This window comes from Medicago sativa, chromosome 4 (genome assembly GCF_051527215.1).
Source record: "Medicago sativa cultivar Bolivia chromosome 4, Bolivia_mono, whole genome shotgun sequence".
Lineage (NCBI taxonomy): Eukaryota > Viridiplantae > Streptophyta > Magnoliopsida > Fabales > Fabaceae > Medicago > Medicago sativa.
In genome coordinates, this window is record NC_140752.1 from 100,189,131 (window position 1) to 100,250,078 (window position 60,948).

General features: G+C 34.2%; 5 protein-coding genes, 1 non-coding gene and 1 pseudogene across 6 annotated transcripts; 3 read left to right on the forward strand and 4 right to left on the reverse strand.

Annotated features, from left to right (window-relative positions):
* Positions 1-4,763: 4,763 nt before the first annotated feature.
* Positions 4,764-7,745, forward strand: LOC146934682 (uncharacterized). The gene is made up of 5 exons (XM_085708440.1): positions 4,764-5,022; positions 5,126-5,275; positions 5,376-5,768; positions 6,026-6,102; positions 6,606-7,745. Exons 1-5 carry the CDS (start codon positions 4,908-4,910, stop codon positions 7,599-7,601), a joined length of 1,731 nt encoding a protein of 576 aa, XP_085564566.1. The 5' UTR covers positions 4,764-4,907; the 3' UTR covers positions 7,602-7,745.
* A 3,874-nt stretch (positions 7,746-11,619) lies between these two features.
* On the reverse strand, positions 11,620-13,687 carry LOC146934683 (uncharacterized). Its single transcript, XM_085706632.1, has 3 exons — positions 13,469-13,687; positions 12,590-13,313; positions 11,620-12,506 (listed from the first exon to the last, which is right to left on the reverse strand). Exon 3 carries the CDS (start codon positions 12,477-12,479, stop codon positions 11,838-11,840), a length of 642 nt encoding a protein of 213 aa, XP_085562758.1. The 5' UTR covers positions 12,480-12,506; positions 12,590-13,313; positions 13,469-13,687; the 3' UTR covers positions 11,620-11,837.
* Positions 13,688-27,648: 13,961 nt separating this feature from the next.
* LOC146934684 (putative phospholipid hydroperoxide glutathione peroxidase) lies at positions 27,649-30,761 on the reverse strand. The gene is made up of 7 exons (XM_085706633.1): positions 30,699-30,761; positions 30,483-30,559; positions 29,264-29,325; positions 29,040-29,158; positions 28,643-28,810; positions 28,492-28,548; positions 27,649-27,878 (listed from the first exon to the last, which is right to left on the reverse strand). Exons 1-6 carry the CDS (start codon positions 30,741-30,743, stop codon positions 28,516-28,518), a joined length of 504 nt encoding a protein of 167 aa, XP_085562759.1. The 5' UTR covers positions 30,744-30,761; the 3' UTR covers positions 27,649-27,878; positions 28,492-28,515.
* A 2,737-nt stretch (positions 30,762-33,498) lies between these two features.
* On the reverse strand, positions 33,499-39,131 carry LOC146934685 (MAC/Perforin domain-containing protein). Its single transcript, XM_085706634.1, has 8 exons — positions 38,865-39,131; positions 38,348-38,589; positions 35,972-36,164; positions 35,568-35,642; positions 35,245-35,428; positions 34,757-34,926; positions 34,591-34,655; positions 33,499-34,374 (listed from the first exon to the last, which is right to left on the reverse strand). The coding sequence occupies exons 1-8, from the start codon at positions 39,099-39,101 to the stop codon at positions 33,765-33,767; spliced, it is 1,776 nt and encodes a 591-aa protein (XP_085562760.1). The 5' UTR covers positions 39,102-39,131; the 3' UTR covers positions 33,499-33,764.
* A 7,841-nt stretch (positions 39,132-46,972) lies between these two features.
* LOC146934686 (U2 spliceosomal RNA) lies at positions 46,973-47,167 on the forward strand. Its single transcript, XR_015009018.1, has one exon. It is a non-coding gene; the product is annotated as a U2 spliceosomal RNA (small nuclear RNA).
* A 412-nt stretch (positions 47,168-47,579) lies between these two features.
* On the forward strand, positions 47,580-49,964 carry LOC146934687 (putative pentatricopeptide repeat-containing protein At3g23330 pseudogene; annotated as a pseudogene).
* A 785-nt stretch (positions 49,965-50,749) lies between these two features.
* ATTPS6 (UDP-Glycosyltransferase / trehalose-phosphatase family protein) lies at positions 50,750-55,231 on the reverse strand. The gene is made up of 3 exons (XM_085706635.1): positions 52,523-55,231; positions 51,970-52,243; positions 50,750-51,272 (listed from the first exon to the last, which is right to left on the reverse strand). The coding sequence occupies exons 1-3, from the start codon at positions 54,526-54,528 to the stop codon at positions 50,991-50,993; spliced, it is 2,562 nt and encodes an 853-aa protein (XP_085562761.1). The 5' UTR covers positions 54,529-55,231; the 3' UTR covers positions 50,750-50,990.
* Positions 55,232-60,948: the final 5,717 nt, after the last annotated feature.

Below are 60,948 nucleotides of genomic sequence, written 5' to 3' on the forward strand. Positions count from 1 at the left end.
CTTTGAATATAATTGATTCTGACAGAATTGAGAGCCCGTTTGTTATAGCTTTTTTAAGAAAAAAATCACTTTTTTTAAACAAATAATCACTTTTAAGAGTTTTGCATCCGTTTGTTACAGATTTTTAAAAAAATCAGAATCTAAAAATAATCTAAAAACAGCTTCAAATGAGAAGCTGTTAGGAGCAACTTAAAATAAAATAGATTTTTTTTAGAGGAGAGAGAAAATATAATTTAAAAGATTGAACTAATTTTGTAACAAAAAATCCCTTTTATATAGTTGTATCCAAACAAACTAGATTATTTGTTTAAAAAAAGTGATTTTTATAACAGTAAACAAACGCAAAATAGATTCTGATTTTTCATATAATCTCTAAAATATAATCTCTAAATTATTTTATATCAAAATCACTTTTATTTTAATCCGTAACAAACGGGCCCTGATTCTGATAGAATTGATTCTGACAGAATTGATTCTGAGAGAATTGATTTATGTTTGGATACAATTATGTAGAATTGATTAAACAAACTGATTTATGTTTGGATACAATTATGTAGAATTGCTTTTGAATGTATAATTACTAAAATAGACATAGGTAAAGGAGAATTGATAAAGAATGAGAATTGATAAAGGACAATAAAGGAAAATAATAGGTTGTAATAATAAAATATAAAATTTACTGTTTATAATTGATTCTAGAAAAGTTAGAAGTTAGGATTTGTAGCTTCATGGAAAATTGCTTTTGGAGGATAAAAACAATTCTGAAAAGCCAAACCAAACATGTTGTTTTTGGCTAGAATTGCTTTTGGCACTGTTTATAATTGCTTTTGGCAAGCCAAAAACTGAACCAAACAGGCTTTAGCTATATAACTAGGCTAACATTTAACATTTGTCTAGGCTAAATGCGACTTTTTCTTTGAAAATAACTGTTTATATATTGAAATCAAATCAGAAGGTTGATTTAATTATCATCGAATCATTATTTCAAGGCATGAAAGCGGTGCTACATTGTCATGTTCACGCAATATGCTTTCCAAAACTCAAATCCAATATCAGTGAAAGAGTCATAAAAATTGTTTGTGTGATTATTATTTATAAGCATGTGATTAGGTTCTCCATAGTCTGTAGATATGCTGATCATGGATTTTATATAGTATAGGTAGGTATTTGAACCTCTCACTTATCCTATTACGTATGTGATTGATCATGGATGATCGACAAACCATCTACTAGTTTCCACGTTTATCATGATGATAAATGTAAGAGAGTTCCTCTCAAAAGGAGTTTTTAGAGTAGATCATGTAAGTACCGCGATGAAAATTTAGTTGATCATTTGACAAAAGGTTTAGCAAGATAGAAAGTCGAGATGGTAACTCAACTTAAATGACGGGGATCTCAAGAATTAGGTTTAATGGATAAAAATAAAGTCTGGACCGATATTAAACGATCCTGCTATATTATAAATAAATAAAAAACATGATTCTTGAAACGATGAGAGGATGATGTAATATAAACTTTTAATGAGATTTATACTTTATGTGGAGTACATAACTACACAAATATTCTTTATAGAATCACATATATAAATGTCGAAGTGGGGCGGCTTCCTATGAAATTTTAGGCAAAATTTTCTAGAGTGTTTGGTATATAGCGTGCATGTTCACGAATGCATGAGCTTTTTAAGAATACACTCTTAGAAAAGGTTATGTTTGTTTAGGATTTTTAAAAGAAGGTTAGATATATAATTAGGTTAAATGAAATATTAACTTTTTTATACTAGAAACTTCCTATTAAATCTATTTCATTTTCATCATTACTGATTTGTATGCTTTCGTGACGTTTGATTCCTAATTTCTTTCAACGTGTTTTAGGTTTAATCGCTAAGAATTATTTTCTTACAATCCCTAATTTCTTATATTTGTTCACTTTTTTATACGGCATTGATATTCATTGATATAACTTGTGTTCAGAATCATTGCAGTTAAAAGATTTATATGGTCTGTAATCCACACAACTGAATATTGGTGTTAAAGAGATTTTTGGTTTTATTTTAACTGGATCGCTGCTTAGCACGGGTGAGTTATATGTAAAATGTTATATTGTTAGAAATTGTGATGAATAAAATTATTGTCACGAGTTCAATTCGAAAAAAATGTTCAGTAAATTATTTGTGTAAAAATCCATTATTAAAAATAATAACAATTACATAAATGATTTGAAATCCTTCAACAACATATCTAAAATAAATTTCATGTAAATCTTTGTTTGATCTACACATATTAGGTCATACATTTATAAGATTGTTCGCTTTTTAGAATTCTACGAATTTGCAAAGAAACAAATAAGCAATATATAGATAAAAAAATGAATACATAATCAGACCATTAACTCTTTAAAAGAAAACATACACATCTATAATTATTCAAAAATGTCTAACAATTTTTTTACACTCATTATTTAATAATCATTTAATAATCAAGAAATATGAGAGGGGGAGAGAGAGTAGTACAATATAGGAAGGAAGGAAAAAGATGAGCTGTGATTGTCAACGGCAGAAGGTTGACGTCGAAGCAAAGGACCATGAAGATGGACTCATTGGCGGTGCGAATCCAGGTGTAGACATAATCATAGAAGAATTCACCGATTGAAATTGCCGCAATATAGATGCATGGTCCAAAGGTCACGAGATTTGAGCAGAACAATCACAAAAGGGAAGGACGGAGAGGATCCATAAGAAGGAGAGAGGGTTGTGATTGATGAGAGAAGAACATTGATGCCTTTTTTAGAGAGAAAAAAAGGTGATAGAGAGTGGAGGTTTTGGTGAGGTCATTAGAAAGAGAGAGAGAGAGAGAGAGAGAGAGAGAGAGAGAGAGAGAGAGAGAGAGAGAGAGAGAGAGAGAGAGAGAGAGAGAGAGAGATGGGGTTCATGAGGGAAGAAGAGAGAGATATGTTTTATTGCACGAATAACATTTGCATGAATAACATTTGGCATGTTGCATGCAATCCTCTTAACACCTGGTTTACTGCATGTATAACACTTGAGTTGTTGCATTCCTTCCTCATGGCATTTGGGGTATTGCATGAGTAACACTTGGTCGCTGCATGTATTCCTCTTATTATTTGGCTTCTTACTTGTAGTCCTCATGAGTTATGACACTTGGTTTATTGCATGGGCAACACTTGACTTGTTGCATGTATTCCGCTTGACACTTGGCTTGTTGCATGTATTCCTCATGAGTCACGACACTTGGTTTATTGCATTGGTAACACTTAGCTTCTTGCACGCACCTAAGAGTACAAATGGCAGGGTTTTTTGCCGAGGACAAAGACGGGCAGAGTTGTCATTTTGTCAGGGAAGTCTGCATTTTAGAGTTCTTATTTAATTAATTTTTATAGCTTTTTAAGTCCTTACAAAAAAAAATTGTGCACGAAATTTTAGTCCCTGTTAAAATCAAACAGTTTAATTATTCTTAAACTTAAAATTTGGACGATTTTTTGCATGCATGTTTAGAATATTATGAAAGTTCATTTACTAAAATTTAAAATGTTTCAATATGAGATGAATTAAATGAGTTTTTTAAATGATAAAAGCTCAATTTAAAAGTAACAAATACCTCGACATAGAAATTTAATTTTTAACTTTTGCTGAAAAACTTTTTATAATATTATAAACAAATACTCAAAAAATTGTTCTAAAATTTATGAGTTTAAGAATATTTAAACAAATTTGGTTTCAGCAGTATATGAGTTTTTTTAATTGATAAAAGCTTAATATTTAAAAGTTTAAAAATAATTAAACAAATTTGGTTTTAGCAGTATATGAGTTTTTTAAATGACAAAAGCTCAATTTAAAAGTAACAAATACCTCTACATAGAAATTAAATTTTGAACTTTTGCTGAGAAGCTTTTTATAATATTATAAACAAATATTTAAAAAATTGTTCAAAAAATTAGAGTTTAAGAATAATTAATCAAATTTGGTTTCAGCAGTACCATAAATGCATGTATTTTTTTTTTTTTTTATAAAGACTACAAAATTATTGAAATTAAGGATCCACTACAAAATTTGTGAAGAAGCTAAGTTAGTCCATCAAAATTGACGCCGAAGAGAATCGAACCTGAGATCTCGAAGAGGAGCCACTACAAAATTATTAAAATTAAGGAACCATGATAATCTATAGTTCGGTCGTGAGGTAAGCATGGCATGATCATTGTTCCACCAAGAATCGAACTCTGATTCTGACGAACCATTCATGCTTTGGAGGAACTCATTAACCACTTGAATTGAGGTGAAAATTGTTTGGTTAATCTCATATTATATTTAAACAATATTTATATTTTGATTTTAAATCAATCGGTCAATGTTGAAAACCAATTTTAGTCAATTAATTGAATCAAAATATCACAAAAAAATAATAAAATTCATTGAATCAAAAATAAAATAAAATAATCATTAATTCAAAATAATTTATTGCTTCATTTCCTAATATACCTATTATCCTTTTACTGTGTTATTTTTTCCAAATATCTTTTATTTATTTATTTATTTATTTGTGAAAAGTCGCTTTGACCAATTAAGTAAAATTGGTATTTCTTATTTCTTATTATAATCGTTATTTATTTAGAAAAATACAATAATAATTAATTTTATAAGATTTTAAACATTAAATCTCTACCATAAAAAAAAATTAACATTCAACTCTATGACTAAATTCTGGTTTGTGTCATTGAATTTACAAAATACAGGTCCTATACAGCTGGCCTAGTCGATTGGATCCAGCTACAGTCTTTGGATTTCAACTATATATATGCCCTAAAACCTTACTTGAGTCAACAAATCAAGAGTGATAGTGTTTGGTTTCTTGTTCACTCTTTCACTTCACAAACAACTATTCTTTTCTTTTGCAATGGATTTTTCCTTTGGGAATGAGTTTCCAGCCAATGTTAAAGTTCTTGTGATTGATCATGATATCGATCTTCTCAATGCTATTGAGAAAACATGGTCTCAATTCAATTACCAAGGTTTGTAAATTAATATATGGTACCTTCTTTGATTGTTTATTGAATTATGTTAACCTATGAAAGTCTCAATCTTTTTGTTACAATTCTTGTTTCATTGTTTCAGTTACTACATGTTCGACAGTTTCTTCAGCCTTGAATTTGATAGCACAAAAGGTGCATTTTGATTTGGTACTACTTGAAGCTGAAATGCCGGACATGGATTCATTTGATTTCTTGCAAAAAATTACACAACAAATCGATATTCCTGTCATTAGTAAGTAAATATATAATTAATTATATATCATATCACATGATTAATTTATACTTACATGAGATGAGACATTATAATTTAGTTATGTTACATATATGTGCAGTGACGATGTGTTCTGAAGGATCAACAAATGGAATAATGAAGGCAATTGAAAATGGAGCTTGTGACTGTTTTGTCAAGCCATTCACTGAAAATCAAGTAAAGTATATGTGGCATCATGCTGTTAGGAAAATGATGAAAGGAAATAAAAAACAAAAAATCAATGAGCAATTGGGGATTGAGGGTAGCCAAATAAGGGCAAGAGATGATTCAAATTTACGCTTAAACGATGTACCATCGGAAAAAGGTGACGAAGATATACCCGAACCACCCCGGACAAAGAAGACAAAGAAGAGAAAGAAGACGAAGAAGACGAAGAAGGAGCGGGTGGTATGGTCTTTAGAATTACATGAGAAATTCATGAATGCTGTTAAAGAACTTGATGCTTCCACTTCCAGTACGCATTCTTTACCTATTCTTGTTTTTATCAAAAGTTTAATGAATTTATCCGTAGTTTACTCTAACATCTAATATGAATCAACTATTTATGCATATCATATCATTAAAGTGACATGTAGCGGAATTTGAAGAGATGATTATACTAGATGATAGTGTAAAATTTGTTTTTGGAAATAAAGTTCAATTTATATTTTTGCAACTTGTGATAACAATTTTTTTCTCTCTCACTCTCTCTCTTTGTTTATTTTTTTCCAGAGGCGGTACCAAAAACAATTCTTGAACATATGAAGGTGCCTAGACTTACAAGGGAGCAGGTAGCTAGTCATCTTCAGGTAAATTTGTGATAAATCCGTTCTTTGAAATTTAAACTTTTTTTTTTTTTTTTGTCAAAAATGAATAAATAAAGGATTTATAATTGTAAACTAAAAATTTGATTATTTATGGTTTGGAAAATTTGACGGGTATATAGAAAACACATGTCAGTTTGTGACATATTTATTAATCTTTTATAGGAATCTCAATATATTTTATGGATTATTAGTCTTTAACTTTCATTCGGATATATATTACCAGTTTACCCTGAAAAGGAGCTAACTCAAAATTTTGATTTTTTGATTTGTTCAGTTATAAAGTTTTCTTAGTCATTCAAATTAAATGCCATAATACTTAATCGAGCAGAAGCTTGTTTTGCATGAAATTAAACATAGATATCAATCTTGTTTCCATACCATTAATTAAACCAAGACAATAAATTGTACACTATTTATTATTTAATGTACACTAACACTAGCATTTTGAAACTGTAATTTATACTGTTATATATTTCGATTTGCAGAAGTATAGACTGTATTTAAATAAACATCAACAAGAACAGGAGCAAGCTCTCATGGTTGTGGAATCCAACAGTTCACATGCTGCTGTATTGAAATCATCACAGTGGTCTCACAATTCTCATGTTGCAGAACAACAATATCCAATGGCATATGGTTGCAGTTCTCAACAAGTTCCCAGAAAATTGATACCAAGGCATTTTCCTCATCAGCCCAACACGAACCTGCATCATGGATATGCAACATGGGAGCAGCAATTTCCAAGTGAATATTATATAACTGATCATGATCATGCAGTTGGTCTTGGAAACTTGATGGCGAATAATAGTAATGCATTGCCTCAGCAACAAGAACATCATAATCGACAACAATCACCAATGCATGTTCCTCAGATGAATAATGCAGTCAATGATGTTGTACCGAGTGTGGACAACATCGTGGAAGTGAATAATACTGTAACAGATTTCGGTGAAGCTACAATGCAAGTGGAGGTTGGTCCTCAGGTTCAAGAGCTGGGAAGGGTGGTGGCTGGTCCTCAAGATCAAGAGCTAGGAAGGGTGGTGGTTGGTCCTCAGGCTCAGCCTCAAGAGCTAGGAAGGATGGCGGCTGGTCCTCAGGCTCAAGAGCTAGGAAAGGTGGTGGCTGCTCGTCAGGCTCAACATCAAGAGCTAGGAAGGGTGGTGGCTGGTCCTCAAGCTCAGCCTCAAGAGCTAGGAATGGTGGTGGCTGGTTCTCAGACTCAAAAGCTAAGAAGGGTGGTGGCTGGTCCTCAGGCTCAAGAGCTAGGAAGGGTGGCTGCTGCTCCACATGCTCAACCTAAAAAGCTAGGAAGGGTGGTGGCTGGTCCCCAAGCTCAGCCTCAAAAGCTAGGAAGGGGGGTGACTGGTCCTCAGGCTCAGGCTCAAGAGCTAGGAAGGGTGGTGGCTACTCCACAGGCTCAGCCTCAAGAGCTAGGAAGGGGAAAGAGGTATAAGAAGCCTAACACAAGATATACTAATTGAGGGTGTTTAAGGAAGGTTGGCACATAGTAGGATGAGACAGTTAATGACAACATATTAATCATCTCTTTTGGAATTCTCTGCTTATTTTTCTCTTTACTTTCTTATCGTTGCTTTTACTATAAATTAAAGAAGATTCCTTAATTTCCCTTTTCAGTGTAATTTGTACTATGCAATTTTCACCGAATATAATTAGAGAAGAGTATTATCACAATTGTTGAGATTCAATTATAAATTTCATTTACCATTCATTACAGATGATCATCATCATCAAACTAGCATGTTGTTTTTGGTAGTTTATGATATGCAGTGTAGGATAAAACTTTCAACTACATACTTTATAGGTCACCCATTTTGGTGATGAGGTTGTAATCTGAACTTATAGGTTTATAAATTTATATTATGCTTTGTATTTTGCGTAATAGTTTTGTTTTCATTTTAATGAGTTATAAAATCAACGTGATGAATATTCCTTTAAATTACATACATTCATTTCACATCTCATTTTATTTCTATCGTTCTCTTCTTACCATATCATTAACATATTATATTTATCACATCACTTTTTTTCTTCCTTTCTTTCATGTTTTTTTTTTTGTGGTGGTTGGAATTCGAACCGCGGACCTTGCATATATTATGCATTGTTCATACCAAATGAGCTAAGCTCCCGAGGACAATTTGGTTTATACACTCATATAGGGTGTACATCATTTTTCTATAAAAATAGGCTTCATATATCTTTGGGATTTGTCTACTGGAATGAATTATGCGGACAACGGGCGAGCATACCCATTTTTATTGTTGCATAATGCTTGTCATAGATGCAACTATCACGTTTTATTAGAGCATATATCCTTTTTTTAAAAAGAATTATAGCATCGATACTTGATGAGGAGTATGATTTTTATTTTTATTTTTATATTTTTAAGGAAGATAGGAGTATGATATCTAATCTATGCATAGATATTCGTAGATAATATTTTTCGACACAAATGTATATTATATATTTGGAGTAAATCAAATATTCTTTTTTTGTCAAGAAATCAAATATTCATTAGATGTCAAACAACACTCTTCTTAGTTCATAAAAAGAAAAAGAAAAACCCCTCAAAAAAAAAATCCCCCCTAAAAAAAATTCCCTTTGACTGCAACTTGAGAAAAACTATACTGTATATTTAAACCAAGATGGTAAACATATATAAATCTAGATGGCAGCCCTGAGACAAACTAAAATTAAATAAAATAAATCTTTTTTTTTTTTTTTTACTATTTTGTCAAAATATCAAGGTTTAAATATGTTTTTCTATCTAACTGCTCATTTTTTTACATTTGACTTTTTATTTTTCAACAGTTCTTGCAATATTTTTATTTTGGATCCTCTTTTTTGTTTATGTTCTTTTAGTGGTATAACTTTGTTTTTGTTTTTCAATTACAGAAGAAAACAATAGAAGGGCTAAAACATATTTATACCATAAACTAATGCATGTATTATTTTTTAAATAAATAAGTAAAACTAATTTTATTAATCACCAGTTATTTTTAAAAAAATATTATTAATCACTGACATCAAAACGGACACTTACGTATCCATCTTTCCACTTTTGTCAATTAAAATAATAAATTTTTTATAATTTTATTCGACTATTTCAAACAAATTAAGGTATTTGATTAGTAAGAAACGATACAATGGTCAAAAATAAGGTTTGAGTGAACGATAAAATTGGAAGAGAAAATGTTGCACTAAAAAACCTAGTATCTTTTTATATAAAAACATTGGTATTTAAAAAAATTGATTATTTAATTAAAAAAGAATGATTAGATTGTAAACAAAATACTTTATACAAAAGGTAAAGTTGAAAAGAAAAAAGGCACACAATTTTTTTTATTCCCTTATATATAGTACAAATTTAATTATTATACTAAATGAAATGGTTCTAATTAATTATTAATGTATTATTTTTCTATTATACTCTTTTTGGTTTGACCATGCCATATAGAGAGATTAAATGAACATGAACCAACTGCTGTTTGAACAAAAAAATAATATTAGAAGAACTCAATCAAAACGATAAGGATTAAAAGTATGTGACCAGGACTTGACCAAAAAAATATGGGACTCGGATCATTTAAAAAAAAATAGAAGGGATAATAAACACTTTAATAATCTAAAAACATATTTAAACCATTAATTAATGCATGCACTATACTTTTATGATATTTCTTTTAAGTTTATGGTGAACAATAAAAATTCTTTTTATTTTCTACATTAATTTTGTCTAAAAAGAGTGTTTGAAACACTCTTTTTTCAATGCTTACTCTAAATCTCATAAAACTAAAATAAGAAATAACAAAAGGCTTAATATTTTTGAGTTATCATGTTATTTTATTGATATAAAACTTTCATTGTCATTTAATTGTGATTACACCATGTCGAAAAACTTATGAGACACACAAGATGGGTTCTTCCATTCCAAGTAAAATTTCTTCATACCTAATTATGAGACACACAAGACATAATTCTTCAAGTTTAAATGATTTTTGTTTATTTTGTGTTTGTTAATTTATGCTCCTCATTGTTACTTTAATAAATAAAAAATTGGCGAATAATTTAATAAATTTAGTGACTTAGGATTGCTTTGTTTAATATATTGAAAATAGAAGGGATTATTTGCAGTATTTTTTTTTTCTTATGTGTGATCTTGACCATTTTTTAAAGAGATGAGAATGCATTTTTTTAATATTAAAAATAGAATGAGAACATAATTAATGACCGGGATCAATAACTGCAGAGTTTTCTACTTGAGAGGATCCTCTCCTGTCCAACTATCGTTAATTTGTCTGCATCACTGCTCAACATCACAACCCTTCATTATACCTATGCCAAGCTCTTCTATAAACCTATGCCAACATATCAACCTTCACACCTATCAACATCACAACCCTTCATTATACCTATGCCAAGCTCTTCTATAAACCTATGCCAACATATCAACCTTCACACCTATCAATCTTCCGAAGCAACTGACAAGAAGATCGACAAATATTCCACTTTTTAAGCTCTTCCGGAAACTGTTGGGGTATCAGAATAACAAAATATTAACAAACAATATTTACGTGGAAACCCCTCAACAAATAAGAGAAAAAAAAATCATGGAACAAGAGTAGAGAACTTTCACTTACTGAGAGAAATTACAAGACCTCTCTAAATATACGGAGAGACAAATTACCTTCTCTCTTAAAATAGGAGAATACTAACACTAAGAGAAACTATATTTTTTCATATATTTTTCCTCTCACTCTCATAGTTCCTTACATGCAACAAGTCAATTGTCTTCCATGCAAAACACCAAGTGTTCAACATGTCATCTCATTCATCTTGCAACTTGTCAATGCAAACAACTATCCACTTTGCCACTTTATATTACATGAGAAATGCAATTTGTCTTACATGCACCATGAACATGTGTCTTGTTACAAAAGTGACTTTACCGATCACAATATTGAGCTTTGATCATCATTTGGGCCAATTCCATTCATAGTCTTGTACTTGGACCATAACTAGAGCTCGTATCATTTACAGAAGGGTATTACTTTTCCCACCCTATGCCTTTCCTCGCACGCCCTATTTTTTTTCCCAAAATACCCCTAGTCCGGATTATATAATCTGAAGTTATTCCGGAATATCAAATGCGGATTTATACGACTATTTTGGCACTTCATCCACCCTGATGGATGATGATGCCAGTTATGAAATATTGTTCCGGATTATATAATCTGAAACATGTAAATCACCCCGTTGAAAGTCAACAAAATGGGGTGGTGAATGATGGTTCCGGATTACATAATCCGGAATGTACTAAACATGTCCGGATTATAAAATCCGGAATGCATCAGTACAGAGGCAGAAGCCATCTGTTTTGGCTGAGCCTCTGTTTTAGAGCTGATTCAGTCAATTTTTTTGGCCTTTGACCATATGCAAACCAACAAAGCAAACTATAACATTAAAATTAACAACACAATATAATTTTTAAACATTAATAAAACATAATTATTCAAATGGTACATAACATAATTATCCAAAATATTCAAACATTAAAATTACATAAAACACAATCAGCCCCTAATAACTACACCCGTACCACCTCCGCCTCTGCCACCACCTCTGCCACCATCAGTAGCTTCCCGACGACGGTAAACTTTTGCATCATGCACCTCTCTCAAGGCATCCTCCAAATGATGTCATTCCTCACTCCCTTTCGGCACCAGACCGCTTATCATCATAGCATATATGTGGTCTCTGATGCGGCTCATCCTTCCGTTAAGCTGTAAGTACGCAAGGTCTACATCATCTTGAGCAGCTTGGGCATCAAGGACCTCACGCTCTGGTGGCCTCGGCACCGGTACCGGCATGTCTGGAAGAATCATGCGTGGATGAGACACCTGGTAAAACCACTCGATGTATCCATCTGCTACCTCCACACCATGGACTGCAGTCTCTCTCAACTCCTGAGGTGTCAGCGCATAATCAAGTGCACGCTGAAAGCGGTTTGTGATCTCCGCCAAGTTAACATCAACAGGTGCACTCTGAACGGGATGTCTCGGTATGGTCTGAACAAACCCAAACTGGCGAAGCACCCTCTCCGGCAGATATCTCACAATGCGCTCTCCGCATCTCAGCCATCCAGAGTAAAGGCTGACCCGCTCAAACGGACGTGCCTGACGGTGTGCAGCATATGGGACCATGACAACCCTCGTCAAATCCAGCGCATCTAGATAGTTCTTGTAGTTGTCCACCGTGCCTAAACCATGCAGTGGCACAAAAAGCATCGCGCGTGGATACAAATTCTCCACATATCCGTCCCAGACATTCTTGCTTCCCATACCTATGAAGGGATGAAACACCCAAGCCTGCACCAAAGACAACCACATATAAATATACAAACCATATACACTTAAATTAAAAAAAATAAAACATGGTTCTTAATTTATACCTGCAACAAACTCAGGTATCCTGCCACCTGACTGGTGTTCCAACTTGCAGCAATGTTGAGCTCCTTATACAACTGAGTTAGTGTCGCAGCTCCCCATGAAAAACCGGCACAAATATCAAGGTCTCTGAAGTACTTTAGGTAGACAACATGGACATTCCACTGACTTTTGTCACTGAAGATCGTGATCCCCACCAAGTATAGCAAATATATGCGGACAGCCTGGTCCGCAACCTCTCCACCTCCTCAGTCACACCATACTCGTCCACCAAAGACCTCTGCTCCTTCAAACGCTCCTTGAATATCCTCTCCAAGTAGTTAAATCTGCAATGTGCACCTTTGGTCTTCTCGACCTCTTTGAGTGCATCACCCAGATCAGACCCCAAGTACTCCACCATCCATTCCACCGCCTCGTCCCGTGATATGGACCCGTGGGACAAGAGCATGCCGTCAATGGGGATATGCAGCAAAGAGGCCACATCATCAAGTGTGACTGTCATCTCCCCAAACAGAAGGTGTAAGCTGGAAGTTCCTCGTGTCACCTCTCCACGAACGCACACATCAGCCCATGATCAATAATCGTGTAGCTCATATCCTGGAGCCAACCAAGGCCTGTGCGTCGCAATCTGCTCTCCCACCACCGTGCAGCCGTCATAGGTCTGGTGTCATCATCATGCATCGCCTCTATCTTTTTTCCGTTGTTGATGCATTTTAATTTTCCACGCCACTGCAAATATTTAAAATTAATAAAGTGAGTTTAAACTCATGGCTTCACAAACATATTTAACAATAAATAAACCAGTCAGATATAAACATTACATAACCAAGCAGTTTCAGATATAAAGTGAGCTTCAGATATAAAGTGAGTTTAACAGTACATACCACGCCATCAGCCGCCTTCCTGGCCACGTGCACATGGTACCTCCACAGCAGGTCAGTCTGGTGTGGGCCACCGGGATAGTCATCTAGTGGCTCAGGGTCCACCACCTTCTCCTTCTTCTTTCGCCTTTGCTGTGGCTCGGCATCTTCCATGTCCTCGTCCATACCCTGCAACTCCTCCTCAAGCTCTTGCTCCTCCGTATGCTGCAAATCCACATCAGTCTGTTGGAACAAAATGTGTTTAACAATGAACCTTAAAGGGTTTTGATGATAACAAGGTATTAAAAATTGTAAATTGGACTAGCTAATATTTGTTCAAGTGTACAGGACCATAATTATAAAGTTACATCATCATTGGTTCTGAATGAGCAAATAAAGAGCTATGGAAACAACAAAAATTTGAAGCTTGGACGCTCCTTAAGGCAACTTGCTACTGAAGAAAAAAAGCGCTCCTGAAGTCAAGCTGCTCCTGAAGAAATAGCGCTCCTGAAGTAAGCTGCTCCTGAAGAATAGTGCTTCTGAAGACAAGAGGTCCAGAAGCCACATCATCAGAAGCTGCGTCATCAGAAGCTGCAGAAGTCATATCATCAGAAGCTGCATCATCAGAAGCTGCCTCATCAGAAGCCATTTCACCAGAAGCTGAATATCAACTGGATTTGCAAAGAATCAAGAATTGAAGAATTATCAATGCAAAAGCTGTCTATTGGATTCGAAAACACAAACAAAGGATTAGTGGAGTTTGCAACGGTCATTTCAAAGGTGTTTGAAGGCGTGTGTTTGCAATTTGGACGAAAGCGTTGACATTGTACTTTGTACGAATTGTACAACCACGTTCTCCACTACTCTGTTTTGTGTCCACGCTACAGGACAAGAAAACAGCTCCAGAATACGGTTTCGCCTGCATAGATGTTCCTTTGGATAAGGAATGGATTTCAAATTTGTTCTTCATAGGACAACAACCAAATCAGGCAATATATCATTGGTGAAAGATCAAGCTTCAACAACGACTCTTTGGTGCGCTGGCAATTTCACAACGTCTCTTTCACACCTCTATATAAAGGAGTGAAGACCTAGAGATTTGGTAATGCAAGAACGCTGAACGAAAGACTCACAAGATTTTCACAAGTACCAAACCTCTGCTGAAATTGTTCTGCATTCACTTAGAATTTCTGTGTCTCAAGTCATATCTTAGAAATTCTTAAGTCCATTGAGTCTGTATCTGATTTGTATTGTGAGCACCTCTGATTGTATATCAAGTGTTCAACCTTAAACAATTTTCTGTGTAATTTTGTTTAGTTAAGAAGTCTCTTGCAGTTGTGCTTGAGCAGGAAGTCTCTTGATTGTGTTCTTGAGCAAAGGAAGTCTCTTGCTTGTGTGCTTGAGCATTGGAAGTCTCTTGCTTGTGTGCTTGAGCATTTGTAATCAGATATTACTCATAGTGAAATCTCCTTGGAAGTGCAAGGGGGACTGGACTACTTCCGGATTGTGGAAGGAACCAGTATAATTGCTTTGTGTCGTTCTTCTTCTCTCTCTCTCTCTGTTTTATTCCGCTGCATTTAGATTCTGATTATCACTTCAGAAGCTGTCTCACTTAGCTTCTGATCAGTGTGTTCAGTTTTTAGGAGAAACGAAGAATTTTTCTAAAACACAATTCAACCCCCCTTCTTGTGTTTTTCTCACCTTCAATTGGTATCTAGAGCCTTGGTCTGTTGTGTAACACTTAACCGTGCAACAGTCAAAGATCTGAGAAAAACATGACTACTCCTCCTCCTAATGGTTCTGGTTCTAGTGATACTAGCTATAAAAATGTTTCACATGATTATAGTGATAGTAAGAAAACCAGTATTGGAAAAGTTCCAAAGTTCAATGGAGATGCTGAAGAGTTCTCTTGGTGGAAGACCAACTTTTACAGTTACATCATGAGCCTAGATGAAGAATTATGGGATATTCTGGAAGATGGTGTTGGTGATTTAGTCCTTGATGAAGAAGGAGCTGCTGTGGATAGAAAGAAACATACTCCAGAACTGAGGAAACTTTACAAGAAGCATCATATTATCAGAGGAGCTCTTGTCACTGCCATACCCAAAGCAGAATACATGAAGATGAGTGACAAATCCACTGCTAAAGCTATGTTTGCTTCTCTCTGTTCAAATTATGAAGGGAGCAAGAAGGTCAAAGAAGCAAAGGCTCTCCTGCTTGTACATCAGTATGAGTTATTCAAAATGAAGGATGATGAAACTATTGAGGAGATGTACTCAAGGTTTCAAACCTTAGTTTCTGGTCTACAGATTCTAAAGAAGAGCTATGTTGCTTCTGATCATGTAAGCAAGATTCTCAGAAGCTTACCTGCCAGATGGAGACCGAAGGTGACTGCCATTGAGGAAGCTAAAGATTTAAACACTTTAAGTGTCGAAGATCTTGTTAGTTCTCTCAAAGTTCATGAGTTAAGTCTTAATGAACATGAGTCTACTAAGAAGAGTAAATCAATAGCTCTTCCATCCAAAGGCAAGTCATCAAAAGCTCTCAAAGTGGTTGAATCTGAAGAGGAAGAACAGTCAAGTTCAGATTCTGAACCAGATGCTGCAGAAATGGCCATGCTCTCAAACAGACTTCAATATCTGGCCAAGAAGAACAGAAAGTTTCTCTCCAGAAGGGGTAACTCCAGAAGCTCAAGGAAAGAAGATCAGAAGGGATGCTTCAACTGTAAGAAGCCAGGTCACTTCATTGCTGAATGCCCTGATCTTCAAAGAGAAAAGTCAAAGGACAAGTCAAAGAGGTCTACATTCAAACCAAGCAAATTCAAGAAGCAGATTAAGCAGAGTTTAATGGCAACCTGGGATGATTTGGGTAGTGAATCTGGATCTGATAAAGAGGAAGCTGATGAAGATGCAAAGGTAGCTGTTGGGTTGGTAGCAACAGCAACTTCAGAAGCTGGATCAGATTCAGACTCAGAAGATGAAAACGAGGTATATTCCAAAATTCCCAGAGATGAACTTGTTGAGTCACTTAAAGAACTTCTTACACATTTTGAAGTAAGAACCAATGAGTTGAAGGATTTAAAAGAAAAATATGCTGATTTGGTACAACAGCAAAAATCAACTCTATTGGATCTGAAAGCTTCTGAACAAGGACTTAGGGGCTTTGACTTCATGTGTAAAACATATGAAGATCAGCTCAGGTTCTTATGTCAGAAGCTACAAGAAAAGTGTAATGAAAAACCTTTAAGTAACCATGAAATTGCTCTTGAAGATTTTATTATATCTGGCATTGACAGAAGCAGAGTAGCTTCTATGATTTATAGCATTTACAAGAACAATGGCAGAGGAATTGGTTTTCCAGAAGTGAAACTTGAGAAAACCAATCTAAAATCTTGTTGTGAATGCATCAAGGAAGGTCTGAAAACATTCTTTGTACCAGAAGGGGCTGAGTTGGAAACTGTTGTTCAATCAGAACCTGAAGCTTCTAGTCCTAAGGCTAAGATTACTTCAACGCCAAAGAACTCTAAGTCAAAGGCTATGATCAAATCTGATTCCAAGACTTCAAAGGTCAGGATCCTGAAAAGATCAGAACCTATTCCTCAGAGTCTGGTGAAACCAAAATCTGGGGTTCTGAAGTCTAAGTTTCAGAAGAAGATAGTTACTGCTTCTGAAGTACCAAAACCTAAGGTGATGGTTAATCAGAAGCAACCCAACTCACAGCACAAGGTACAAGAAGTGAAGAGTAAAGCCTTAAGTACTAACCTTCCAGGACCCATAGAACAATGGGTACCTAAATCTAAAAATGTCAATGATGCAGGTATGTCTAAGAGCAGTGCCAAAGCAAAGATCATGGTACCTAGACAGCGGTTGCTCAAGACACATGACAGGAGACAAGTCCATGTTCCTCAGCCTAACAATGAAAGAGGGAGGAAATGTGAAATTTGGAGGCAACCAGTCAGGCAAGATCATAGGTACAGGAACTATTGGTAATTCCTCTACCTCAATTAATAATGTATGGTTGGTAGATGGTCTTGAACATAACCTTTTGAGCATTAGTCAATTTTGTGATAATGGTTATGATGTGCTTTTTGAAAAACCCAACTGTACAGTAATCAACAAGGAAGACAAATCCATTGTGTTCAAAGGAAAGAGAGTTGACAATGTCTATAAAATCAATTTTTCTGAACTGGCTGATCAGAAGGTGATGTGCCTACTATCAGTGAATGATAAGAAATGGATGTGGCACAGAAGGTTGGGACATGCTAACTGGAGGTTAATCTCTAAGCTTAGTAAGTTACAACTTGTGAAAGGGCTACCAGACATTGACTATCATTCAGATGCACTCTGTGGTGCATGTCAGAGAGGGAAAATTGTGAAATCATCTTTTAAAACCAAAGACATTGTTTCAACCTCAAGACCTTTAGAATTACTCCATATTGATTTATTTGGACCAGTGAGTACTGCATCCCTATATGGAAGTAGATATGGATTAGTCATTGTTGATGATTACAGCAGATGGACTTGGGTGAAATTCATAAAGAGTAAAGATGTTGCGTGTGATGTATTCAGTAGCTTCTGCACTCAAATTCAATCTGAAAAAGAATCAAAAATTTTGAAAGTCAGAAGTGATCATGGTGGAGAATTTGAAAATGAGCCATTTGAAGCTTTTTGTGAAAAACATGGAATTTTCCATGAATTCTCTTCTCCTAGAACACCACAACAAAATGGGGTTGTAGAGAGAAAGAATAGAACTTTACAAGAAATGGCCAGAACCATGATTCATGAAAACAATTTACCAAAACATTTTTGGGCAGAAGCAGTGAATACAGCATGCTATGTTCAAAACAGGATCTATATTAGACCTATTTTGGAGAAAACAACATATGAACTCTTTAAAGGAAGAAAACCCAATATCTCTTACTTTCATCAATTTGGATGTACATGTTACATTCTGAACAACAAGCTCTACCTAAAGAAATTTGATGCCAAGGCCCAAAGAGGAATCTTTTTAGGTTACTCTGAAAGGTCAAAGGCATACAGAGTGTATAATTCAGAAACACTTTGTGTTGAAGAATCTATGCACGTTAAATTTGATGACAAGGAGCTTGAAGATAAAACTTCAAAGCAAGGTGAAAGTTCTGCAGAGATACAGGTTCCTGAAGCTACTCCAGAACCTGATCAGATAGCTGAATCTGAAGATAGTTCAGAAGCTGAACCCACATCAGAAGCACAAGATGAAGCTGCTTCTGATGAAGCACAAGATGGCTCACATCAAGCAGATCCTCCCAGAAACACATTCAAACACAAGTCTTCACATCCTGAAGAGCTAATCATTGGAAACAAAGATAGTACAAGAAGAACAAGATCACATTTCAGACAAGAAGAGTCAATGATTGGACTAATCTCAATGATTGAACCTACAACAGTTGATGAAGCACTTTCAGATGATGGATGGATCCTAGCTATGCAAGAAGAGTTGAATCAATTTCAAAGAAATGATGTGTGGGATCTGGTACCCAAACCTCAGCACAAGAACATTATTGGAACAAAATGGGTATTCAGAAACAAGCTGAATGAGCAAGGTGAAGTAACAAGAAACAAAGCCAGACTTGTTGCACAAGGGTATAGTCAACAAGAAGGCATTGATTACACTGAAACGTTTGCTCCAGTTGCAAGATTGGAAGCAATCAGGTTACTTCTTTCCTATGCAGTTAATCATGGCATAATATTATATCAAATGGATGTCAAGAGTGCATTTCTAAATGGTGTCATAGAAGAAGAAGTGTATGTCAAGCAACCTCCTGGATTTGAGGATATTAAATATCCTGACCATGTTTTTAAACTGAAGAAATCACTATATGGCTTGAAACAAGCTCCCAGAGCTTGCTATGATAGACTAAGTAATTTCTTAATCAAAAATGATTTTAAAAGAGGACAGGTTGATACTACACTCTTCAGAAGGACCCTTGAGAAAGATATTCTTGTTGTGCAAATATATGTTGATGATATAATATTTGGTTCTACTAATGCATCTCTTTGCAAGGAATTTTCTGAGTTAATGCAGGATGAATTTGAAATGAGCATGATGGGAGAGCTGAAGTTCTTCCTGGGCATTCAAATCAATCAATGCAAAGATGGAGTCTATGTTCATCAATCAAAGTACACAAAGGAGCTTCTGAAGAAGTTCAAACTTGAAGATTGTAAAGTGATGAACACTCCAATGCACCCTACGTGCACCTTAAGCAAAGAAGATGAAGGAGCTAAAGTAGATCAGAAGCTGTATAGAGGTATGATTGGTTCATTGTTATACCTCACTGCATCTAGGCCATATATTTTATTCAGTGTATGCTTGTGTGCAAGATTCCAATCAGATCCTAGAGAATCTCATATGACTGCTGTCAAGAGAATCTTCAGGTATTTGAAAGGAACGACCAATCTTGGACTCCTTTATAGGAAATCCTTAGATTATAAGCTAATTGGATTCTGTGATGCTGATTATGCTGGTGATAGGATTGAAAGAAAGTCAACCAGTGGCAATTGTCAATTTCTGGGTGATAATCTTATATCCTGGGCTAGCAAAAGACAAACAACTATTGCTATGTCTACAGCAGAAGCAGAATACATTTCAGCTGCAAGTTGTTGTACACAACTACTTTGGATGAAACATCAGTTGGAAGATTATCAGATAACTGCTAACAGTATTCCCATTTATTGTGATAATACTGCTGCTATTTGTTTGTCTAAAAATCCAATTTTGCATTCAAGAGCGAAGCACATTGAAATCAAACACCATTTTATCAGAGATTATGTTCAAAAAGGAATTTTAGATATACAATTCATTGATACTGAAAATCAATGGGCTGATATATTTACTAAGCCTTTAACTGTTGAAAGATTTGATTTTATAAAGAAAAATTTGAACATGCACTTTGTATCTGATTAAATGCTTGCTTGCTCCTGAATAGGATTTTAGGTTCTGAAGTTAGTTCAGAAGCGGTAGTCCATCAGAAGCTCTTTATTGAGGTTCTGAGGAAAACTCGCTTCTGATGATGACGTCAGCATCTGAAGTCCAGAAGCTGGATTTGTTGCTTCTGAATAGTTGAATTAGTGGAAACGTTGGAAGTTACCTTTTAAAAAGTAACTTCTGGCCCACTAACTTGGTAGTTACTCTGTGAACTTCTTACGTGGCCTGTATGTGTTGGTGTATAACTAAAAGGGCAATGATGATTTAAAAGCTTTGAAAGTACTTTTCACGCGCCCCCAATTTTGTCATTAATGTTATGTTTGTTTGTCTCTTTTGAATTGCAATCGTTTTACTTTTAACACTTTGTCAATTCACACACTACTCACTCACAACAAACACATTTGCTCTCAAACCTCTTGCGAAGTAAGCGCATTCTCTCAACCTTAGAACCCTAAAATCTTCATCTTCTTCAAATCTTCGTCAATCATCAAATGGCATCATCAAGCTCAAAAGTTTCAGAATCTACATCAAACAAGCAAAGCGTATCAGAATCTGGGTCCATCTACAAAGAGAAGACTATGGATATTCCATGGAAATCCTTAATCGTCCAAGTAGAATCACCAGTGGACTTCACTTCACTCAAGAAGTACGAAGTGGACATGGAAGGCTACGTAGAAACTCAGAAACTGTCTGGCTACTTCAACATGCTAAATGGGCCAACATATGTGAACTTGGTCAAAGATTTCTGGTTAAGGGCTGAAATTGTCAATAGAAAGTCTGTGAAGGCAGCAGATAAACCAGCTGGGTCGAAGAAAGGAAAGAAGGAGATTAAGTTGAATCCCACTTCCTTCAGTAGCCTTGAGATAAGGTCTGAAGTGATGGGTATTCCCGTAATCATCACAGAGGAGATTGTTGCTAAAGCTTGTAGAATGGATGCAGAAGGGAGGTTTCAAGAAATTGTTAAGAAGGATGATGTCCTGCTGCAAAACTACTACAACACTCTTCTGGGTGGTAACAAAGATGCTAAGCCTTCTGAAATGGAGATTCACAATAGAATGTTGGTGAAATTCAGCAACGATTGCTTCTTTCAAAGAGCAGGTGGGTCTGATCAACCCAACAACCAACAGAAGCTAGCAATCTACTTCATGACCAATCTGGAAAAGATAAACTTTCCAAGATATGTATTGGATCATCTCTGCTGGGCTATTAATGAAAGCACAGTCAAAGGAAGGAAACAAGTGCCCTATGGAAGATTGCTCTCTGAGATCTTTTATCAAGGGAAGGTGCTGGATTTGTTGAGAAGAACAAGGGATGCTTCTGATAAATGCTTCGAAGTTTCTACTGCAGAGAAGACTATCAGTAGCAAGACTTTGCATTCAATGCACTTTTTCAAGACAGCTCCTAAAGATGAGAAATGGTTGGAGTTGACCACAGAAGAATCTGAGATTATCAGGGACTTTCCTTCCATAGTTAAGGAAAGTAATCCTGAACACTTAGCTAGATTAGTAGCTGAGTACGTCTTGGAGGAAGATGCGAGGTCTCAGGAGGAAGCTGCTCTTGCTAAAGGGAAAGGCAAGAAGGCCAAAGCAGTTGCTGTGTCAGAAGCTGCTGTTTCTGATGCACCTAAAGGGAAAAGGGCCAGAACTAGTTCTGAATCTGATGCTGCTCCTACTAAAGGAAAGAAGGCCAGAACTAGTACTGAGTCAGAAGCTGCTAAACCTGTTTCTATCAAGGAAAAAGGAAAGATGCAGAAGGTTGGTGCTGCCTCTATTCCTCAGAAAAGAAGAAAAGGTAAGGCAGATTTGGTAATCACCCAAGAGCAGCTGGAGGAAGCTCTTGAAGAAATGGAGAAAGAAGAGGCTGATCCCAAGCTGAAGAAGAAGAAGGCTCCCCTTCAACTTGTGAGTCCTATGGTTGAGATGACTCCAATAAGGAAAAGGATGGCAGATGAACGTGCTTCTGATCTTATATCAGACAGAAAGGAACAAAAAGCACAATACATTCATCAAAGAGATGAAAAGCTCAAGGCCTTGGGATTGGAAGATTGTGATAGGTTCTACAAAGATAAATTGGCTGAAGTAAGAGCCATTGCTGGTAAGCCTACTGAAGACAATGAGGAAGACGATATGATGCTCATTTTTGAAAATGCTCCAGAAGAGGGAACTTCAGAAGTAGTTCCTCAAGCTGCTGATCCACAAAAGATCACTTCTGAAGCTGGCCCTGCAGATCAGGTAATTCAGATTCCAGTCACCTCTCTCCCCATTTCACCCTCTTCACCATCAGCACCTGAACCAATAGAAGACACTTCTGTCTTAGACAATCTTGCTCTCCACTACTCAGGTGAGTTACCCATAGACAAATTTACTTCAGAAAAGGCCTCTGAAGCAACTCCAGAAGCAGCTGCTTCTGAAAATGTTGTTTCAGAAAACCCCCATCAACAAACACCTGAACCACATAAACCCACAACACCTCCACAATCACCAACAGCTACCATTGACCCCCAACTCAACACTCAAACATCATCTTCACCACAACAACCACCAACTGAAACTGAATTTCAACCTTTACCTGAACACTCCCCAGAACCAACTCCCATGGATGTTGACATCTCTCTAGTCAATGTTCAAGCCTCAACCTCTACCACTAACATTGCCTCTGACCAGCCTTCATCTTCAAACACACAAACACACTTTACCATTCCAGTTCCTAACCCTATTCAAGATTTGGAAATCAGTGATTCTGATCTTGAAATCCTTGAACAACCACCCTCAAACATCCTGGAATCTAGATATATTAATTCTGAGCTTCTCTCAATCCTGAGTCAGTTGCATAATCTTGTGGATCAACGAAGGACAATTGATCTCACAAGTGCATATGATGACTCCTGGGCATCTCTTCAGAACCGGGCAACTGAGCTAATTGAAAGCATAAGGGCTAAGTGCATCAGAAGCAAGGAAGCTTCTGTCAGGAAGTTAATGGAGCATCTGAATCAGAGTCTCAGAGTAAGAAGTTCTACACTGCTCCTGGCAAACCAGCCTTTCTTCTCAGAAACGGACTACTTGACCAGAGAAGCCAGGTTGTGTAAGCTTCTGAAGAAACAGATGGCACAGCAGCAGCAAGAAGCTAAGGAAAGGGAACAGGCTCTTCTCCAGAGGCAACAACAGCTTGAAGAACTGTTGCAGAAGAAGATTGAAGAAAGGGAGGAGATGAAGAAACAACATCAAACCAACCCTTAGTTGCACACCCTTGTGTTTTTCTTTTTGTTTGTTGTTTGTTTTAAATTCCTAGTCCTTGCTTCTGAAACCATTCTGTTTTAATTCTCTTTGCTTCTGAATGCTTACTGATTCTGACTGTTTAGCTGCTTCTGATATTTTAGATATTCATGTTCATTTATTTTTGATCTGATTAATTTCTTGTATACTCTCTTTTGTTTGAGTTTTTCTCAAATCTTTTTGTCTTTTATGCTTATTTTAATTTTTTTTGATAATGACAAAAGGGGGAGTATATGTGACAAGTATTTAAAGGCTCTGAGCCCCATTAATGGCATTTGAAATTTTTGAAAAACTTCTATCATTCTTACCTTATTGGTATAAGCTATGAACGAACGAAGGAGTATCAAAATTCAAGTAAAATTAATTGAACCATTCTTCTTATCTATAAGTTAATTCTTTCAATGATTCAATTTTGTTTTTAAGCTCTGATATTTTTTATTGTGCGAAAAATGAATTTAATTAACCTGGATAGAACTTAGGGGGAGCTTACAAACCTCACCTTAAAGACTATCAGACTCAGGGGGAGTTTGAGCTTACAAACCTCAGATTCTGAGCTTACAAACCTCAGAACCCCAAAGTCAACTTGTTAATTAGATTAACAACAATTGATCAATTTTAAATACTTTTGTTTGTCATCATCAAAAAGGGGGAGATTGTTGGAACAAAATGTGTTTAACAATGAACCTTAAAGGGTTTTGATGATAACAAGGTATTAAAAATTGTAAATTGGACTAGCTAATATTTGTTCAAGTGTACAGGACCATAATTATAAAGTTACATCATCATTGGTTCTGAATGAGCAAATAAAGAGCTATGGAAACAACAAAAATTTGAAGCTTGGACGCTCCTGAAGGCAACTTGCTACTGAAGAAAAAAAGCGCTCCTGAAGTCAAGCTGCTCCTGAAGAAATAGCGCTCCTGAAGTAAGCTGCTCCTGAAGAATAGTGCTTCTGAAGACAAGAGGTCCAGAAGCCACATCATCAGAAGCTGCGTCATCAGAAGCTGCAGAAGTCATATCATCAGAAGCTGCATCATCAGAAGCTGCCTCATCAGAAGCCATTTCACCAGAAGCTGAATATCAACTGGATTTGCAAAGAATCAAGAATTGAAGAATTATCAATGCAAAAGCTGTCTATTGGATTCGAAAACACAAACAAAGGATTAGTGGAGTTTGCAACGGTCATTTCAAAGGTGTTTGAAGGCGTGTGTTTGCAATTTGGACGAAAGCGTTGACATTGTACTTTGTACGAATTGTACAACCACGTTCTCCACTACTCTGTTTTGTGTCCACGCTACAGGACAAGAAAACAGCTCCAGAATACGGTTTCGCCTGCATAGATGTTCCTTTGGATAAGGAATGGATTTCAAATTTGTTCTTCATAGGACAACAACCAAATCAGGCAATATATCATTGGTGAAAGATCAAGCTTCAACAACGACTCTTTGGTGCGCTGGCAATTTCACAACGTCTCTTTCACACCTCTATATAAAGGAGTGAAGACCTAGAGATTTGGTAATGCAAGAACGCTGAACGAAAGACTCACAAGATTTTCACAAGTACCAAACCTCTGCTGAAATTGTTCTGCATTCACTTAGAATTTCTGTGTCTCAAGTCATATCTTAGAAATTCTTAAGTCCATTGAGTCTGTATCTGATTTGTATTGTGAGCACCTCTGATTGTATATCAAGTGTTCAACCTTAAACAATTTTCTGTGTAATTTTGTTTAGTTAAGAAGTCTCTTGCAGTTGTGCTTGAGCAGGAAGTCTCTTGATTGTGTTCTTGAGCAAAGGAAGTCTCTTGCTTGTGTGCTTGAGCATTGGAAGTCTCTTGCTTGTGTGCTTGAGCATTTGTAATCAGATATTACTCATAGTGAAATCTCCTTGGAAGTGCAAGGGGGACTGGACTACTTCCGGATTGTGGAAGGAACCAGTATAATTGCTTTGTGTCGTTCTTCTTCTCTCTCTCTCTGTTTTATTCCGCTGCATTTAGATTCTGATTATCACTTCAGAAGCTGTCTCACTTAGCTTCTGATCAGTGTGTTCAGTTTTTAGGAGAAACGAAGAATTTTTCTAAAACACAATTCAACCCCCCTTCTTGTGTTTTTCTCACCTTCACAGTCTGCTCCTCCTCCATGGGCATATACTGTTGCTGCTCCGGCTGATCCTTGACATCAGGATCGACATCAGCACGGCGTCCTCTAGCACCCCTACGCCTCGGAGGAACAACACCTTCAGCCTCCATCTATTGCCTACATGCTCTCCTACGGGAAGCATGCCCTGCCTCCGTTACGCGCTGAGTATTAGACGTTGAACCTTCTGTAACATTCAAATTAGGGTAATCAAACATCACAATCAAACAGCACAATCAAACAGCACAAACCAGAAGCAAAACAACATTCTGTGTTTGTCCGGATTTTGAAATCCAGATGACCAACAACCTAGTCCGGAAAACGAAGTCCGGATTGCATTCGAACAGAATTAAAATAAAACGAACTAATTGAACTTGCATGTGTATAGAAATCGAACTTACCTTCCATGATGTTTGACAAGGGTTGAAATGCGGTGCTTTTGAGCAAGAAAACTCCAAATTTGGACAAGATTTGTGGTGTTTGGAATTTGGGATAATGTAGAGAGAGTGAGTGAATGGGGAAAGTGAAACTGTGAAACTGTAAAAATGGGGGGCGAAGTTCCTTTTATACTTCGCATTTGTCCGGATTCTATATTCCGAAAAATGTATACATATTCCGGAGTATATAATCCGGAGGGCATGTTGGTAATTTGCATAGGGCGCGTGAGAAGGTCATAGGGTGGGAAAAGTAAATCTCTTTACAGAAACATAGATAAACAAACTATACGACCCAAAACAACTTGTTGTTAGTAAATGCACATGTTTGACCTAAAAATCTCATATACTTCATAGTAAAGGAGATTGTTTCATAGACCTTCTAGGTTGCTCAACCATGATAAAAGATCGATTGAAAGATAGCTTCCGATTAATTTTGAGTGAAAGAAAGTCGATCAGAAGATAAATTCAGATAGATTTATACTATTAGAAGATATGTTCCATTAAAAAATGAGAGACATACAGAACAATCTCCCAAAGTATAAACACTAAACATGAGTCTATTTTACCGGTAAGGCGGAATTTGTCTTTTCGAAATTTTCCACGGCAGCGTACTCAGTCGGGTATATCTTAGTCCAGTGTAAAGTCAACTTTATGTCTATAGTCTAAACAATGACAAAAAATCACAAACCAACCATACGTCGAATTTATATCAAGTTATAAACCAAACATTTGTTCTCACTTATGATAACAATGGCTTTGAAGGATGTGAAAGATGGTACTCCTTCAATTATAGCGAAGGCTTTCATCTAGTGTTGAAACCAACTCCATTGCGACCCTTTGATTTCCGTAAGACTGATGTTACTCGAAAATAAAAAATCCAACACCGTATTCCCGACACCTTATAAAAAAATACAGAAATTTTTATATTCTCATGTATTTCAAGAGAAGAGAGAAAAGCGTAATAAAAAGCAAATCGTATCCCACCAAGAACAAAAATGTTGCATGGTTTTTCATTACCATACGTTTTGCAATCAGTACGATTAACCTTTCCCTTAGGCAAAGGCAACTTTATGGTTTGTACTTGGTTGTCGTATTAAAAGAGAAGTATAATTCCCAAGCAAACTTTACCCTTCCTTTTTGGCAACTTTATGGTTTTTCATTACCGAAAAAGTCATCACTCAGAGGGAAAGGTGTAGCTATATAACGAAAGAGCAATGATATTCTAACAACCAAAAATCAACAACTTTTATGACAACCACCAATTTTCAAAGGAAAAGTAGATAGTGACACGGAAACCAAAGCAATAGAGAGAGAAAGTAAAAAGATAATGTGAGTATGAGAGATAAAGTTGTCACATAGGTTGTCACAAAATGGTTGTTAGAATATCATTTCTCATAACGAAAATTAAACTATAGAGTATGAACCATGTAAAATAAAATAACGTGCATCCTGATACATCATTTTAGAGTATTATTTTGCCAAGAAAGTGAGAACACCAAATTGTTCTTATTGCATGATAATCCAAGTACACAACATATTAAGAATCTTCCAGGCCATAAATTAACTAGGGATAAATAGCACAAGCTTAGTTAAGCTCCTTCTCCTATGAAAGCGTTGAATAGATTCTCCATGTCCTGTAAAAAAAAAAAAAAAAAGAAGGAAGAAGTTAGGAATGCATAAAATGAGAAAGGGCTTCCAAATAAATGGTGGATTAAGAGCTACCATCGCTATCTAAATGAAACTATGACGAAGAAATAGAATAGCGCGGTGAGAAACTAAAATTCGTAACATTATTTGCTTGCATGATGGGGAGTGGGGACTCAATTGTGCAGTGTATTGGCTCAACATACAAAGTACTTTATACATCATGTCAACATTAAGAACATTTTTCCTAAAACATACATTATTTGATAATAGTGATTATCCCAACACATTCGCTATGACAGTATTTTGGTCCATATGATAATTTCTAACACAATTAGAGATATACTGTGAATTGCATCAATCGAAGCAATGAATTTCTATAGTCAAAATATTTAGTTGTGGTAAGGGTTTATTTGGTCAGTGTGTGTTTCATTGAAAAGAGGGAAAATATTAAAACTTCAGAGTTCAGACATTTACCAAATGAATAAAATGTGCATTTTCATATGCAAGACTGAAAATCAAGAAAATTAGTTTGAGCTACCACAAGTATTGATCATCTAGAAGAAAAGGAAAAGAGGAAAAATAAATGACTGCAAAACTAACCTTTGCAATATATGAGTTTAGTACTTAAGAAGACCGTAAAAGCTTCTCAATGTCCTTCTGCAAAAAGAAACATATAACTCAGTGACATGTAATCGCAGCACAACGTACATAGAAACCTGGCCTAAAATATAAGCACAAAAATGTATCTAACCTCGATTTTCAGAGGAGCGGTGGTAGGAGCATATCTATCCACAACCTTCCCTTCTTTGTTTACTAAGAACTTTGTGAAGTTCCACTTGATACCATCTCCAAATATTCCTCCTTTCTGATCCTTCAAAAACTTGTAAAGTGGTTCTGCATTCTTCCCATTGACTTCAACCTATAATAATTTGATATATTAAAATGATTTCCATATAAACTGGCATATATATTAATATTGTGTTGTATCCTTGCAGAATTCATTGCAAAAAAAAAAAAAAAAACAGCATATACAATTTGGCTAGGGAAATTGCCAAGTATATCGAGAGTCCAAACAAGACCATCTCCACGCATAGTGTGCCAAATGTCAAATAAGTTACAAAGAATTTACAATAAATCATGGTAATCACCTTATCAAAGACTGGGAATTCAGCTTTGAACCTTGTGCAAACAACATTCTGAATTTCTTCACTAGATCCTGGTTCCTGTCCACGAAACTGGTTGCATGGAAATGCCAAGATTTCAAAGTCTAGAGACAATTCACAATCACAAGTATCAGTATTACACAATTAACACTCATAAATTATAGTTGACATGTATTTTTTTGTTTTTGTCCTTGGTTAAAGTCACGGACCTTGATCCTTATACTTCTGGTACAGAACATTCAACTCTTTGTAATTTGTTTGTGTCAAACCGCTGCAACAATGAATTAGAATATTACAATTATAGTTATAGTTATAGGACAGAATAAAATGGAGAAGAATAATTTAGTTGTAGTTTCTATTAATAAGAAACTGAAAGTTTGTCTAGCATCATCCAACAAAGAAGTCGTTGCTTTGGCTTAGATCCTAAGGCTTTACAGTGTCAGATTAATTCACATTAAACCCACATATGATAGTCCAATCTCACCCCCAACTGTTTTTTGAAGAAGCCGCAAAATTTCCTTAATAACTTTTTCTAAGCCGAAGGTGTGCCAAAAACAAAACAAAAATACAAAACAATTACCCACGAAGGGGCCAAGAACAAAACAACGCAAAAAACACGTGCCACCAAAAACAAAACAGCATAAAATACACGCACCTCCAAACCAAGCAACAAAAACAGATCAAAAAACCACAAACCTCTACGCACCCAAACAGTCAAGAGGATGTAACCACCATTGATTTAAATCTCATGTCAAGTTTATCGTACTACTTAACCATTAACTACTGAATAAAAATCTGTGTTCTTTTATTTAGAATCTGAACAAATAACAGGTCACCTACTAATGGAGAAAGATTAATGAATAAAATCCTCATAAATCCAAAAACTGTGCAAGTATTCTTGTTTCGTGATAATGAAATTCTAGTATCATACTTATACAGAATGATTCCATGACATTTCTCAAACATCAAACACTAAAATAGATAAACTTGTTTCACTGCAAATCACACAACATAATCCATAGGTGCCAGCTATACTTCGCAATTCTATCTTTGTTTTTGCACAAAGCAAGAGTGATATAAATCACAAAGCTTAATTTTGATACACTCTCAACATAAAAAGTTTTAAACTGCCAAAAAAATTATAATCAATCATATGTGCGACTTTAGAGGTGGTTTATTATTGAAGTCAAACATTTTTAACGATAGGACAGATCATAATTGATTGATGGTGAAAAATATATATATGAACAAACGGTGTATATGAATTAAATCATAAAGGACTGGACAGTGATTAACAGATCAAAAAAGATTGAAATGAGCACAACACACTATATGTATTTAAAATAAATAAATTAAAATATGTAGATCAGGTAAATTTCTATACAGTAGCTATAAACAATAACCAAAAAATGAATGAAATTAAGTTACCATTGTGAGGCAACATTGACAACCAGCAGAACCTTTCCTCTGTATTGACTCAGACTCACATCATTTCCACTGATATCCTGCAATTGTAGTACATATCACAAACAAAATTAAATCAGAAAAGTAAAAATCAATCAATTTGATATTTTTCCATTGACCCATCAAAAAACAATTTTTTAAATAAATAATTAGATTGAAAAAACATCAAAAAAATGGAACCTTGACAGTGAAATCGTAGATGGATTTGGATGAATTTTCGGCCATTTTGGAAGATGAGTTTCTGCGAAAGAGGTATAACGCTATAAGAAGAAGAAAGAACGATAACAAGTTCCAGAAAGTCAACAACTGTGTGTCCATGATATCAATCAATTTCACACTGTCACCGTATTTTATATTATTATAAGATATCTATTCTATTCTATTCTTTCTTCTTGATTGTGATTGATTTTTTCCCATTTATTTATTCTTCATTCATATGGGTGAGGACGGAAAGTTCGTGGGAATGCATTCATTTTTTAGTCTTTTTTTGGCGACAAACATTTTTAATTAAAATAATACTTTTTCTGTCGAAAATACTATTCAATAATATTTGTTTATAGACATTTCTTGATTTCTTGTAAAAAAAGACAAATTCCTTACTTTATTCTTTCAAGTTTAGAAGATGAATAATTTGTCTTTAAAATTGAAGATGCTCAATTAATATATATAGCCTCACACACATCTAGTAAAATATATTCGGTTTAAAAAGATTACAAACAAGAAAATTACTATTAAGTTGAATTTCATCTTTTAATTTACAAAGTCAAACCCTATTAAAAATTTAAATTCTTTATCATATAATTGATACATCTTACACAATTTTATGTTTGAGTAGTGATATTTCAACTACCATTTAAAAAAAGAATTTAACCATTTTATGATAATCTTTGGACAACTCTTTATCATACTTCGAACATCCTTCCCATTAAGACTCCTCACCACACCACAATTAGAGAGTCCATTTGCAAACCCCTTGGCTGTGCTAACCGAATCCCCTTAAAAGCACCCTAAAGCTTAGTTATATAACCACTTGCAAAGCAAAGGTTCAAAAAGACACCAACATTCAAATTATTAGCAATCCACTCGGTAAGTTGGCCTAAATAGAAAACCAAACTCCCTTGCATGGGAACCAAGTGATTCCAAACAAAGCTAGCTAAGTAATGCCAAATAAAGCACTTGTTTTCATTCCAGAACATCCATATTCCCACATTCTCCTTCAAATTACTATTAAGCATGTCATCTCCATATCGACCAAATCAGAGACTGCCCATTGTCTCATGTCATCATGAACTTGCACCATGCAATCAGCTAAAACAATGTTGCCACCTATCATTTGTTTCTCCAAACATTAACTGATCACCAATAACTCAGTCCTCAAAATGACTAATACTAGTCCAAGTGCTAACCATTACTTTGCAAATAAATAATCTGAGGGTTTAGCAATAATTAATGTCCCACACTCCTCAACTCAAGTATCCCTCGGCCATATTTTCCCTTCAAAACACTGCACCACAAGATACCCTTACCCTCGTTCATATCCTAACCCATCTTCATTAAGCAAGCACTACTCATTGTATGAAGCCTTCTACCGGCGAAGGACAAACTCTTAGCCTTCTAACCCGAAAGTTTAGATTTTAATTTATCAATTAAATTATCACAGTCACTCTAGCGTGTGGAGCTCTACCGATCAAAGGAATACCCAAATACTTACTGAGGGACTTGGTTTTCGAAAACAAGATAGAAGTTTAAACCAAGCTGACTAATTGCCCGGATAAGGAACAAAACATATTAAGAGTACGTATTCTTAAGAACATTCATAATGTCTTTGGTGGCTTTTCCAAGCAAAAATAAATCATCTGCCAACATGAGCTGCGATATAACTGGCCCAGTTCGACCTGTCTTTAATTAGACGATACCAATCACCATTATCCACCGCTTTATTAATCAAATGAGTAAGTGTGTGTGTCCATACAAAGGACAAAGACGTACAGAGACATGGGATCGCCTTCTCAAATGTCTCTCCTGAGGTAAAAAACTTCGAGCGACTTCCATTCTAAACATTTTGAATACAATGCATTATAATATTAATTAATCAAGACCTTAGGGGAAACCTATTTCCTTCAAACACAACATTAGCATCATCTCTACTCTCAGTAAAAGATCTTTATAAAAGTTAGTCACCATATCCTTTAGCTCTGTATCATCTTCAATATAATCTCCCATTACTATTTCTCATCGTGCTGGTCTCTGTTTAGCAGTTTAATATGATAGGATTTAGTATTTCTATCACCATCATACATACAACCAGTTAGCCCGAGACCTCTGATGCCACATTAATTCCTCCTAATACAACACTTTAGTTAATTCCTTATGCAAAGAATGTTCAAGCCAAGAAAGATAACGAGACTCATGTCATGAAGTTGACGCTTTTTTTTTTTTTTTTTTTATTATTGTCTCCTAAACGAGCCAACAACTCCTTCTTTCTTACACTACCAAAGTTAATTGTCCTCCACACCTTCAATTCAACCTCTACTTTACTCAACTTCTCAATCAAATCGTGACCATGATTCCACCATCTGATCATATCCATTTTAAAAGAGTCATGAGTTTGCCATTTGCTACGTAAGAGAACAAATTACAATTAATTTTACGTATGTTTTAGAACTAACTAACTAACTGAAGGATTTTAAAATGATAATAGTGTATATTAAATAATACCATATAAATATCATAATACAAGAAGGATTAAAGAATTGTGTACCATTAACTAGAGATAGGCTTATACCACAAGTAGGATTGTTCATTAACTAGAGATTTTCTCCCATATGGATGGATGAGAAAGGGTGGTCCATTGTTATGTTTATTGAAAAAACCAGACTCTAGATAAGTAATACTCAGGAACTAACTAAGCAACAACATGCTTATAAAATATATATATATATATATATATATATATATATATATATAATTCATTTGAATATACAAATAAAAATATTGTAAATCCTTGATTTTGTTGAAAGTTACTTACAAAACCAAAACCAATGAAATAAATAATGATCCTATGACTACCTCTATAATACAACTAGAGATATTAATTATACAAGCTTATATATATCCAATTTGTTAGGATATACAGTATGTGCGACAATTTACATGATAGAAATACCTGTTTTATCAAAAAATAAAAGAAATGTTTAACTTGAAAACCTTCCTTCTTTTTATATATTTTTTATTTGGATTTTATGTTCATAGGTCAGTATTTAACAAAGAAAACTTGGCCCACAAACATATCTTACCCTTATCCATCACCAATTTTGCCCCAGTAACCAACCAATGACCTGGAGTGTGTTGTGGGCCTTTACATAACTCTGACGTGTCCACAAATTTCAACATTTTTTGTGTTTGTACTGGTACTGGAGGTCCTGTTGGAAAAACACTAGAATCCAAAAGTACTGTTGATTTTTTTTGGTCTTTACTAGAACCAGATATTGATGTGCTTATTGCTGAGAAAATTCCAGATTTCTGGGACAATCCAGAAGAACCCTTTGTCCAATTTGATTTAACAACAAAAGAATTTGACACCTTAGAGAACAATAACCTCAGATGTAGGACTCTCTTTGTGTCGTGTTTCTGCACATGAAGTTGTGCTCCTGTGACAATAAATGCCACATTTTTTTCAGTGCTCCATTTAGGATTGTATTTCACTGGTGCTGTACATACATGGGAAAATTTCTTCCCACTTATTGCTTCAAAGAAACGTTCATCGTTGATTTCTTCTGACCATATTGTTGTGTCTTCAATTTTGTTGCTAAGCATTGTTGGAGTGTTTAATAGATGTTCCACATGTATGGCTAACCTGTGTCAGCAACATCCTTGTAAATTACCTTAGCTAACAAGTCATTTTTGGTTCCATATGCTAACAAGGCTCCTAATCGTAGCAGTTGGAATAACTAGAATCCAATTATGACAATTGAATCATAGCCACCAAAATTACATGATAGTAATGTTTAAACTAAAATGCAATTAAGCCAGAAAATAATACTACTAACTACAGTACTTTTGAGTAATTTACCTGTTGCATTTCATTCCTTCAAGAAACAAACGCATACCTGTGATTGGCCTTTTGCCAACTGTTACCTATTATGAGTGAATAAGAAACTTAGGCATAAGAACATGAAATTAAAGTATACTATATAATAATACTATATGAAGAGGAAGGCTTTGAAAATCAAACATACCTTATCGGTATTTACATAAAGTTTGGGACCCATTAAATTGAGAGTGAGAAAAGGTGAAATAGTAGATATGTTTGTACTTGGACCAAGAGGTAGATCATTGTGAACAGGAGCCCAAAGCTTGTATCCTTGGTAGTCAAGAAAGTATGACAAATCTGACATTGGTGGCTTATCTGAATTTCATATCAATTTAATTCCTCTCATTAGTTCAACAACCAAGAATTGAGAACGTGCTCAAGAATAACCATAAACATTATGAATAGGAGGACCCAAAGGCTTTATTAAACCTTGTGTTGTGTGCTTGGAAGTCAATGAAGTATGGCAAATCTGTCATTAATAGTTTATCTATATTTTATATGAACTTATTCAATCTCATTTATCCAAAATTGTCAAAATCAAATTAAACTATTGTCCCAATTTTGAATCAAATGTTTGTCCATATTATAATATTTAGAGATTAATTTATTTAGGATAAAGTAAAATAAACTTACATCGAAGATAAAGGTTGATAGCATGGGAGAGGAATCCCCTGCCAGGAGCACCTTTAAGAAGAGAGGTGATGGGAATGAAGCTAAAATCAATTGCATCTGGTTTGTTAGGAACTGTGAGCAGCCATTCACTGTGGCTGCTCACTTGGGTATCCCCTCCCCTCTTTACACATATTATGGTTATTCCCTGAAAATTCAATGTTTGAAGATGTAGGAAAATTATTATTTGTGCTAGTAAAAATTCTTTGCTCTTCCACGAGCACCATTTCGAAAGAAAATGACAGAAAACAAGACATTTTTTAAAAATAGAATGTAGAACAACATACATCTTTTGCACAAACGGATGTAGAGCCATTGAACGCAACAATTTGCGGACCAAAGACATCAAAGGCGGCTGGTACCTGTGTTTTTTTAGCATGTCAATGGTGATTATTGAGATCAAGTCAAATTATGGAAAACTATAATGCCCTTATTAGTTGTTTTTATGGGTTTAATTCGTTTACGTTGCTCGTGTTAAGAGTTTTTATATTGTAAATTAATCATAACGGTTAGATCTTTAGAAACGTTTATCTTTCATCATAACCATTTTTAAATCACGTTCAAAATATATTGATTGTGATGTGCGTATCTGACAATGTACAACTTTTTACAATCACAATATATATGAAAATTAAACTACGGTGTTGCTTGCATAACTTTAGGTTAATAAAATCATGTGAAGATATTTAACCTTGTGTTTCTGATCTTTATTTTTGGGAAGGAAATTGCATGTCCCACTAAATAACTGTTCTCCAAGATCATCCAAGTGATTCTTGAGCTCTGATGGTCCCAAGGTGGAAGACACGTCTTGCTTGACCAACAATAAATCTTTCCCTCCAACGCTAAGACCCACAAGGATGTGAGTCCCAAAGTTCTCGATGAATCTGATAAAAAAGTTAATCTTTCAAGAACATAAATTAAGGAACTTCGTCTGTATAGGAGTACTTTTTTAAAACCAAATAATCCCTCCTTCCTATAACAATCAATTTATTTAATCATTTCACAAATAAAATGATTTTTACAACTTTTTATGATAGTCTTAAAATTAGTTCCTCTAGACTACAAACTCAAACTTTTACTGCTAAATTGTTAAATTAATATGTTGCTAATATATTATTTTTAATATGTTACTAGTATAGTTCACACATCAAACACAATTTTTTTTTCTGTATCGTATCCTAGATGCAATTGTACTTATTATATCCCCATATCCTCCTTGCAAGTGGGTATATTTGAAAGAGTTTCATTTGTTTATCATGTTATATGCAAAAAATTCACTTTAGGAGATGCAAAATAAATTCTTTTTGTGAAAATTTGTTGCAGAATATATTGGACACACAAAATTAATTTGTTCATTCTACTCAAAAAAAATTCTTACACAAAAGTCATAGATCAAATCTATAATTATAATTATTTACTTAAGAGATACAAATCCCTTATCACTTAGAACAGTTCAAATACTTAAAAGAATTTATATTTATACTATGAATACTAATGTAACAAAAATAAAATTTATCAAATTATTGATGTAAAATTAATTTATCTAATCAAAATGTTTTCGTTGTCTTGATGAATAATAATATTTATGTTTTCTTTCAAAAAAAATATTTATGTTTCATTTTCCATTGTAATCATAACTTTCTCCGTAAAAAAAATGTAAATATAGCTTTATTTTTCCCATTAATATTGTTAATTGATTCAATCAATTGTGCTAATATAATTTTAGAAAAATAGACTTTTTTTTTGAAATATTAGAAAAATAGACTACTAGTGGTATTATTAGCAACAGCATATTACTAGTCCCCTAACAAAAAAAAACGTATTACTAGTGGCTAACAAAAGGATGATTTAATAATTGAACTATCAACGTTGCACGACTCCGTTCAATCAAATTCTCTGGCTCCCACATAATAATAGATCTAAATGGAGTAATCTAATCCTTGAAACCATTGATGTAATTAAGTTGACTAGCACTCAATGATAAAATCAGCTAGAACTATTTTTTTTAAAGATAATCAGCTAGATTTTTTTTTAAAGAAGTTAGAACATTGTTATAAACAAAAATGAGGTCTTAAATTTTAGTCACTAATATTTTTTTCAAGTGGTATAGTGGTTAGAAATTCACTTTTTTAAGGTGAACAAACGAAGTGTTTAAAGTTCGAACCATACTTCTACATATATTATATAATGTCATACCAGCTAAGTTAAGTTAACGGAGATTAATCACTAGGAATTTGGATTAAAAAAATATTAATATAACTCATAAAGAGGGAATAAATTAATAAAAAAATAAAATATATTCAATATACACACAAAAATGTAGTCCAAGTATGGTGATGCTAACATATTTTTTCAACAATTAGTCATAAAATCTTTCCAAAAAAAAAATTAGTCATAAAAAAATTCCAACAAGATAACCTCTTATTTCCATGTTACCTAACCCATCAACATGGTTTCACCTACATGTTACCGCGGGAATTTGGATTGTATGTAGTCATATGATCAAGAGAGATATGGTTGGTGCATCAAGATTGTATGATCCCTATTTAAAATAGTAAAAAATAATAAGAAAAAATATGTTTTAAATATGGACCTTATAATTTTGATTTAACGTCAAATCTCTCTACTCTCTTGATGCATGAGTGCACGTAATTTTGACTCTATACAATTCAAATGTAGTGGTTAACCATGTTGTAGATTTGATCCAATCTAATATTGAGTAAATAACATGTTGTAGATCAATTCTGAAAACCAAAACTACTGTCTAATTATTTAGATATCTTTTACCCGAATTGTATAATTAACGGTAAATTAAAGTGTTGAATGAGTCAACCACAACCAGTAAAAGTGGGGACACGCAGCCGTAGGAAAATTACCAAGAAAGACATTAATGTAATGGGTGACGATATATGATTTCCATGATTGATTGGTACATAGTATTTGGTACGTGGAAAAACCAGTTTACTTTGGGATAGAAAATTCATTTTCATTTATATTATTAAATTACATATTTGGAATTTAAATAATTGAAATAAGAAAGAAAAAAAGGAAGAAATCATGAGGGTACCTTGCAAGTGCAGGAGGATCCCATGAAGAAGGAACAGCTTGAATGACTTGTTTAGAAAGAAGAAGTGGATATGGATCAATATGAAGATTGAATAGTTTTATCAAATATCCATCAATACCTAAACACTTTGTGTTAGCTGCTTCAGCTGCCCATGAACCCTCATCAAACCCAAATACTGTATTGAAATACCCACTTGGTATTTTCCCAGGTATTGAACTCTTCCTATTGAATAACTCTGACATCTAACATCAAAACCACACAACCCAAATTTCAATCATATGAAAAAACAAATTATGCGAAAAATGTTAAGTTAATACGAAATTCGGTTGAGAGGGTAGTAAAGTCTATCATGGATATATATATAGATTTATGCATTAGATAAACTCTCAAATGTTGTTCAAGAGAGATCAAACTCGAATATTCCTGCTTTCATTAACCACTTGAGTCAAATCTAATAAAATACTTAAATGCAAGAATAAGAACAAATGATTGATATGAAATTAGTGAATCAGCTTACTTGGGTGAAGGTGAGGATGTCGGATTGATAACGTGTACGGTCGCCTTTATCACATTTAATGTCAACGGAGACATCTTTTATGGATCCAAAACCTGGCACAGAAAGCTCTCTTTTCTCTATTTCATTGAGAAGAATCAAACGTTCTTCACCTTTGCAGAATTTGAGCCTGAAATCTGATGTCAAGTCGAAGCCTTTTCCTAAGCTGTTAAGAGCTTTCTCAACTATGCCTTCATCCATATTTTTTGGTTTTTATGACCAAATGAAAATGAAAGAAGTATCACTTAAAAAAATGATATTAATATATGCAAGTTTTTCTTTTCAAATACGGTGGAAGAGAGGAATAAGAAAATCGAGTTTTCTTGTTTACATTTGTTGATGCCATCATTTGCAAGTCTTGGGTTTGACTAACATTATTAATTTCATTCATTCCGGTGGCTTGTTGAGGGAAGGAAATAAAGCAAAGCATTCACACACACGCGGGATGATATGGTTTGGTTTTCGATTTTGGAGATTCATTGATTTAGGACGTTTTTGCCCCGTCCGTGCAGACACAATATGCCAAATACTCCCTCACATCTCAAACAGTATGAAGAGGAGTAAACTACTACTTGCATCATCCTTCTAAATTATTATTGATGATCTGTCCAATGAGAACGGTTGAGTGGCAACAGCGGCTGAGAATGCTCTGGTGTGACGGTAACGACTTCCGATGCGGCGGCGATGAGTCAGTCATGGAACTGAGAAAGAGTGTATAAGAAGTGTTGTGAAAAGTGATGTGTACCTTGAAGGTGAAGCAAGTTCAACCTTATATAGAGGCACGTTGGCCATAACTGTCTCCGGGTTATGCGGCATGTGACCGTCTCCGGGTTATGCGGCATGTGATTAAGGACGAAGCAGGACACATGTAGGGTGATCCTTGCGTGAGGTCGAGCTCTTGTGCGGCACGGTGCACGCAAGTTGGCGTGCTCCTTTGGGTGCAGAGTCTTAAGGCGGTGTAAGTCCGGCCACGTGTCGGCGTGCGGTTGGTCTTCTGACCGATCCAGAACAATCTTAATATATATAAATGTTAAACAGTGTTGCAAGCAACCCTGATTAACCCTAATCCCGCCCTTTTTTTAGGGTTCTGAAAAATATTATTTATGAAAAAAATCCCTCCAGAGATTCGAACCCATGCCATGTTGGATACTTCAAAGCATTTTAACCACCAAGCCACTTGCTGATTTTGTGATAGCATTTGGCTTCCACTTGCTGATTCTTATATATGAAAATCGAAACAAACCCGTGCATCGCACGGGTTAGGGTCTAGTTGATAATTATTATAGTTCAAATGATTTGAATATATTGACATACATTTTTAAGTGAATCAGTGAGACATATCATCCCTTTGTGAGAGTGTGACAGAATTGGAACGCCCAATGTCCAATCCTTACCTTAGCCATTGTTAGCCTATATTTTTAAGGCTATCATTTAATGTGGTGTTAAATGCAGTCAAAGGAGAGTTGACCTTATCATCGAAGAAATGAAGAGTTGTTCTTAAGGTTCTATCGAAGTTGGGCTTGCTAGGAGCACGTGCTTCAGTTCGACGGATAAAAACCATCGAAGGACAGTTATTTTGGATAAGGACAAGCAACAGATATCTCCAGGCGGCACATTCGAAATTCAAATTAGGCAGTTAAGACTTGTTAGTTTTTATATGGTTATAGGTTTGAATTCGAATGTAGGTAGTTATTTCTATTTGTATAAATAGTAGTTTTTCATAGGAAAAAAGGGTCGCAATTCAATCATACAAAACTTACACTCAAATTATCCGTATGGAAGCGAGAAATGAGTCACAAGTTGCAATGTATGAATCTGTGTACCAATTTACTTTCGATCAATGCAATTTAAGTTCTTTTTCTTAAATGTCTTTGCATTTTACTTGTTCGTTTTGAACAATTTCTTTGTTTTTATTTAACAAGTTTAGATTGAAGTCAACTGGGTTGATTTCGATTGCTTTTATTTTCTTTGTTTTATTTAACATTCAAGAACATTACGGTTTCCCACTAATTACAAAAGCACAAATATGCTCTTAAGATTTACTGGTTGATCTTGCAAGTAACTCTGTTTAAACCAGCGTTTGTTTACCAAAAATCAGCGTAAACAGCCATATACTCCTTCCGGATAGATACGTTAATTATTCAATGTATTTAAAAAGTAAAATTTTGCTTATAATAGTGATCGGAGGAAGTACTTTCTAACAGTGGCTATCGTATTTCCATAATATAAATGTAATTTCCAAGAGGGATTGAAGATTTCAAACCACATGTCAAAAGACCGGTTAAAAATAAATCTAACTCCTTCGATTCATTTTATCATCCCTAATGTAAATGTAATTTCTTTATAGCGATATACTCACTCTAGGGATTATATTTTTGTAAAAAGTATGTATTACACGGTTGAATAATCTATAAATAAATATAATATAAATACCTGTGCACATCAAATTATAAAAAAAATATATATATATATATTATAATATGAATTGTCAATTATTTTTATGCTAGAATTGTAAAAAAAAAAAATGTTAAAGATTTTTTTTTAAGGAAAAACAATATAATGAAACAAGGACTAAGGTCCAACATAGACATGGCAATAGAGCGGGGTAGGGACGGGTTTTACCTTCCACGTCCTCATATCCTACTCTCACATATTTATATGTTATCATACCCATACTTACGGGTAATAAATTGATTTTCTATATTCGAGACGGGTTTAAGTATGAGTTCGGGGTGGGTACCTATATCGGAAAATACCCAAACTCATACTCAAAGACAGTCAAAGTGAGAAAAACCTGTTAAATTAGATCTGATTTGATTTGGATGGGTACCTACGGTATGAGTTTTGTTGTAAGAGAGCCAAAGTAAACCAAATACAAACGAGCCATATCTTAAGAAGCCAATATGATACTTTCCTAAATTCCAGGGAAACATTCAATCTCACAAACTGTATGTCTGGGTCGGTGTAGCTTTTCATGGTCAAAATTTGAGGTTTCAATTTTCAGTTTCTTTTATAGATGTTGTTGCAATTTCAATGGATTCTGAATTAGCTGCTGTCCAATCATCTCGTTTTCATTGATGGTGATATCTTAAGCATCATCAGCAAAGCAATGAATTATTGAATTTAACCTTGCATACAGTTTTTGTAAATTTTCAATGATCATTTGCAATAAAAAATGTATCACTTTATAAATTACAATAAAACATGTGTAATTTTTAAAAAGATACAAATTATCCTTAACTTATTTTTATTTGTTAAATAAACATATTTTTTGTGAACAAATAGTGATGTATTAATAATGAAAAGGTAATAATAGTGATGAATTGTTGGAATTCAAATTTGAATGGTTAGTCATACATCAACTATAAAATATTTAACTCATATCAAATACATTAAAATTTTGAATGCAAACACAATATCAATGTCTTTTGATGGTCTTAATCTTTAGCACGTTGTTACTCTCGAAGTTGTTCGACTTGATGTGAGTCGAAGTTGTTACTTCATAATTCAGTGAGATATTGTTGGAGATGAAATTCAAGTGGTTAGTGCCACATGGTCTTGATGCTTGACTTGCATTACTTTCAATACACTCTCCCATGAGTTGAATACATATGTCCTAAAATTTTTGGTGAGTATATTTGCTCCCAATGCACTTTGGACTCACAAAGATACACTCTCCCATGAGTTGAATACATATGTCCTAAAAATTTTGGTGAGTATATTTGCTCCCAATGCACTTTGGACTCACAAAGAGTTGAATAAACGACTCTTATGATATAAAAGTCTATATTAGTCTACTCTATCAAATTTTTATGATTATATATGTTTATAAAGTTTGAGAAAAAGGATGTACATTGTTATTGTAAACTAGTTTTACACTAGCCTATAATCATACGCAAAACTCGAGTGGTTTATGAAAAATTGAGAAATGGGAAAAAGATAATCATTTTGAAAATTTATAGGCAAGACTTAAGAGTGGATTCAGGTCAAGTTGAAACTAGACCATAATCGTGCGTATTCTCTCTTGCAAGCATAGCAGGGAAGAAGATAATAAGACTTTGAGTTTACCTATATTACCACTTTGCAGTGTTGCACAATAAATTAGACATTGGACTTTGTCAACCACTAATGTGAATCACATAAAATAACAAGTGGCCCTTTTACGATGTTCAGATTTTATGTATGGACAAAACATATCATTCAGTTATTGTATTTTTTGAAGAGTCCATTTACGTACGCACTTTTTTTTGCCGTGTTCCTTAGAGAAGTAGATTACATGTCACTATATGTTTGTGTGAAAGTGGTTTCAAATGAATTTGATATATACCAATTTGCCCAGATACCTAAGCATCCTCTAAGATTTTTTTCTTCGTAAATTCCAAATTTAGTCACTAGCTAGCTAAGGTGAAGGTGCAATAATATTTTTGTCAATTTGTGTCCATATTGATATTCTTAAACATTATTTATTTGGGTAAAAAAGTATTTTGTGGAAAATACTTTCTTTGGCACATATCTAACACATCAATTTTAAGTATACATACAATCTAAGTACACATACAATAATGAGAAAAGGAGGAAAGAGAAAATAATTAAATAATATTTATTTTTTAAAGAATTAAATAAAATACATTTTTATGTGTGTGCTTAAAGGGTAGCACTTTGCCGACATTGGGATGTCAATGTCTTTTGCACACTTGTGACATTGTGGTTGGTCAATATCACATGACATTGACACCCCAACGTCACCAAAGTGCTACCCATGTTTAAATGGTGTGTCCAAATCAAAGGTATAAGTCCAAGCAAAACTACCTCCTATTTTGTTCTCTCAATACATGAGATACTTTTGTTATAGTAAATAAATGTATTGAAATTGCAAACACATCTTCAAGTGTTTCCACCTATGCCTATGAGTGGCTTCACCGCTTCTATTGACCGCGATGATAAACAACATTCATACGGTCTATCATAAGCAACAAGTGAAGCTCAATCGGGGGATAAGCACACTTGACAAATCACTATCACTAATAGATAGACCTTATTCTAAGCTCGCCTAAATAGCTGGCGCACATTTCATATCCTTGAAAGAGTGATAGAGTTGGAACACTCAATCCTAGCCACAATTCTCCCATTATCTATTTATCTATTTATCTATTTATATATATATATATATATATATATATATATATATATATATATATATATATATATAAAAGTTAACCCGGAAGCTAACTTTTGCCCTAATTTTAACCTAACTCTAATGCTTAATATTACTGTATTACCCCTAAAAGCAACAAATCACTCCTAAATCGCACCTATTCTCTCTCTATTTATTATTATTATTATTATTATTATTGTTATTATTATTATTACTACTACTACTACTACTACTACTACTACTACTACTACTACTACTACTACTATTATTATTATTTTTATCTCTTATTTCTAAAAGTTAACCCGTGACGCAATATTAACCCTAGATTTAACCTAATTTTTTCGCGTGACTTTACTATATTTACTCTAGATTTAATTTATGCAAAATGTCATCTGTTATTTCTAAATGTTAACCCGTGACGCAACATTAACCCTAGATTTAACCTAATTTTTTTGCGTGACTTTACTATATTAACCCTGGATTTAATTTATGAAAAATGTCATCTCTAATTTCTAAATGTTAACCCGTGACGCAATATTAACCCTAGATTTAACCTAATTTTTTCGCTTGACTTTACTATATTAACTCTAGATTTAATTTATGCAAAATGTCATATGTTATTTCTAAATGTTAACCCTTTACGCAATATTAACCCTAGATTCAACCTAATTTTTTTCGTGACTTTACTATATTAACCCTAGATTTAATTTATGCAAAATGTCATCTCTAATTTCTAAATGTTAACCCGGGACGCAATATTAACCCTAGATTTAACCTAATTTTTTCGCGTGACTTTACTATATTAACCCTAGATTTAATTTATGCAAAATGTCATCTCTTATCTCTTATTTCTAAATGTTAACCCGTGACGCAGTATTAACCCTACATTTAACATAATTTTTTCGCGTGACTTTACTATATTAATCCTAGATTTAATTTATGCAAAATGTCATCTCTAATTTTAACCTAATTTTTCCCTCCACACTTTTGCATTTAATGTTTATCTAAAGTAAAATAAAATTATGTTCCTAATTATAAGCTGGTTTTTTGGAAAGGTATAATTGTTAGCCCATCTCGCTATACTTAACCTAAACTCTTACTTATAAATCTTAACCTGTCTCGCTATACTTAACCTATTATGTTACGTTACTTATAAATGTTAATCCGCCTCGCTATACTTAACCTAATTTTCCCCCACACTTTTGCATTTAATGTTTATCTAAAGTAAAATAAAATTATGTTCCTAATTATATGCTAATTTTTTTTTTGAAATCTCTTACTTATAAATGTTAACCTGCCTTGCTATCTCTTACTTATAAATGTTAATCCGTCTCTCTTTACTTAACCTAATTTTTCCCTCCACGCTTTTGCATTTAATGTTTATCTAAAGTAAAATAAAATTATGTTCCTAATTATATGCTATTTTTTTTTTGAAATCTCTTACTTATAAATGTTAACACGTCTTTCTATATTTAACCTAATTTTAACCTAATTTTTCCCTCCACACTTTTGCATTTAATGTTTATCTAAAGTAAAATAAAATTATGTTCCTAATTATATGCTTTTTTTTTGGAAAGGAATAACCATTAACCCGTCTCGCTATACTTAACCTAATCTCTTACTTATAAATGATAATCCGTCATGCTATACTTAACTTATTATGTTATGTTACAGTATCAAGGACGATGTCATGGAAAATTGTGGTATGGTACAGTACCAACGTCTATGCTTCTTCATATTATGAAATACCATATGACATTCATCTAAACTATTTTGCTACTTATTACCGTCAAATATTACCTTCCATTTGACCCGTGCGTTAGCACGACGCACGGGTCGATGGTCTAGTTTATATATATTCCCTCAAAAAAAATGCGAAACCGCGTAATTTTTCCTTAATAATGAATAACTTATAATGCTAGAAAGTTTGCAGGATTCATAACCAAAGACACCAGCACTCAAACAAATGAGTGAACAAAGATAAACGGTTTATTTTATAGCCTTAAGCGATCAACATCATGGTGAGATAAGATAAGAATCATATTAAAGACATGTTCTCATATTTTTTACTCACATATATATCAATCAATTTATTTTTGCAAACCATATGGGTAATCCAATTCACTTCTAGACATCTTCACCTCTAAGGAAGTACAAAAATAAACTGTAGTTTCAGGATATCCAATGTTGATATTTAATTTATTTTTTAGGAGTAAAGAGATTTGTGGTCTATAAGACAATTCCTTGTATATTTAATACTCACTACTCATAAGACAATTCCTTGGATTGTGAACATAAACATTCAATTTTCCAAGCATTTAAACAAAATAAACTTCTGGCAATATTTGTGGCTGGCGTCAGTGTTGTATGATTCTAGACTATTTTAATTTGAGAGCTTATATTTATTTCCAATTGTGATACTTGCGGCTTTGTTTTTACATGGCTCAACAATTTGTCATCATATTAAAAATTCATATTTTAAGGAAGAAAAAAGAACTGAGCATAAGATTTATATGTAAACAAGATTTTAAGCTTCTGAATATTAGTGAAGACAAGAATATCACGGGAGAAGAAAGTGTGAATTCACGGGACTGTACTACCCCTCTTTCACTCTCTTAGATACACCACCTTCTTCATTTCCTTTTCATTCATTTTCCTTCATCGAGGGGATACAGATTTTATTCGGAGAGCCTCTCCTCATCACTATTGTTGTTTTGTTGGCATGAGATTATCACAATATCACAGTATGTGCTTCGTAATTGCTCCCTGTTGGCCTCGCAGTAACACATGCGTGCAGTGGGATATAATACTGAGTCCCAATTATAATATGCTGCATAATAGTCCCACATCGTGTAGACAACAGAGCAAGTGAGTGAATGTGTGATATAAAAGCAGAAGCGAGTACCACATACAATTCATACCTTTCTCGGCCTTTTGGCTAAGATCAAGTGTAGTATCTGTTCTTATCAGTTTAATATCTGATATGTGGCCCAATGGGTCACACGATATTAAATTACTTTTTTGAGGGGGAGAAGTCATCATAATAGCTTGCTATTGGATTTCTCAAGTGTCGCCTATGCGTTGCACTATTGCATGGGCTGGCTCACCCCACCAATCCTAGTTCAATTTTTTTAATAATTTTAGTTTCTAAAATTCCTTGCTATTGACGCCCCCCAGTCTTATTTTCTATTATGTCTTATAATTGCAGTTTTATTTGATACCATTTCACATTATCATTAAGCAATTTTTTTAGAATAGACTAAATCTACACAATTTTTTTAGAGGAGTGATATTTTGACAATCAAAATCAAACAATTTTAATGACAACCTTTTTTTCTCTCTTCTTATTGGACAATAACAATAGAGAGAGAAAAAGGAAGAGGGAGAATAAAAGTATAATGTGAGTATGAGAGAGAAAGTTGTCACAAAAGTTGTTTAAAAGTGGTTGTTCAAATATCATTTCTCATTTTTTTAAAGGTATAGAATAGACTAAATCTGATTCTCAGTCTCACCATCATCATTAAGCAAGAAAAGAGAGAATGAGTAATTCCACACAACACACGATCAGCAACATCCTAAGAAAAACCTCAAACAAAACACTTTCAGTTTCAACAAGACAAGCAAAACAACTACACGCACACATCGTAAAAACCAAAGGAACATTGCACTCCGACAACATCCTCGTACTCTCACTCTACTCAAACCTCAACCTCTTACACCATTCCCTCCACCTCTTCAACTCCCTTCCATCTCCTCCACCACCTCTTGCATGGTCTTCTATAATCAAATGCTACACTTCTCACTCTCTTCTTCACCTTTCCTTCTCTTCCTTCAACTCCATGCGCTCTCTCTCCGTTCCACCCAATTGCCATGTTTTCCCTTCTCTTCTCAAAGCTTCCACTCTTTTGAAACACCGAAAACTCGCTCATTCGCTCCACGCTTGCACCGTTCGGCTCGGTCTTGATTCTGATCTCTATATTGCCAATGCACTAATCAATATGTATGCTAAGTTTCATAATGCAGGCAAGGTGTTTGATGTATTTCCTAAGAGAGGGGAATCTGGGATTGATTGTGTTAAGAAGGTTTTTGATATGATGCCTGTTAGGGATATTGTCTCGTGGAATACTCTTATTGCGGGGTTTGCTCAAAATGGGATGTATATTGAAGCATTGGACATGGTTAGAGAGATGGGGAAGAATGGTAAATTGAAGCCGGATTCGTTCACTCTTTCGAGTATTCTTCCTATTTTCGCGGAGCATGTTGATGTTAATAAAGGAAAAGAGATTCATGGGTATGGTGTAAGAAATGGGTTTGATGGGGATGTTTTTATTGGGAGTAGTTTGATTGATATGTATGCAAAGTGTAATAGACTGGAATGTTCGCTGCGTGCTTTTTACATTTTGCCAAGGAAAGATGCTATTTCTTGGAACTCTATCATTGCTGGTTGTGTGCAGAATGGTGAATTTGATAGAGGGCTTGGATTTTTTCGTCGGATGTTGAAGGAAAATGTGAAACCTATGGCTGTTTCTTTCTCTAGTGTTATACCTGCTTGTGCTCATTTGACTGCTTTGAATTTGGGGAGGCAGCTTCATGGATGTATAGTTAGACTTGGTTTTGATGATAATGAGTTTATAGCTAGCTCTCTAGTGGACATGTATGCAAAATGTGGTAACATTAACATGGCTAGATATGTTTTTGATAGAATAGAGAAGTGTGACATGGTGGCGTGGACTGCCATCATTATGGGATGTGCAATGCACGGGCATGCCCTTGATGCTGTTTCCTTGTTTGAGAACATGTTGGGGGATGGAGTAAGGCCTTGTTATGTGGCATTCATGGCTGTTTTGACTGCGTGTAGTCATGCTGGGTTGGTAGATGAAGGTTGGAGGTATTTTAACAGTATGGAGAGGGATTTTGGAATTGCTCCTGGTTTGGAGCACTATGCTGCTGTTGCTGACCTGCTTGGTAGAGCTGGAAGATTGGAGGAAGCTTATGATTTCATTTCTAACATGAGAGGAGTACAACCCACTGGGAGTGTGTGGTCAACACTGTTGGCTGCTTGCAGGGCTCGTAAGAGTGTTGAATTAGCTGAAAAGGTTCTTGACAAGTTACTTTTGGTTGACTCTGAAAACATGGGGGCTTATGTTTTAATGTCAAACATCTATTCAGCTGCATGGAGATGGAAAGACGCTGCAAGATTGAGAACACACATGAGAAAAAAGGGCTTGAAGAAAACCCCTGCATGCAGCTGGATAGAAGTTGGAAATCAAGTGCATACTTTTATGGCTGGAGATAAATCACATCCTTATTATGACAAAATCAACTAGGCATTAGATGTTTTATTGGAACAGATGGAGAAAGAAGGTTATGTCATTGACACAAATCAGGTGCTCCATGATGTTGATGAGGAACTTAAACGTGAGTTGTTACACAATCATAGTGAGAGACTTGCCATAGCATATGGCATCATTAGCACTACTGCTGGTGCAACCATCCGAGTAATAAAGAATATTCGAGTGTGCACGGACTGCCACACTGCAATTAAATTTATTGCAAAGATTGTTGGAAGGGGAATCGTGGTGAGGGATAACAGCCGATTTCACCATTTCAAGAACGGGTCTTGTTCATGTGGTGATTATTGGTGAATTAATAGTTATCATTGGAAATCCTGTGTTCACGTCAACACTAACCGAAAGGTGGATCAAGAAAGCAAAGAAACTGAATTCAGGACTAAATATGGGTTAGGGTACTTGCTATGCTACAGTAAGATTGCCCTCTCTACTTGCTGCAGTAAGATTGTGCTCTCTACTTGATGAAGAGAGGGTTTGGATCCTGATTACACATTGTCCGATTTCATGTCAATTATAGGAATTGAGTTCTGAACTTCTGATTGCCCATATGAACAGCACTGTGAGTGTTTAATTACTTTATTTTTTTTCTGCGAACTCTTGTTGGGTTCAGCACAGATTCCCTTCGACAGTTGTTTTTCATTGCATATTTGACCTCCTGCACATTTCAACAACATTGTAATGAACAGTGACATTCAAGTTTAGATTGGTGAGCCTGCCAACATCCACTGTCTACCTCTGTTCCCCATATATTACCTGATGTAGATTCCAGTGAAATAAATTTGTGATGTTGAGCTTTATGAACATGAATCATTTTTATACTTTGTTTTCTGGAATACAATTTCGTAATGAGTTCTCAGAGGTTATGACTTATGTTTTCTCTTCCCTTTCTTTAATTTTTTTATGGGTTAATTAAGTTTTTAGTCCCTATAAATATTCACAGTTTTGTTTTTAGTTCTTACAAAATAAAATCACACATTTTAGTCCTTATAAAATTTTTCATCAGCATTTTCAGTCCCTATAAATTTTCCATCAGCACTTTTAGTCCCTGTCAAAAAATTTCATCAACAGTTTTGGTCCCTAAAAAGCTTAAGGAAAATGTCACAGGGACTAAAAAGTGTGATTTTATTTAATAGGGACTAAAAACAAAACTGTGAATATTTATAGGGACTAAAAACTTAATTAACCTTTTTTCCCGTCTTTTCCCGTCATATTCTACATGTTAATTGTATAATGATTCAAATATCAAAATTAAGAACAAGCTTCTCTACATTAATATCGCCACTCCAGTTTTTGGCTAGATATGGTTAGTACAGTTTTCAAAATAATAATTTTCCAGCAAATAATTAAAATTCGAAACAGGTATCATGTGGATTAGGGTATGCAAAGCAGTGTTCACAATGAAAAACATATTTACAAATTTTCCTAAGACAGATTGAGAAGTTGAGCCAATACAGAACTCAATAACAACTATAATAATTTACATGGAATATAAAAAAAAGATCATGTATGGAGAGAACAACTGAACCTACATTGAGACAAAGAAAGTAAACACCATTCCAAATTCCATCATTATGTTTACTGTGCCTAAGATAAAACTATTTGGTCTGAAACACAGGCTAAACCCTGCACCATTCTCACTATATCGGCAGTGTCATCCAAGTAGTACTTGGCCTTGCTGGGTTTTCGACCAACAGTGCATGCAAATACTTCAGCCCTAGGAGCCATGGAAGGACCAGAACTAGTGATGACCTCAAACATGTCTTCATCAGATCTGTCGTCTCCAATACACAGAACAAATTCAGGTGACATTCCCTTTTCTTGCATGGCCGAAAGTAGGCGCTTAGCCACAAGTCCCTTGTTCACACCCTGCATGTGTATATATATGTATATGAATATGCATTAGAGGCTGTAAGACTGTAAGATGGTTGGTTAATATCCAAGCTTATCATTTCTCAAACACAACAAGGAAAGAAGACTAAAAAAAGAATGCATTTTATATATAATCACTTTCTGTAATGGCTATTCCCTAAGTTACCTTTATAGTTTATATTCATTCTTTTACTAAAAGGAAAAGATTGAATCAAGGTAACACAAACAAGATTAACAACTAAAAGCCAGTGTAAGATTGAACTAGGGGACGCTGAGATAAACTCTGCATATGCTATTTTTGTAAGCTCTTTCAAACATAATGCAAGTGCAAAAGTCACATGATAAAACTTAAACAAGCTTTTCCAAATGCAACCCTAAGTTACATGCTTCCATCTATCAAAGATTTTTAATACATCTCAACTTTTCCCTTGACATAATATTAAACATGAATTTCACAGCGCTCACAACACCATCCGAACTCATTTTTGCCCTGCTGTATCTTCATCGTAAGTCTAACCACATTAAAGGAACTTTGTTTTCATATATTTATGATTTTATTTTTGTAGAAAAAATGATGTCTTAATGTGACGAAAGTTTGTTAAATTTACAAGATTTTTAAGTATACCAGAATCCAATAGACAGAAAATTTATCATTAGTCATCACTACAACTCATTCAACAAATGTTATACGCACCTGTGGTTTAACCTCCACATTATTCAAGCCACTCTTCACTGTTACTGGTTCATTTGTAAGCACACTTTCAAGATGATTAAGAAGTTCTTTAGCTTGGCATGATCCAAAATCAGGATCTGCATCCTCGTAGCACCAAACAAGTGCTGTCTCCTTATCTTCAATCGTGGATCCATCTGTTGTTTCGGTGTAAAGCTTCATCACAGGCTCTGCAATTTGTTTCCAACTGAAGTCTGCTACAGGTGCACAAGTTTCCCATTCTGCATCCCGCTTCAGTCTGAAACCATACAAGCCAACTGTAAGTTATAATCTAACAGAAGTATCAAACCATGAAAAGGTGTATCTGGTTTGCAAATTCACATAGTCGGCACATCAATAGCTGTTAAATTGAGATCGGACGGTGCATAATATATATATTTTTAAACTCTAAACTACCGAGGTTGAAATTTAGACCGTCCGATCTTTCATCTAACAGTCACCGATGCGATGATTGCATGAGATTTGTCATTGCAAGCAATCCAAATCCTGAAAATGTCATAAGCCCCAAATAATTTACCTTAAAAAGTAACCATGCTCAGCAGCAATCCCCAGGTTTTCGCAAGGAGAAAACCATTCAGTAAGCGCCTTTCGGCTTTTAGCACTTACTATAAACACCATGTTGTTGTCATCTCTACACAAACTATTAAGCATTTTAATGGAATTACTTATTGGACCCTTATCAATGGAAGCCTGAGGCATTAGAGTGCCATCGTAATCTAGAAGGATCGCCCTAGTTTTCGTCTGCTTGTAAGCAGAAACAATGTGTTCCATTGAAAGCTTTTTGAAGTTTGGATCAAGTGCTACAACTCTAAAACTTAATCCAAAACCAATTCCCCACCACCTTCTCCTTACATGATCACTACAAATCCTTTCCAAATCTTGCAAGAAGCTACGGGCCCAGTAACCGACATCATGAGTACTAACATATCTGTAATGCTTCTCATGCCTAAGCTGTTTCTCTGAATCAGCCATTTCCAAAGCTGAGTCCATTGCATCAGCTACTGCATCAATATTCCATGGATTCACTCTGATAGCTCCACTTAAAGATGGTGAACAACCAATAAACTCAGACACAACCAACATGCTTTTCTTAGAGGAAGCACCTATACCCAAAACTTTGTCCAATTTTTCATTTCCTTGACGACTGATTATATATTCATAAGGTATAAGATTCATTCCATCCCTAACTGCAGTCACCAAACAACACTCAGCTACAACGTAGTATGCAACTTTTTCATAAAACCTCAATGGCTCCTCAATCAGAATGACAGGATCATAACCAGGCTTTCCAAATCTTTCATTAATCCTCTTCGCCGTAGCTTTTGTCTCGGCTTGCACTTCCTTCACATCCTTCCCTTTCCCTCGTGCAGGATTAGCTATCTGAACCAATACAACCTTTTCATGCCACTCAGGGTGCTGAATAAGAAGCTGCTCCATGGCTAACAACTTCAAACTTATCCCCTTAAAGATATCTGTGTCATCCACACCAAGTAACATTATCTTTCCTTTATCAGAAAAATGTTGTATGAGCTCAGAAACTTTCTCTTCAGTCTTTGGTAGGCTTAGAACTGATTGAAGCTGACCCATGTGTATGCCAACAGGAAGAATTTTGATACTAACTGTCCTACCATAATACTCAATCCCAATATAACCCCTTTTGGATTCATAGGATAGACCAAGCATCCTACTACAACATGATAGGAAATGTCTTGCATAATCAAAAGTGTGGAAACCAATCAAATCAGAATTCAAAAGGGCTCTCAAAAGCTCTTCCCTAATAGGCAATGTCTTGTAAATCTCTGATGAAGGAAATGGGCTGTGGAGAAAGAAACCAAGTTTCACTCTATTAAACCTCTTCCTCAAGAAAGTTGGTAACACCATGAGATGATAATCATGTATCCAAACATAATCATCTTCAGGGTTAATCACCTCCATAATCCTATCAGCAAATATCTTATTGACAGATACATAAGCCTGCCACAGTGACCTATTGAACCTACCACCAAGGCCTGGTGACAGAGGCAACATGTAATGGAACAGTGGCCATAACTGTTGCTTGCAAAAGCCATGATAATACCTTGTAAAAAGATCACCTGGGAGAAAAGTAGGAACACATTTAAAAGTCTCAAGAAGTATATGTGAAACCTCATCTTGCTCATTTGGATGAACATCTTCCTTAAGACATCCAACATAAATAACATCAGTATCATCATCTCCTAACCCATCTTTGAGTTGAAGTAGAAGAGAGTTCTCATCCCAACTGAAAAACCATTTATTCATGTTATTACCATCTTGCTTCCTCTGAGCCTTTATAGGAAGTTGATTAGCCACTATTATGATCCTCTCTCTTTGAACAGATGAGGAAGAAGGGTCAGAACAACCACTCTCCAAAGGGTCATCATCAACATCAGATATCAAACCAGCAACAGTCATAATCCTTGGAATTCTCCTGTTGATGTTTTCAAAGGTTGGAGACTCACCAGAGACTAGCTCTAGTAGATTTGAATAAGATCTTGAAACCATTCTTATTATCACTCCAAATGAACACAACAGAATCTTGTTAAACAATGTTATGAAACATTTATGCTCTCTCACATAGTAGAAAAGTCAAAGTTTGCAACCAGCACCGTTTATCTCATCTTACAAACAAGTTCCAAGATTAGAAAGAACAAAGAGTGTGTATAAGGTAACAAAAAAGGAAGATAGTTTGAGTTATGCTAATAAAATAAAATAAAATTACAAGGGATGAAGAAACGGTAAAAAGTTGATAGTAGTAGATAAGGTTAGAGAGAGAGAGAGAGAGAATGAAAAGATAAAAAGAGGAAGCTAGTTGTATTGTAATCCAGAAGGAAAACAGCTAAGAGAAGAAACAGCAATCAAACAATAACAATAGATTTGTTGTCATGAATGGACCGAACTTGTTGTATGTATGTAAGTCAGGAACCCAAATTCAAATCAGGAATGAATAGTTAGGGAAATTACTTATTTTGTTTTGTTTTGTTGAGAGAGAGAGAGAGAGATTTGAATGAATTCCAATTCTTGTATTTTGATTGGGTGGGGTAGAAGTGTAGAAATTAAGGAATCAAAAATGAAAAATGAAAAATAGAGAAGGATTGGAATTATCTCACTCACTGATAAGGATGAGGATGACAATATTAGCATTAGCTAGCACCTCAGAAGTTGTCTCACTCCACTGTGCTGACACGACATGCAACTGTGTTCTGATACTTTTATCTTCACCACCTCCTTTCCTTGCTTTCTAAAAGGTCAACAGCTAAGTGTGGATTATTGTGTTTTTTTAATCTCTCTCATCTGGCCTGGCCTTCTAATTTTTTTAATAAATCAAATTCTATATGTCATTGTTAATCAAAATTGATCTTATCTCTAATTTTATCCTGTTATAAATTTACCTGCAGTTTTTATTTCTTGCTGCAGTGGGTAAGAGTACACATTAACTTAGTCAATTTAAAATAAGAAATTAATTAAAAATTACATTTCTCAAACACATCCGAAACAACCAATAATATTTGCATGAGATCATCAAGAATTTTACAAGTTTTCTTTAATAAACTAGATTAGTTCATCTAAATTAGCATTGAGAATAATCGGATTTAAGACATCGATAAGGAACACACTTTAAGGTTTTTAGTCAATACCATCAGACCAACTCAAATAGATTTTACTAATAATTTTAAAATTTAAACTTAGTCTTCAAAATATGTTAATCCTAAATATTTTAATGGCATCAATTACGTTTTATTCAATTTGAAGAATGAGAAATGATATTTGTACAACCATTTTCATACAACTTTTTGACAACTTTATCTCTCATACTCACATTATATTCATATTCTCTCTCTTCCTTTTTCTCTCTCTATTGTTTTGGACCAATGAGAAGAAAGAAAATGAAAGTTGTCAACGAAGTTGTCACAAATGGTTGTAGATATATCACTACTCTTCAATTAGTCTCTCCAATTCGCACAAAATTAAAAAAAAAAACAATTCCAAAACAAATATAAAATAATTTTGTTCTTCAATAAATATTAAACATCAGACCTAAACATCATAGTACTATGTTTGAGCATGGGAATGGATGTCTTTTTTTGTCACATATTCCTTCTACAAGCGATAATCATGTTTAAGAGATGATTTACCTAACGGCACGCAAACAACACTTTTTAACTGAAATTTGAACTAATTGTGCAAACCTAAAAGAAAGAGAATGATTATTATACCTATGTTTGAGCATGGGAATGGATGTCGTTTTAGGTGTTTACATACATATTAAGAAATGCAATGATTAAAAGAAAGAGAATGATTATTTTACCAAATTATCCTTATTAACTCTATTGGTTAGTTTTAAAAGTAATATTTTGGAAGGAGTATGCAAAGTATTAATTGGAAGGTATAATTGAAAAGAAAAGGTTATTATTGCATTGAAAACTGAAAGTGACACTCATTTTAAAACAAATTTTTTTGGCTAAAGCGACATTCATTTTGAAACGGATGGAATTTAGATTTAGATTGATTGAAGATTTATCTTTTCCTTTTGATAGAAAAAGAATGTGGAGTCCGAAGTGGAAAGGAACCTTATCCATTAGTATTATCCTTTGGCAAATTAGAGGCACCATGATGGGACCCACTTGATGCACTGTCTGAAAATAGCTGTAAAAGCTCGTGTAAGAAGACACGTTTCGATCAACCATTGGCTCACGAAACCTCTCTTTGCAAGCTACGTGGCGAGTTGTTCGCGTTACATCGTTTCGATAAATGTTTGACTCATTTATCTGAAAATTTTCCATAATATTCCAGTGCAGCGGAAACACCGTTGCAGCTTAGCGGCGCCGAATGAAAAGTGTCCACGTCGGATTCAGACGACAATGTGGGAGCACGTGATTGGTGGGACAACGTTGGAATAGATAAGCTTCATGCGAGATACGAGAATTTGGAGAGGAAAATATTAAGAAAGAGACTTTGAATTGAATTTGGAAATGAACCATCAACATACAGCTGGACGTCACATTGACCTATTTGCCATGTCATTAGAATGGGCCCACTACCCCTCGCCCTTCTCCAAAAGTTTCCTATCTTTTTTTTTTGGAAAATGTTACTCAGTGCGTCCGGGGCACTAGTTAAGGGTCAAATATAGTAAGATTTGCATTGAGATATGTGTAATCAGTGCATTAAAAGCTGAAAAAGTATGTTTTTTTATTTAAAATTTCCTTTTTTGACTTCCTTAACTAGTACCCCGGAGGCACTGGTTAACACGAGCCTTTTTTTTAGCAAGAGTAATGCTATGTCATTTGTTGGTAAAAATATAGAATGTGTTTTGTTAACTTGTGCTCTAAGGGCACAAGATAAAAAACTAAAAAAAGAAATTTAACTTTGGAAATTGTGCATTCATAACCTTAAAAGTTTATATATTTTCAATACAATATTTATTGTTTCATTCTATTTTAAGATACTTATCTTGTGACTCAAGGGCACAAGTTAACATTTCCCATATAAAAAATTGTACTCCCTCCGTCTCATATTATTTGCCTAGTTGACTCTGTCACGTATGCCAATGCACAATTTTAAACTTAAATTTCTTTAATAATCTAGTAGAAAAAATTACGAAAATTTGATATTTTAAAAATATTAATCGAGACGAATCTAACAACATCTTATATGCTATATTTTGTTTTTATATATTAGTAGAAAAATAGAGTCAAAGCATGTTACATGAATAGTGCAAATATTCTAAATAGGTCAAGTAATATGGGACGGTGGGAGTATTAAAAAAAAGGAGAATGTTAACCAGTGCCCTCAGGGCATTGGTTAAGCACCAAATGAAGTAATTTTTATTAAAAAGTAATGTAATTATTACTTAATAAAAGTGACAGTTTACATTTCCAAGACAGAAAATTCTATTAATAGATTCCTTAATCAGTGCCCCGGGGGCACTGGTTAACAAGACCCTAAAAAAAAATTTTAAGATTTTTGAAACATTGATAATTAGATATGCTCTTCATAGTAAATATATTTCGCAATCAATCATTGCACGCATGTTGATACATAATTTTAATTGTTACTCCCTCCGTCCCGCAATAGATGACTCATTTGAAAATGTACAATTTTGACCTAACTTACTTTGACCATATTTTTCTATTAATATACAAAGATAAATAATATCATATAAGATGTCGTTAGATTCGTCTCGATGAGTATTTTCAAAATATCAAATTTTCATAATTTTTTCTAATATATTATTCAAGATATTTAAGCTCAAAATTATACATTGGTATGCGTAATAGAGTCAATTGTGTCATGTATTATAGGACGAAGTAAGTAATGTATTTAATTGGCTATCAAATAGACATTAGAGATGGGTTTGGATAATGTTTTCTTTGAACTATATGCTAACATAGAGGTAGATTTTTTTAGTGAATCTTATGTTCTTTTTACTTCTTTTGGTTTCATTGTAAGTGATTGTATTGCTCTATTGCAAAATTTGTGTCCAAACTCGCCAAGTTTGCAGAGTCAAATTTACGTAGTGGTTTGTGAGTTATCGTCTAAGATAATTACATATATGGTTTATCTGCAAGTGTTAGAGTCGATGTTCGATTGTATTGATTATGCTAATATTAATATATGGAATAAACCAGTTTTCATTAAAAAAAAAAAGGTAGAGTTGTTAAAAAAGTTGACATGTTTGACGAAAATGACTCAACTATGTAAATAAACTAGATTGATTGATCTTATATCAGAGTAATGATATTTTGACATTCATTTGATGACAACTTTGTTGACAATTTTGTTTTTTTTATTTCTTATTGGTCAAAAACAATGGAGAGAGAAAAAGGAAGAGAGAGAATAACAACATCATGTGAGTATGAGAGAGAAAGTTGTCCAAAAGTTGTCAAAAAGTGGTTGTCAAAATATCATTTCTCCTTGTATTATTGGAATGCACGTTATTGAACTTAGTCCAACCATCGTGGACTCTCCATACGAATAGACAAGTCTAACCTATTTTGTTTTTCTTTTTTGGTTGAATCATTCATTTAATTTTTTATATCACTTTAATATATTTAATGCAACTGTTTTTTTATATTAATCTTTAACATTTTATTGTCGAGGAATTTCAATTGAACTTAAACTTCATTCTTTAAATTAAAGTAATAATTTATAAACTTTAACATTTTAACTTTTTTTAGAAAAACTTTTTGATGTTTTTTTAGTATGAAGTCGTGTATTTAAATATATTTCTATTTATAATTTTTACACTAGATGTAAATATTTTAAAAAAATTATTTTTAAAAGATTATACGAAGATATTGGCATTTGGCAATGAACTCCATTGGAGAAGTCTAATGAACTATCCTAACCTAGTCCTCTTTTTGTATAAGTTAAATGAACTGAGCCAAAACGATCCAATTGTATTTTGAGAAATGATATTTGTATAACTATTTTTTAATAACTTTTGTGACAATATTTTTCTTGTACTCATATTATGTCAATAGTTGTCTTTGTAAATCAATAGTTGTCTTATGGACTATCATTAAAATAGTTGTTCAAATAAAAAAAACTCTTTGTTTTTTACTTCTTTTTTATAATTCAATCCATAAAACTTTCATAGGTAACTTCTATTAAAAAAAGAAAAAATTGAACTTTGGTGGATAAGATATTTTCTTTCTCTTTTTTTATTCTTCCTAATGCTAACTTATTCCTATGTAGATATAGATTAAACATGATAATGATGGTAGTTTTGCTTGTATCATACTGGAGTTTTACCCTGACCGTTGGATTGTGGCAGGAATCATGATCATGTACGAATTGGACGGTTGGGGAAGTGCATGGTAGCGTAACGAGAGTTCTCGGATAGTGAGGTTGGTACAAGAGAAAAGGACAGACTCCAAACTCTAAAGTACATTTTTATAATCCGTCATATCCCTTTGATTTTAATTTTAGATGGTAAAAGTAATTCAAAGAAAGCATAAAATTGATTCTGTCAAAAAAAAAACATAAAATTGATTTATCACGTTTGGATGTTTAAAAAAATAATTGATTTTTCTCTCAATAAAAAAATAATTGATTTTATTTGTAGAAGTGAGTAAAACCGAAACTATAATTTGTAGTTTTCGTGTGTGTTTGGTTTAGCATAGAATTGATTTTGATAGGATTGATTCTAACTGAATTGATTCTGATAGAATTGATTAAACAAACTAAATGTTGTTTGAATTGTTTTGATCAAAATTGTTTTTGAATGTATAATTACTACAATTGACATAGCTAAATACAAGTAAATGGACATAGTTGAATGTATATGTATATCAGTACTAAATGTAGATATATTATTTAATTTAAATAGATAAAAAACTTATATATTAATTTTAAAAAAAATAATAAATACGATCATTAAACCAATTTTTTTTACAAAACATTTGTTCATATATTTTATATTTCTTGATAAAATATATTTATTTTATATTTCTTGATAAAATATATTTAAGTTAATTTTTTTTTGTGGTGTCCAAGATTCGAACCTCAGACCTTGCATATATTATGCATTATCCCTACCAACTGAGTTAAGCTCATGGGGATAACAGAAAAAAATAAGTTAAATAATACTAGAGTTAGTTTTCAAAAATGATAAAATATAGCGTAAAAGAAATGTAAATGAAAAAATACAGTAAATCTGAACGGAAACGTCGTAAAGGAAAATCGAAAATATGGTAACTTATGACCATAAATATTTCTCAGAGGCTAATTTGGTTCTATAAGTTTTCTAATTAAATTTGGGTCATCAAATTAATCACGAAGCAAAAAAAAAAAATGACGATTGATAAAGGACAATAAAGGAAAATAATAGGTTGTAATAATCTAAATTTAAAATTTATTGGAGAGTTGATTCTGATTAACCCAAAAGTTAGGAATTGTAGCTTCAACCAAAATTGTTATTGG

Excerpts from the sequence above, each read along its gene's own strand:
- LOC146934682 (XM_085708440.1), top strand. The coding sequence starts at position 4,908 with ATGGATTTTTCCTTTGGGAATGAGTTTCCAGCCAATGTTAAAGTTCTT. Across the intron at positions 5,769-6,025 it reads ACTTGATGCTTCCACTTCCA|AGGCGGTACCAAAAACAATT; the intron begins GTACGCATTCTT and ends ATTTTTTTCCAG. Across the intron at positions 6,103-6,605 it reads AGGTAGCTAGTCATCTTCAG|AAGTATAGACTGTATTTAAA; the intron begins GTAAATTTGTGA and ends TTCGATTTGCAG.
- LOC146934683 (XM_085706632.1), bottom strand. The coding sequence starts at position 12,479 with ATGGGAAGCAAGAATGTCTGGGACGGATATGTGGAGAATTTGTATCCA.
- LOC146934684 (XM_085706633.1), bottom strand. The coding sequence starts at position 30,743 with ATGGCCGAAAATTCATCCAAATCCATCTACGATTTCACTGTCAAG. Across the intron at positions 30,560-30,698 it reads TCTACGATTTCACTGTCAAG|GATATCAGTGGAAATGATGT; the intron begins GTTCCATTTTTT and ends CTACAATTGCAG. Across the intron at positions 29,326-30,482 it reads GTCAATGTTGCCTCACAATG|CGGTTTGACACAAACAAATT; the intron begins GTAACTTAATTT and ends TCATTGTTGCAG.
- LOC146934685 (XM_085706634.1), bottom strand. The coding sequence starts at position 39,101 with ATGGATGAAGGCATAGTTGAGAAAGCTCTTAACAGCTTAGGAAAAGGC. Across the intron at positions 36,165-38,347 it reads GATCCTCCTGCACTTGCAAG|ATTCATCGAGAACTTTGGGA; the intron begins GTACCCTCATGA and ends CTTTTTTATCAG. Across the intron at positions 34,375-34,590 it reads GAAGGAATGAAATGCAACAG|GTTAGCCATACATGTGGAAC; the intron begins GTAAATTACTCA and ends TTGCTGACACAG.
- ATTPS6 (XM_085706635.1), bottom strand. The coding sequence starts at position 54,528 with ATGGTTTCAAGATCTTATTCAAATCTACTAGAGCTAGTCTCTGGTGAG. Across the intron at positions 52,244-52,522 it reads GAGCATGGTTACTTTTTAAG|ACTGAAGCGGGATGCAGAAT; the intron begins GTAAATTATTTG and ends GTATGGTTTCAG. Across the intron at positions 51,273-51,969 it reads ATGTGGAGGTTAAACCACAG|GGTGTGAACAAGGGACTTGT; the intron begins GTGCGTATAACA and ends ATACACATGCAG.